This window comes from Globicephala melas, chromosome 17, assembly GCF_963455315.2.
Source record: "Globicephala melas chromosome 17, mGloMel1.2, whole genome shotgun sequence".
NCBI classification, from domain to species: Eukaryota; Metazoa; Chordata; class Mammalia; order Artiodactyla; family Delphinidae; genus Globicephala; species Globicephala melas.
The window spans coordinates 27,725,339-27,797,427 of record NC_083330.1 but is presented as its reverse complement, the minus strand read 5'-3'; positions in this window follow the sequence as shown (position 1 = coordinate 27,797,427).

The following is a 72,089-nucleotide window of genomic DNA, read 5'->3' as shown; positions in this document are numbered from 1 at the left end:
CAAGTCTGTTCTCTATGTCTATGAGTCTCTTTTTCTTTTGTAGATAGATTCATTTTTTCCATATTTTACATTCCACATATGAGCAATATCATATGGTATTTGTCTTTCTCTTTCTGACTTAATTCACTTAGTATGATAGTCTCTAGTTGCATCCATGTTGCTGCAAATAGCATTATTTCATTCTTTTTTTAATGGCTGAGTAGTATACCATTGTATATATGTACCACATCTTCTTTATCCATTCATCTGTCAATGGATTGTTTGTTGTTTGTTTAGGTTGTTTCCGTGTTTTGGCTATTGTGAATAGTGCTTCTATGAACATAGGGGTGCATATATCTTTTTGAGTTATAGTTTTGTCTGGGTATATTTGCAGGAATGGAATTGTAGGGTCATATGGTAATTCTATTTTAGTTTTCTGAGGAACCTCCATACTGTTTTCCATGATGACCATACCAACTTATAATCCCACCAACATGTAGGAGTGTTCCTTTTTCCTCACACACTATCCAGCATTTGTTATTTGTAGACTTTTTAATGATGGCCATTGTAACTGGTGTGAGGTGGTACCTCATAGTAGTTTTGATTTGCATTTCTCTAATAATTAGTGACGTTGAGTATCTTGCCTACTGGCCATCTGTATTTCTTCTTTGGAGAAATATCTATTAAGGTCATGTGCCCATTTTTGGATTGGATTGTTTGTTTTTTTGTTTTGAGCTGTAGAGCTATTTGTATATTTTGGGAATTAAGCCCTTGTCTGTTACATCATTTGAAAATATTTTCTCCCATTTCATAGGTTGTCTTTTCAATTTTTTTTAGGTATTTAATTGTTATTTTTATTTTGGTAAATTGTACATACCACAAAGCTTAACATTTCAATCACTTTAAGTGTACAGTTCTGTGGTATTAACTATATTAATATTGTTGTTATACAACCATCACCATGATCCACCTCTAACCATTTTTCTTCTTCCCAAACTGAAACTCTGTACCTCTTAAACATGAACACTCCACTTACCTTGTCCTCAAATTATTTATTTATTTTTTAATTTAAAAAAAAATTAATTGAGGTATAGTTGTTTTACAATGTTGTGTTACTTCCTTCTGTACAGCAAAGTGGAGTTCCCTGTGTTATACAGCAGGTTCTAATTAGTTATCTATTTTATATATATTATATAATATATATAATTATATATATATATTAGTGTATATATATCAATTCCAATCTCCCATTTCATCTCACCTCCCCTTCCCCCACTTGGTGTCCATATGTTTGTTCTCTATATCTGTGTCTCCATTTCTGCCTTGCAAACTAGTTCATCTGTAATATTTTTCTAGATTCCAGATATATGCATTGATATATATTTGTTTTTCTCCTTCTGACTTACTTCACTCTGTATGACAGTCTCTAGGTCCATCCTAGTCTCTACAAATAACCCAATTTCATTCCTTTTTATGGCTGAGCAATATTCCATTGTATGTATGTACAACATCTTCTTTATCCATTCATCTGTCAATGGACATTTAGGTTGCTTCCATGACCTGGCTATTGTAAACAGTGCTGCTATGAACACTGGGGGGCATGTGTCTTTTTAAATTATGGTTTTCTCTGGGTATATGCCCAGGAGTGGGATTTCTGGGTTATATGGTAATTCTATTTTTAGTTTTTTGAGGAACCTCCTTCTGTTCTCCATAGTGACTGCATCAATTTTCGTTTCCACCAAAAGTGCAAGAGGGTTCCCTTTTCTCCACACCCTCTCCAGCATTTATTGTTTGTAGATTTTTTGATGATGGCCATTCTAACCAGTGTGAGGTGATACCTCATTGTAGTTTTGATTTGCATTTCTCTAATAATTAGTGGTGTTGAGCAGCTTTTCATGTGCCTCTTGGCCATCTGTATATCTTCTTTGGAGAAATGTCTATTTAGGTCTTCTGCCCATTTTTTTATTGGGTTTTTGTTTTTTTGATATTGAGCTGCATGAGCTGTTTATATATTTTGGAGATTAATCCCTTATCCATTGATTAGTTTGCAAATATTTCTCCCGTTCTGAGGGTTGTCTTTTCATCTTGCTTATGGTTTCTTTGCTGTGCAAAAGCTTTGACGTTTCATTAGGTCCCATTTGTTTATTTTTGTCTTTATTTCCATTATTCTAGGAGGTGGGTCAAAAAAGATATTGCTGTGATTTATGTCAAAGAGTGTTCTTCCTATATTTTCCTTTAACAGTTTTACATGTCCTGCTTTACATTTAGGTATTTAATCCATTTTGAGCTTATTTTTGTGTATGGTGTTAGGAAGTGTTCTAATTTCTTTCTTTTACATGTAGCTGTCCAGGTTGCCCAGCACCAGTTATTGAAGAGACTGTCTTTTCTCCACTCTATATCCTTGCCTCCTTTGTCATAGGTTAGTTGACCATAGGTGTGTGAGTTTATCTCTGGGTTTTCTATCCTGTTCCATTGATCTATATTTCTGATATTGTGCCAGGACCATATTGTCTTGATTACTGTAGCTTTAGAGTATAGTCTGAAATCAGGGAGTCTGATTCCTTCAGCTCCGTTTTTTGTTTTTTTTCAAGATTGCTTTGGCTATTTGGGCTCTTTTGTTTCTCCATATAAATTTTAAGATTTTTGTTCTATTTCTGTGAAAAATGCCATTGGTAAGTTGATAGGGATGGCACTGAATCTGTCGATTGCTTTGGGTAGTATAGTCATTTTCAAAAGGTTGATTCTTCCAATCCAAGAACATGGTATATCTCTCCATCTGTTTATGTCATCATTGATTTCTTTCATCAGTGTCTTATAGTTTTCTGAGTACAGGTATTTTCCCTTCTTAGGTAAGTTTATTCCTAGGTATTTTATTCTTTTGGTTGCAGAGGTGAATGGCATTGTTTCCTTAATTTCTCTTTCTGGTCTTTTATTGTTAGTGTATAGGAATGCAAGAGATTTCTGTGCATTAATTTTGTATCCTGCAACATTGCCAAATTCATTGATTAGTTCTAGTAGTTTTCTGCTGGCATCTTTAGGATTTTCTACGTAAAGTATCATGTCATCTGTAAACATGACAATTTTACTTCTTCTTTTCCAATTTGTATTCTTTTTTTTTTTTTTTTTTGCAATACGCGGGCCTCTCTCTGTTGTGGCCTCTCCTGTTGCAGAGCACTGGCTCCAGATGCGCAGGCTCAGCGGCCATGGCTCACGGGCCCAGCCACTCCATGGCATGTGAGATCTTCCCGAACCGGGGCATGAACTCATGTTCCCTGTATCGGCAGGCGGACTCTCAACCACTGCGCCACCAGGGAAGCCCAATTTGTATTCTTTTATTTCTTTTCCTTCTCTGATTGCTGTGGCTAGAACTTCCAAATCTATGTTGACTATAGTGGCACAAGTGAACATCCTTGTCATGTTCCTGATCTTGAGGAAATTCTTTTAGTTTTTCACCATAGAGAATGATGTTTGCTGTGGGTGTTTCAAATATGGCCTTTATTATGTTGAGGTAGTTTTCTCTAGGCCCATTTCTGGAAAGATTTTATCATAAATGGGTATTGAATTTTCTCAAAATCTTTTTCTGCATCTCTTGAAATGATCATATGGTTTTTATTCTTCAATTTGTGAATATGGTGTATCACATTTATTGATTTGCGTATATTGAAGAATCCTTGTATCTCTGGAATAAATCCCACTTCATCATGTTGTAGGATTCTTTTAATATGTTGTTGGATTCTGTTTGCTAGTACTTTGTTGAGGATTTTTGCATCTATATGCATCAGTGATATTGGTCTGTAATTTCCTATTTTCATCATTTTTGTCTGGTTTTGGAATAGGGGGGTGATGGCCTCCTAGAATGAGTTTGGAAGGGTTTCTTCCTCTGCAAATTTTTGGAAGAGTTTGAGAAGGATAGGTGTTAGCTCTTCTCTAAATGTTTGATAGAATTCACCTGTGAAGTCATCTGCTTCCGGACCTCTGTTTGTTGGAAAATTTAAAATCACAGTTTCAATTTCATTACTTGTGATTGGTCTGTTCATATTTTCTATTTCTTCCTGGTTCAGTCTTGGAAGGTTGTACCTTTCTAAGCATTTGTCCATTTCATCCAGGTTGTCCATTTTATTCACACGTAGTTGCTCATAGTACTCTCTTATGATCCTTTGTATTTCTATGGTGTCAGTTGTAACTTCTCCTTTTTCATTTCTAATTTTACTGATTTGAGTCCTCTACCTCTTTTCTTGATGAATCTGGCTAGAGGTTTACCAATTTTGTTTATCTTCTCAAAGAACCAGCTTTTAGTTTTATTGATCTTTGCTATCATTTTCTTTTTTTCTATTTCATTTATTTCTGCTCTGATTTTTATGATTTCTTACCTTCTAATAATTTGGGTGTTTTTATTTTTCTTTTTTGTTCTTCTCTCTCTAGTGTCTTTAGGTGTAAGGTTAGATTGTTTATTTGAGATTTTTCTTGTTTATTGAGGTAGGATTGTATTGCTTTAAATTTTCCTCTTAGAACTGCTTTTGCTGTATCCCACAGGTTTTGGGTCATTGTGGTTTGGTTGCCATTTGTCTCTAGGTATTTTGTGATTTCTTCTTTGATTTCTTCAATGATTTCTTGGTTAATTAGTAGCATATTGTTTACCTTCCATGTGTTTGTGTTTTTTTTACAGTTTTTTCATGTAATTGATTTCTAATCTCATAGTGTTGTGGTCAGGAAAGATGTTGATATGATTTCAATTTTCCTAAATTTACTGAGGCTTCATTGCTGATCCAAGATATGATCTCTGCTGGAGAATGTTCCGTGACCACTTGAGAAGAAAGTGTACTCCTCTGTTTTGGATTCAGTGTCCTATAAATATCAATTAAATCTGTCTAGCTTATTGTGTCATTTAAAGCTTGTGTTTCCTTATTAATTTTCTGTCTGGATAATCTGTCCATTGGTGTAAGTGGAGTGTTAAGGTCTGTCACTATTATTGTGTTACTATCGATTTCCTCTTTTATGGCTGTTAACATTTGCCTTATGTATTGGGATGCTCCTATTTTGGGTTCATATATATTTATAATTGTTACATTTTCTTCTTGGATCGATCCCTTGCTCATTATGTAGTGTCCTGCCTTGTCTCTTGTAACATTCTTTATTTTAAAGTGTATTTTATCTTATATGAGTATTGCTACTCCAGCTTCCTTTTGATTTCCATTTGCACAGACGAACTTTTTCCATCTTTTCACTTTCAGTCTCTATGTGTCCCTAGGTCTGAAGTGGGTCTCTTGTAGACAGCATATGTACAGGTCTTGTTTCTGTATCCATTCAGCCAATCTGTGTCTTTTGGTTGGAGCATCTATTCCATTCTCATTTAAGGTTAATTATTGATATGTATGTTTCTATTACCATTTTCTTAATTGTTTTCATTTTTTTTTGTAGGTCCTTTTCTTTTCTTGTGTTTCCCACTTAAGAAGTTCCTTTAGCATTTATTGTAGGGCTGATTTGGTGGTGCTGTATTCTCTTACTTTTGCTTGTCCGTAAAGCTTTTGATTTCTCTGTCAAATCTGAATGAAATCCTTGCTGGGTAGAGTAATCTTGGTTGTAGTTTTTTTTCCTTTCATCATTTAAAATATACCCTGACACTCCCTTCTGGCTTATACAGTTTCTGATGAAAATTCAGCTGATAACCTTATGGGGATTCCCTTGTATATTATATGTTGCTTTTCTCTTGCTGCTTTTAATATTTTTTCTTTGTATTTAATTTTCGATAGTTTGATTAATATTTGTGTCAGCATGTTTCTCCTTGGGTTTACCCTGTATGGGAGTCTGTGCACTTCCTGGACTTGACTGACTATTTCCTTTCCCATGTTAGGGAAGTTTTTGACTATAATCTCTTCAAATATTCTCAGACACTTTCTTTTTCTCTTCTTCTGGGACCCTTATAATTCACATGTTTGTGTGTTTAATGCTGTCCCAGAGGTCCCTGAAAATGTCCTCAATTCTTTTCATTCTTTTTTCTTTATTCTGCTCTGTGGCAGTTACTTCTGTGGAGTTACTACTCCACCATTCTATCCTCCAGCTCACTTATCTGTCTTTCTACCTCAGTTATTCTGCTATTGATTCCTTCTAGGGTATTTTTAATTTCAGTTATTTTGTTGTTCATCACTGTTTGCTCTTTAGTTCTTCTAAGTCCTTGTTAAATGTTTCTTGTATTTTCTCCATTCTATTTCTGAGATTTTGGATTATCTTTACTATCATTACTCTGAATTCTTTTTCAGGCAGACTGACTATTTCCTCTTCATTTATTTGGTCTTGTCGATTTTTATCCTGTTCCTTCATCTGCAACATATTTCTCTGTCTTATCATTTTGTTTAACTTACAGACAAAATGTGTTTGTAAACTTACAAACAAAATGTTTTTGGGGTCTCCTTTTTGCAAGCTGCAGGGTCGTAGTTCCTCTTACTTCTGGTGTCTTCCCCCAGTGGTTGAGGTTGGTCCACTGGCTTTTTGTAGGCTTCCTGGTGGGGGAGTCTAAACAGACAAAATTTCACAAAGAAACATACACACATACACTCACTAAAAGAAAAAGAAGAAAAAAAGAGAGAAAAATAAAAAGAAGAGGGCAACCAAACCAACCAAGAATCCAAAAAATGAAAATAAACACTAAAAATTAACTAAGAAAAAATTAAATTGAAAAACAAATCAAATGCAGAAAGCAAACTTAAAAAAGGCAGAGAAAGCATAAAAGAAACATACAAAAATGATCAAAAAATGTAAATAGAAAAGAAAGATGAAAACAAAAGGAAAAAATACAAAACACAAAGAAGTGAAGAAAAATAGAAAAATATAAAATGTATTTAAAAATAAGGGAAAAACAAGACAAAAAAAGAAAAAACAAAAACAAGGATATAACAATATAATGAAAAATTACAGTAGAAATAGGAAAAATTGTAAATGAAATAAAAATATATTAAAAATAAAAACATAAAAAACAAAAGAAAAGAAAAAGTAAATGAAAAATTAAAATTATAATAAAACACAAATAACAGAACAAAAGAAAAAAATAGTAATACTATTTTCCTGTGACAATAGCTGTCAGTGTGTTTGTCCCCACAGTGAGCCACAGCTAATCCCTGCCTACACAGGAAGTCCTCCAATACTTGTTGGTAGGTCTCTGGACCTGCTGTGGGCACTGTGGGGCCTGCTCATGCTCTGATCTGGCTTTACCCCTGCATGTACTCCTGCAAAGCCCATAGTTGCCCCCAAAGTCCACAACTTCAATTGTGGGAACAATCATTATCTATTCAGGTATTCTACAGATTCAGGGCTTACCCAGTGGATTGCAGGGATTTAATCCACTTCTCCTGCAACTGCATGGGGATATTACCATTTGTTTTCTTTGGTTGCACAGCTCCTGGGTTTTAGCTTTGGTTTTGACCCTGCTTCTGTGTATGGGCCACCCTCAGGTGTTTTTTCCCTGCTCCCCAGGCAAGAGGGGGCTAAAGTAGTGGCTGATTAGGGCTCACTTACTCACTCAGGCCAGAGAGAGGGAGGGATACATTAGTTACAATTGGGTTGTGTGGGGAGTGCCTGTGATGGCAGAGGCCAGCCTGAAGTTGAAAGAGCCTGAGGTGCAATGTGCATTCCTCTGGGGAAGTTGGTTCCAGATCACAGGACCCTCAGCAGTGGTGGGCTGCACAGGCTCCCAGGAATGTGTGGGTACTGACCTGCACTTGCACACAAGACCCTTGGTGGCAGTGGCAGCAGCCTCTGGCGTCCGAGATAACAGTTCATTCTCACGCTCGCATAGATGGTTCCCTGGCATCGGTGAGCCCATGGAGCAGGAAGTTCCTATGGTGGGCTGCCCCTCTCCTCTTGAACTCTGCAACAAAATTCTCCTACCTCTCTGGGATGCCCAGGATTTTTCCTGGACTCCTTCCTAGCTAGCTGTGGTACACTAGCTCCCTCCAGGCTGTCCTTATGGAGCCAACCCCAGTCATCTCCCTGGGGTCTGACTTCTGAAGCCCGAGCTTCAGCGTTCAGCACCCACTATCCCCAGCAGGTGAGCAGACAAGTTTCTCAGGCTGGTGAGTGCTGTTCAGCACTGGTCCTTCGTGCCAGAATCTCCCTATTCTGTCCTCTGCACCCCTGTTGCTGCCCTCTCCTTGAAGACTCTGAAACTGCCCCCACATCCCCACCAGTGAGTGGGCTTCATAGTGTGTGGAAACTTTTCCACTTTCACAGCTCCCTCTGAGAAGGGCAGGTCTGTCCCAATTCCTTTGTCTCTTTCTTTTCTTTTACCCTACTCAGTTACTTGACAATTGTCTTGGCTTTTGGGAAGTCTGAGGTCTCTTGCCAGCTTTCAGTAGGTGTTCTGTAAGAGTTGTTCCACATATAGAGGTATTCTTGATGTATTTGGGGGGAGAAAGGTGATATCCACATCTTGCTCCTCTGCCATCTTGAAGGTCTCTTGTCTTCTTTTTTTTAATGGTTTCCTTTGCTGTGCAAAAGCTCTTAAGTTTGATTAGGTCCCATTTGTTTATCTTTGTTTTTATTTCTATTGTCTTGGGAGACTGAAGAAAACAGTGCTACAATTTATGTCAGAGAATGTTTTGCCTAAGCTGTTTTGAGTTTATTTTTGTGCATAATGTGAGGGTGTGTTGTAACTTCATTAATTTATTAGTTGAAGGAAAGAAATCATAAAGATCAGAGCAGAAATAATTGAAATAGAAACAAAGAAAATGATAGCAAAGATCAATAAAACTAAAAGCTTGTTCTTTGAGAAGCTAACCAAAATTGATAAACCTCTAGCTAGACTCATCAAGAAAAAAAAAGGAGAGGACTCAAAACAGTAAAATTAGAAATGAAAAAGGAGAAGTTACAACTGACACCATAAAAATACAAAGGATCATAAGAGAGTACTACAAGCAACCATAGGCCAATAAAATGGGCAACCAGGATGAAATGGACAAATTCTTAGAAAACTACAACCCTCCAAGACTGAACCAAGAAGAAATAGAAAATATGAACATATCAATCACAAGTAATGAAATTGAAACTGTGATTTAAAATCTTCCAACAAACAAAAGTTCAGGACCAGATGGCTTCACAGGTGAATTCTATCAAACATTTAGAGAAGAGCTAACAACTATATTTCTCAAACTCTTCCAAAAACTTGCAGAGGAAGGAACACTCCCAAACTCATTATACGAGGCTACCATCACCCTGATACCAAAATCAGACAAAGATATGACAGAAAAAGAAAACTACAGGCCATTATCACTGATGGACATAGATGTAAAAATCCTCAACAGAATACTAGCAAACAGAATCCAACACACATTAAAAGGATCATACACGATGATCAAGTGGGATTTATCCCAGGGATGCAAGGATTCTTCAATATATTCAAATCAATCAATGTGATACACCATATAGGTGCAGAAAAGGTTTCTGACAAAATTCAACACCCATTTATGATAAAAACTCTCCAGAAAGTGGGCATAGAGGCAATATATCACAACATAAAAAATACCATGTAGGACAAACCCACAAGGAACATTATTCTCAATGGTGAAAAATAGAAAACATTTCCTCTAAGATCAGGAAAAGGACAAGGATGTACAGTCTCACCACTATTATTTAACATAGTTTTGGACATCCTAGCCATGTCAATCACAGAAGAAAAAAAAAGTAAAATAATCTAAGTTGGAAAAGAAGTAAATCTGTCACTGTTTGCAGATGACATGATACTATATATAGAAAATCCTAAAGATGCCAGCAGAAAAGTACTAGAGCTAATCAATGAATTTGGTAATGTTGCAGGATACAAAATTAATACATGGAAATATCTTGCATTTCTATATGATAACAATGAAATGTCAGAAAGAAAAATTAAGGAAACAGTCCCATTTACCATTACAACCAAAAGAATAAAATACCTAGGAATAAACATAGCTAAGCAGGCAAAAGACCTGTACCCAGAAAACTATAAAACACTGAAGAAAGAAATCAAAGATGACATAAACAGATGGAGAGATATACCATGTTCTTGGATTGGAAAGAATCAATATTGTCAAAATGACTCTACTACCCAAAGCAATGTACACATTCAATGTCATTCCTATAAAGTTACCAATGGCATTTTTCACAAAACTAGAAAAAAAAAATTGCAATTTTTATGGAAACACAAAAGACCCCGAATAGACAAAGCAATCTTGAGAAAGAAAAGTGGAGCTGAAGGGACCAGGCTCCCTGACTTCAGACTATACTAGAAAGCTACAGTAATTAAGACAGTATGGTACTGGCACAAATACAGAAATGTAGATCAATGAAAGAGGATAGAAAGCCCAGAGATAAACCCACACACGTATGGTCACATTATCTTTGATAAAGGAGGCAAGAATATACAATGGAGGAAAGGCAGCCTCTTCAATAAGTGGTGCTGGGAAAACTGAACAGCTACATGTAAAAGAAGGAAATTAGAACACTCCCTAACACCATACACAAAAATAAACTCAAAATGGGTTAAAGACCTCAATATAAGGCCAGACACTATAAAACTCTTAAAGGAAAACATAGGCAGATCACTCTTTGACGTAAGTCACAGCAACATGTTTTTGACCCACCTCCTAGAGTAATTAAAATTAAAACAAAAATAAACAAATGGGACCTAATGAAACTTAAAAGGTTTTGCACAGCAAAAGAAACCAGAAACAGGATGAAAAGACAACCCTCAGAATGGGAGAAAATATTTGCAAATGAAGCAACTGACAAAGTATTAATCTTCAAAATATACAAACAGCCCAACAGGTCAATATCCAAAAAACAAACAACCCTATCAAAAAATGTGTGGAAGACCTAAATAGACATTTCTTCAAAGAAGGCATACATATGGCCAAGAAGCACATGAAAAGATGTTCAGTATCACTAATTATTACAGAAATACAAATTAAAACTGCTATGAGGTATCACCTCACACCAGTCAGAATGGCAGTCATCAAAAAATCTACAAACGGATCTTCAAGATGGCAGAAGAGTAAGATGCAGAGATCACCTTCCTCTCCACAAATACAATAGAAATACATCTACACGTGGAACAGCTCCTATAGAACACCTACTGAACACTGGCAGAAGACCTCAGACTTCCCAAAAGGAAAGAAACACCCCACGTACCTGGGTAGGGCAAAAGAAAAAAGAAAAAACAGAGACAAAAAAGAGGGATAGGACCTGCACCAGTGGGAGGGAGCTGTGAAAGAGGAAAAGTTTCCACACACTAGGAAGCCCCTTCACGGGCGGAGACTGTGGGTGGCGAAGGGCGGGAGCTTCGTAGCCATGGAGGAGAGCGCAACAACAGGGGTGCAGAGGGCAAAGCGGAGCGATTCCTGCACAGAGGAAGGGTGCCGACCAGCACTCACCAGCCCGAGACACTTCCTGCTCACCCACCTGGACAGGCAGGGGCTGAGAGCTGAGGCTCGGGCTTGGGAGGTCAGATCCCAGGGAGAGTATAGGGTTAGCTGTGTGAACACAGCCTGAAGCGGGATAGAGTGCCACAGCTAACCGGGAGGGAGTCCGGGAAAAGGTCTGGAGCTGCCGAAGAGGCAAGAGACTTTTTCTTCCCTCTTTGTTTCCTGGTGTGTGAGGAGAGGCGATTAAGAGCGCCGCTTAAAGGAGCTCCAGAGACGGGTGCGAGCCGCGGCTATCAGCACAGACAACAGAGATGGGAATGAGACGCTAAGGCTGCTGGTGCTGCCACCAAGAAGCCTGTGTGCAAGCACAAGTCACTATCCACAACTGCCCTCCCAGGAGCCTGTGCACCCTGCCACTGCCACGGTCCCATGATCCAGGGACAACTTCCCCGGGAGAACCCACGGCACGCCTCAGGCTGGTGCAAAGTCATGTCAGCCTGTGCCCCCGCAGGCTTGCCCCGAACTCCGTATGCCTCCCTCCACCCGGCCTGAGTGAGCCAGAGCCCCCAAAGCAGCTGCTCCTTTAACCCTGTCCTGTCTGAGCAAAGAAAAGATTCCCTCAGGTGACCTACACGCAGAGGCGCGTCCAAATCCAAAGCTGAACCCCGGGAGTTGTGCAAACAAAGAAGAGAAAGGGAAATCTCTCCCAGCAGCCTCAGGAGAAGCAGATGAAATTTCCACCATCAATTTGATGTACCCTGCATCTGTGGAATACCTGAATAGACATTGAATCATCCTAAATTAAGGAGGTGGACTTTGGGAGCAAAGATATATATTTTCCCTTTGTCTCTTCTTATGAGTGTGTATTTGTATGCTTCTGTGTGTGATTTTGTCTCTATATCTTAGCTTTTACCACTTGTCCTAGGGTTCTGTCTGTCAATTTTTTCTTTTATAGTTTTTAAAATTATTTTCTTAATAATTATTTTCTATTTTAATAACTTTTTAAAATTTTAATCTAATGTAATTTCATTTTATTTTATCTTCTTTCTTTCCGTATTTTCTCCCTTTTATTCTGAGCCATGTGGATGAAAGGCTCTTGGTGCTCCAGCCAGGCATCAGGGCTGTGCCTCTGAGTTGGGAGAGCCAGCTTCAGGACACTGGTCCACAAGAGACCTCCCAGCTCCATGTAATATCAAACAGTGAAAATTTCCCAGAGATCTCCAACTCAAGGCCAAGACCCAGCTTCACTCCATGACCAGCAAGCTACAGTGCTGGATACCCTATGCCAAACAACTAGCAAGAAGGGAGCACAGCCCGATCCATTAGCATAGAGGCTGCCTAAAATCATAATAAGGCCACAGAAACCCCAAAACACACCACAAGATGTGGACCTCCCCACCAGAAAGAAAAGATCCAACTTCATCTACAAGTGCACAGGCAGTAGCTCCCTCCACCAGGAAACCTACACAACCCAGTGGACCAACGTTAGCCACTGGGGACAGACACCAAAAACAACAGGAACTACAAACCTGCAGCCTGTGAAAAGGAGACCCCAAGCACAGTAAGTTAAGGAAAATGAGAAGACAGAAACACACACAACAGATGAAGGAGCAAGGCAAAAACCCACCAGACTTAACAAATGAAGAGGAAATAGCAGGTTACTTGAAAAAAAATTCAGAATAATGATAGTAAAGATGATCCAAAATTGTGGAAATACAATAGAGAAAATACAAGAAATGTTTAACAAGGACCTAGAAGAACTAAAGAGGAAACAACCAGTGATGAACAACACAATAAATGAAATTAAAAATTCTCTAGAAGGGATAAATAGCAGAATAACTGAGGCAGAAGAATGGATAAGTGACCTGGAAGATAAAATAGTGGAAATAACTACTGCAGAGCAGAATAAAGAAAAAAGAATGAAAAGAACTGAGGACAGTCTCAAAGACCTCTGGGACAACATTAAATGCACCAACATTTGAATTATAGGGGTCCCAGAGGAAGAAGAGAAAAAGAAAGGGACTGAGAAAATGTTTGAAGAGAGTAGAGTTGAAAAATTCCCTAATATGGGAAAGGAAATAGTTAATCAAATCCAGGAAACACGGAGAGTCCCATACAGGATAAATCCAAGGAGAAACATGTTAAAACATATATTAATCAAACTATTAAAAATTAAATACAAAGAAAGAAAAAAATACTAAAAGCAGCAAAGGAAAAACAACAAAGAACACTCAAGGGAATCCCCATAAGATTAACAGCTGATCTTTCAGTAGAAATTCTGCAAGCCAGAAGAGAGTGGCAGGACATATTTAAAGTGATGAAGGAGAAAAACCTATAACCAAGATTTCTCTACCCAGCAAGGATCTCATTCAGATTTGATGGAGAAATTAAAACTTTTACAGACAAGCAAAATGTAAGAGAATTCATCACCACCAAACCAGCTTTACAAAAAATGCTAAAGGAACTTCTCTAGGCAGGAAACACAAGACAAGGAAAAGACCTACAATAACAGAACCCAAAACAATTAAGAAAATGGTAATAGAATGGAACATAATGGAACAAATGGAACATACATATCAATAATTAACTTAAATGTAAATGGACTAAATGCTCCAACCAAAAGACATAGACTGGCTGAATGGATACAAAAACAAGACCCATATATATGCTGGGTCTGCAAGAGACCCACTTCAGACCTAGGAACATATATAGACTGAAAGTGAGGTGATGGAAAAAGATATTCTATGCAAATGGAAATCAAAAGAAAGCTGGAATAGCAATTCTCATATCAGACAAAATAGACTTTAAAATAAAGAATATTGAAAGAGACAAAGAAGGACACTGAATAATGATCAAGGGATCAATCCAAGTAGAAGATATAATAATTGTAAATATTTATGCACCCAACATAGGAACACCTCAATATATAAGGAAAATGCTAACAGTCATAAAAGGGGAGATCGACAGTAAAACAATCATAGTAGGGGAATTTAACACCCCACATTCACCAATGGCCAGAGCATCCAAAATGAAAATAAATAAGGAAACACAAGCTTTAAATAATACATTAAACAAGGTGGATTTAATTGATATTTATAGGACATTCCATCCAAAAACAACAGAATACACTTTCTTCTCAAGTGCTCATGGAACATTCTCCAGGATAGAGCATATCTTAGGTCACAAATCAAGGTTTGGTAAATTTAAGAGAATTGAAATCGTATCAAGTATCTTTTCTGACAACAATGCTATGAGGGTAAATATCAATTATAGTAAAAAATCTGTAAAAAATACAAACACATAGAGGCTAGACAATAGACTACTTAATAACCAAGAGATCACTGAAGAAATCAAAGAGGAAATCAAAACATACCTAGAAACAAATGAAAATGAAAACACAACGACCGAAAATCTTTGGGATGCAGCTTTTAAGCGGGAAGTTTATAGGAATAAAATCCTACCATAGGAAACACCTCAAATAAACAACCTAACCTTAAACCTAAAGCAATTAGAGAAAGAAAAACAAAATAACCCCAGAGTTAGCAGAAGGGAAGAGATCACAAAGATCAGATCAGAAATAAATCAAAAAGAATTTAAGGAAACAAGAGCAAAGTTCAATGAAACTTAAGGGTGGTTTTTTGAGAAGATAAACAAAATTGAAAAACCATTAGTCAGACTCCTCAAGAAAAAATGGGAGAAGACTCTAAATCAATAGAATTAGAAATGTAAAAGTAACAACTGACACTGCAAAAATACAAAGGATCATGAGACATTACTACAAGCAACATTATGCCAATAAAATGGACAATCTGGAAGAAATGGACAAATTCGTAGAAATACCCAACCTTCTGAGACTGAATCAGGAAGAAATAGAAAATATGAACAGACCAATCACAAGCACTGAAATTGAAACTGTGATTAAAAATCTTCCAAGAAACCCAAGTCCAGGACCAGATGGCTTCACAGGCGAATTCTATCAAACATTTAGAGAAGAGCTAACACCTACCCTTCTCAAACTCTTCCAAAATATAGCAGAGGGAGGAACACTCCCAAACACATTCTACGAGGCCACCATCACCCTGATACCAAAACCAGACAAAGATGTCACAAAGAAAGAAAACTACAGTCCAATATCACTGATGAACATAGATGCAAAAATCCTCAACAAAATACAGCAAACAGAATCCAACAGCACATTAAAAGAATCATACACTATGATCAAGTGGGGTTTATCCTAGGAATGCAAGGATTCTTCAATATACGAAAATCAATCAATGTGATACATCATATTAACAAATTGAAGGAGAAACTTCATATGATCATCTCAATAGATGCAGGAAAAGCTTTCGACAAAATTCAACACCCATTTATATGAAAACCCTGCAGAAAGTAGGCATAGAGGGGACTTTCCTCAACATAATAAAGGCCATATATGAAAAACCAACAGCCAACATCATCTTCAATGGTGAAGAACTGAAACCATTTCCACTACGATCAGGAACAAGACAAGGTTGCCCACTCTCACCACTGTTATTTAACATAGTATTGGAAGTTTTAGCCAGAGCAATCAGAGAAGGAAGAGAAATAGAAAGAATCCAAATCAGAAAAGAAGAAGTAAAGCTGTCAGTGATTGCAGATGACGTGATACTATACATAGAGAGACCTGAAGATGCCACCAGAAAACTACTAGAGCTAATCAATGAATTTGGTAAAGTTGCAGGTTACAAAATTAATGCACAGAAGTCTCTTGCATTCTTATACACTAATGATCAAAAATCTGAAAGAGAAATTAAGGAAACACTCCCATTTACCATTGCAACAAAAAGAAAAAAATATCTAGCAATAAACCTACCTAAGGAGACAAAAGACCTGTATGCAGAAAATTATTAGACACTGATGAAAGAAATTAAAGATGATACAAATAGATGGAGAGATATACCACGCTCTTGGATTGGAAGAATCAATATTGTGAAAATGACTCTACTACCTAAAGCAATCTACAGATTCAACGCAATCTCTATGAAACTTCCACTGGCATTTTTCACAGAACTAGAACAAAAAATTTCACAATTTGTATGGAAATGAAAAAACCCCGAATAGCCAAAGCAATCTTGAGAAAGAAAAGCGGAGCTGGAGATATCAGGCTCCCTGACTTCAGACTATAATACAAAGCTAGGGTAATCAAGACAGTATGGTACTGGCACAAAAGCAGAAATATAGATCAATAGAACAGGATAGAAGACCCAGAGATAAACCCACACACATGTGGTCCCCTTATCTTTGATAAAGTAGGCAAGAATATACAGTGGAGAACAGACAGCTTCTTCAATAAGTGGTGCTGGGAACACTGGACAGGTACATGTAAACGTATGAAATTCTAACATCATACACAAAAATAAACTCAAAATGGATTAAAGACCTAAATGTAAGGCTAGACACTATCAAACTCTTAGAGGAAAACATAGGCAGAACACTCAATTACATAAATCACAGCAAGATCCTTTTTGACTTACCTCCTAGAGAAATGGAAATAAAAACAAAAATAAAACAATGGGACCTAAGGAAACTTCAAAGCTTTTGCACAGAAAGGAAACCATAAACTAGACGAAAAGACAACCCTCAGAATGGGAGAAAATATGTGCAAATGAAGCAACTGACAGAGGATTAATCTCCAAAATTTACCAGCAGCTCATGCAGCTCAATATCAAAAAAACAAACAACGTAATCAAAAAATGGGCAGAAGACTTAAATAGACATTTCTCCAACAAAAATATACAGATTGCCAACAAACACATGAAAGAATGCTGAACATCACTAATCATTAGAGAAATGCAAATCAAAACTACAATGATATATCATCTCACACTGGTCAGAATAGCCATCATCAAAAAATCTACAAAAAATAAATGCTGAAGAGGGTGTGGAGAAAAGGGAACGCTCTTGCACTGTTGGTGGGAATGTAAATTGGTAAAGCCACTACGGAGAACATTATGGAGGTTCCTTAAAAAGCTAAAAATACAACTACCATACGACACAGCAATCCCAGTCCTGGGCATGTACCCTGAGAAAAGCATAATTCAAAAAGAGTCATGTACCAAAATGTTCATAGCAGCTCTAATTACAGTAGCCAGGACATGGAAGCAACCTACGTGTCCATCAATAGATGAATGGGTAAAGAAGATGTGACACATATATACAATGCAATATTACTCAGCCATAAAAAGAAACAAAATTGAAATATTTGTTGTGAGGTGGCTGGACCTTGGTCTGTTATACAGAGTGAAGTAAGTCAGAAAGTGGAAAACAAATACCGTATGCTAACACATATATATGGAATCTAAGAAAGAAAGAAAAAAGAACGTCATGAAGAACCTAGGGGCAAGACGAGAATAAAAACACATACCTACTTGTGAATGGACTTGAGGATATGGGGAGGGGGATGGGTAAGCTGTGACAAAGTGAGAGAGTGTCTTGGACATATATACACTACTAATCATAAAATAGATATGTAGTGGGAAGCAGCCACATAGCACAGGGAGGTCAGCTCAGTGGTTTGTGACCACCTAGAGGGGTGGGATAGGGAGGGTGGGAGGGAAGGAGACGCAAGAGGGAAGAGATATGCGAACACATGTATATGTATAGCTGATTCACTTTGTTATAAAGCAGAAACTAACACACCTTTGTAAAGCAATTATACTCCAATAAAGATGTTGAAAAAAAATCTGCAAACAATAAATGCTGAACAGGGTGTGGAGAAAAGGGAACCCTCATACACTGTTGGAGGGAACGTAAATTAATAGAGCCACTAGGGAAAACAGTATGGAGGTTTCTTAAGAAACTAAAAATTGAGCTACCATATGACACAATAATCCCATTACTGGGCATATACCTAGAGGAAACCATAATTCAAGAAAATACGTGCACTCCAATGTTCATAGCAGCACTATTTACAATAGCCAGGACTTGCAAGCAATCTAAATGTCCATGACAGAGGAATGGATAAAGAAGTTGTGGTACATATATCCAGTGGAGTATTACTCAGCCATATAAAGAAATGAAATTGGGTCATTTGTAGAGATGTGGCTGGATCTCGAGAGTGTCATACAGCATGAAGTAAGTCAGAAAGAGAAAAGCAAATATTGTATAACTCGTATATGTGGAATCTAGAAAATGGTATAGATGATCTTTTTTGCAAAGCAGAAATAGAGACATAGGCGTAGAAAGCAAATGTATGGATACCAAGGGGAAAAGTGGTGGGGAGGGAGGAATTGGAAGACTGGGATTGACACATATACATTATTGATACTATGTATAAAATAGACAACTGATTGGAACCTACTGTATAGCACAGGGAATCATACCTGTGGTATCATTGCACTGTGGTAACCTAAATAGGAGGGAAGTCAAAAAGGGAGGGTATATCTGTATGTGTATGGCTGATTCCTTTTGTTGTGCAGTGGAAGCTAACACAACCTTGTAAAGCAACCATACTCCAGCAAAAATTAATTTAAAAAACTTCATTGATTTACTTGCAGCTGTCCAAATTTCCCAGCACCAATTGCTGAAGAGATAAGCCTTTTCCCATTTTATCTTCTTGCCTTCTTTTCACAGATTAATTGACTGTATGTGGGTGGGTTTATTTCTGGGGTCTGTATTCTGTTCCATTGATCCATATGCCTTTTTTTTTTTACCAGTACCACACTGTTTTGATTACTGTAGCTTTGTAGTATTGTCTGAAGTCTGGGAGAGTTATGCCTCTTGCATTTTTGTTGTTGTGGTTGTTGTTGTTGTTGTTTCTCAGGATTGTTCTGCCAATTCCAGGTCTTTTATAGTTCCATATATAGTTTTGGATTATTTGTTCTAGTTCTGTGAAAAATGTCATGAGTAACTTGATAGGGATTACATTAAATCTGTAGATTGCTTTTGGTAGTATTGCCATTTTAACAGTATTAATCCTTCCAATCCAAGAACATGGAATATCTTTCCATTTCTTTGAATCCCCTTTTATTTCCTTTATTAGTGTTTTATAGTTCTCAGCATATAAGTCTTTCACTCCCTTGGCCAGGTTTATTCCTAGGTTTTTATTTTATTTTATTTTATTTTGTGCAATTTGAAAACATATTTTTTTTTTTTACATTCCCTTTCTGATATTTCATTGTTAGTGTAAGGGAATGCAACTGATTTCTGAATGTTAATCTTGTATCCTGCTACTTTGCTGAATTCATTTGTTAGAATTAGTAGTTTTTGTGTGGATTCCTTAGGGCTTTCTATAAATAATATCATGTCATCTGCATATAGTGACAATTTTACCTCTTCCCTTCCAATTTAGATATTTTTTTATTTCTTTTTCTTGTCTGATTGCTGTGGCCAAGTGTTCTAATACTATGTTGAAGAGAAATGGTGAGAGTGGGCATCCTTGTCTTGTTCTAGATTTTACTGGGAAAGCTTTCAGCTTTTCACCATTGAGTGTTATATTGGCTGTAGATTTGTCATAAATGGCTTTTATTATGTTGAGATATGTTCCCTCTATTCCCACTTTGATAAGAGTTTTTATCATGATTGGATGTTGAATGTTGTCAAATTCTTTTCTCTATCTATTGAGAGGATCATGTGGTTTTTGAATTTTATTTTGTGGTGTATTACATAAATTGATATGTGTATGTTGAACCATCCTTATGAACCTGGCTGAATCCCAGTTGGTCGTGGTGTATGATCTTTTTTATGTGTTGTTGGATTCTGTTTGCTAATATTTTGTTGATAATTTTTGCATCTATATTCATCAAAGACATTGGCCTGTAATTTTCTTTTTTGGTGGTTACTTTGTCTGGTTTTGGTATCGGGATGATGGTGGCTTCATAGAATGTCTTTGGGAGTATTCCCTCCTCTTCATTCTTCTGGAAGAGTTTGAGAAGAATCACTATAGTTCTTCTTTGTATGTTTGGTAGAATCCGCCTGTGAATCCATATGGTCCTGGACTTTTGTTTGTAAGAAGGTTTTTAAATTACAAATTCTATTTCACTTCTAGTGATCGGTCTGTTCAAATTATCTATTTCTTCTTGATTCAATTTTGGTTGGCTGTATGTTTCTAGAAAGTTGTCCATTTCTTCTACACTGTCAAATTTTTTGGCCTTTAATTGTTCATAGTATTCACTTATGGTTTTTTGTATTTCTGTGGTATCAGTTGCAATTTCTCCTTTTTCATTTCTTATTTTGTTTATTTGGGTTCTCTCTTGTTTTCTTCTTGATGAGCCTGGTCAGAGTTTTGTCAATTTTGTTTACCCTTTCAAACAACCATCTCTTAGTTTTGTTGATTTTTTCTATTATTTTTTTAATCTCTATTTTATTTATTTCCTCCCTGATCTTTATAATTTCCTTCCTTCTTCTGACTTTAGGTTTTGTTTGTCCTTCTTTTTCTAATTCTTTTAGGTGGTAGGTTAGGTTGTTTACTTGAGATTTTTCTTGCTTTTTAATGAAGGCCTGTATCATTATGAATTTCCCTCTAAGAACTGCTTTTGCTGCATCCCATAGATTTTGTATGGTTGTGTTTTCATTGTCATTTGTGTCAAAGTATTTTTTAATTTCCTTTTTATTCTCATTGACCCATTGGTTTTTAAAAATCATGTTATTTAGTCTCCATGTAAACATTTTTTTCTCATTCTTTTCTTGTGGTTGATTTCTAGTTTCATGCCATTGTGGTCAGAGAAGATGCATGAAATAATTTATAAATTAAATTTGTTAAGGTTAGTTTTATGCCCTAGGATGTGGTCAATCCTAGAGAATGTTCCATGTGAACTTAAAAAGAATGTATATTCTGTTTTTTTGGATGTAGTGTCCTGAAAATATCAATTAAACCTAATTGTTCTATTGTATAATTTAAGACCTCTGTTGCCTTATTGATTCTCTGTGTGGAAAATCTGTTCATTGATGTGAGTGGGGTGTAAAAGTCTCCTACTATTATTGTATGCCTATTGATTTCTCCCTTTATGTCTGTTAGTATTTGTTTTATGTATTTGGGTGCTCCTATATTAGGTGCATATATGTTGATGAGTGTAAAATACCCTTCTTGTATTGATCCTTTTATCATTATATAGTGTCATTCTTTATCATTCTTTATAGGCTTTGCTTTAAAGTCTGTTTTGTCTGATAGGAGTGTTGCAACTCCTGCTTTCTTGTCATTTCCTTTTGCATGAAATATCTTTTTCCATCCCCTCACTTTCAATCTACATCCTTTGCCCTTTGATGGGTCTCTTGTAGCCAGCATATTGTAGGCTTTGGTTTTTTAATCCGGTCTGTCACTCTATGTCTTTTGATTGGAGTATTCAGTCCATTGACATTTAAGGTAATTATTGATACATGTGTATTTATTGCCATTTCAAACCTTGTTTTCCAGTTGATTCTTTGTTTCTTTCTTTTTCTTTTTGTGGTTTGATGATTTCCTTTTGTGTCAATTTCTTTCTTTACATCTCTTTATATTTGCTTTATATATTTAGGTGCTCCTATATTAGGTGCATATAAGTTAACAAATGCTATAACTTCTTTTTTTTTATTGGGGTATACTTGATTTATAATGTTGTGTTAGTTTCAGGTGTACAGCAAAGTGAATCTGTTTTATATATATATATATATATATATATATATATATCCACTCTTTTTAGATTATTTTCCCATATAGTATAACCTCTTCTTGTCTTGATCCCTTCATCATTATGTAATGCCTTTCTTTGTTTTCTGTTGTAGTTTTCACTTCAAAGTCTACCTTGTGTGATATGATAATGTTACCCCAACTTTCTTTTAGTTTCCATTTGCATGGTATATATTTTTCTAGCCACTCACTTTCAGTCTGTGTGTGTCTAGCTTTGAAGTGAGCCTTGTAGGCAGCATATAGATGGGTCTTATTTTTTTCTAATCAGCCACCCTATGATTTTTGCTTGGAGCATTTAGTCCATTGACACTTAAAGTGATTATTGATGATTTGTACTTATTGCCATTGTGTTACTTGTTCTATCGTTGTTTTTGTAGTTTTTCTCTGTTCTTTTCTTCTTTTAGTTTCTTCCCTTGTGATTTGATGATTTGCTTTAGTGGTATGCTTGTGTCCTTTTCTCTTTAATTTTTATGTATCTATTATAGGTTTGTGATGTGGTTACCATGGAGTTTATATATTTTGACCTATAACTATATGTACTTGTTTTAAACTGGTAGTCACTTAAGTTCAAACACATTCTAAGGATTTACATTTTTACTCCCCTGTCCCCCCACATTTTTTACTTTTGTTTTTATATTTTGCATCTTCATGTCTATCCCTTGACTGTTTATTGTAGTTATAGTTGATATTACAATTTCTGTCTTTCAGTCTTTGTACTAGCTTATTTTAGTGGTTGACCTATAGCCTTTACTATATATTTGCCTTTACTAGTGGGATTTTTCCTTTTCTATAAATTCTTACCTCTTTTTGTAGTCTTTTCTTTTCCACTTAAAGAGGATCCTTTAATACTTCTTGTAATGTTGGTGTAGTATTGATGAGCTCTTTTAGCTTTTGCTTGTCTGAGAAGCTCTCTTTATCTCTCCTTCAATTCTGAATGATAACCTTGTGGGTAGAGTATCCTAGGTTTTAGACTTTTTCCTTTCAGCACTTCAAATATATCATGCCACTCCCTTCTGGCCTACAAAGTTTCTGCAGAAAAATCAGCTGATAGCCTTATGGGGTTCCTTTGTATGTGACCCTTTGTTCTCTTTTGCAGCCTTTAAAATTCTCTCTTTAACTTCTGACATTTTAATTATGTTGTGTCTTCTTGTGGGTCTCTATGAGTTCATCTTGTTTGGGACTCTCTTTGATTCCTGTACCTGGGAATCTGTTTATTCTTCAGCTTTGGGATGTCTTCAGTCATAATTTCATCAAATATATTTTTGACCCTTTTCCCTCTCTCTTCTCCTTCTGGGACTCCTACCATGCAAATGTTAGTACATTTGATGTTGTACCGTAGGAGTCTTGAGCCGTTCTCATGGTTTTTTGTTTTTTGCTGTCCTGATTGGGTGATTTCCATTATTTTATCTTCCAGATTGCTTATGCATTCTTCTGTATCATCTTGTCTGTTTTTAATTCTTTCTAGTGTGTGTGTGTGTGTGTTTTTTTTTTTTTGCAGTACACAGAGCTCTCACTGTTTTGGCCTCTCCCATTACAGAGCACAGGCTCTGGATGCACAGGCTCAGTGGCCATGGCTCACGGGCCTAGCCACTCTATGGCATGTGGGATCTTCCCAGACTGGGGCATGAACCTGTGTCCCCTGGATCAGCAGGCGGACTCTCCACCACTGTGCCACCAGGGAAGCCCTAGTGTGTTTTTAAATTTCAGTTATTATAATTTTCAGCTCTGGTTCTTTTTCATATATTCTAGTTCCTTGTTAACATTCTCACTGTGTTCATCTACTCTTTCCCAAGTTGTTACCTGTCTTATTGCTATTGTTTTGAACTGTTTACCTGGTAAATTATTTATTTCTGTTTCTTTAGGGTTTTTTTCAGGGTTTTCTTCTTGTTCTTTTTTGAAATGTATTCTGTCTTTTCATTTTATTTACCTTTCTCTGTCTCTATGAGATTAGATGAAACAGTCTTGAAGGGTTGTCCTTGTGTGGGAGCATCCCTATACAGTCTGCCCAGTGGCTTTGATGGAAAAGCTGTATCTAAAGTGGGCATGTGTTTCTTTTCCCCTGAGGTGTGCTGGCAGCTCCCACCTTCCTGGTAGGTGGGGCTGGAGATTGAGGGGCTCGAGCCAGAGCCAGGTGTGAGCTAGGGCTTCTCTGTTCAATGGCCATCATTGCTTTATTGGGGATGGGGATGGGTCTCAGAGTCCTGGACCATAAACCCTGAGGATCAGGTCTAAGCTGGTTCAGTTCCCTCTAATTTGCACACTCTTCTTGGCAATAACACCTCTCTCTAGTGGAGAGCAGCACTGGAGCAAGAGGGGCTGGGGCAGGTGTCATTATGGACTGTGGTGAGTGCTCTGGCAGTCTCAGAAAATCGGCCAGAGCCTCAGACAGTTTTCAGTTCGCTTCCTCAGTGCAATTCCTGGGAGTAAACAAGGCTGTGTGTGTGTTCTTCACTGGTGGAGTCTTGGTTTCCTACAGCCCTTTATTATGTCCTGCTGCTTTTCAAACCACTTAAGGGGACTCATCTTCCTGGTGTCAGACTCCAGGGATGGGGTGCCCAATATGCAGCTGACTCCTCACACCCCAGGGAAGATCCTCAAGCCCATGAAATTCCCTTCTTCTTTTGTGTTCCCTGGTAGGGGCGTGGGTTCTGACTTCATTGCTTCTCCAGGTGGAATTTTCTTTGCAGCCTTGGTTGTAGAAGAGTCTTTCTGCCAGTCTTCAGTTGGATTTTAGTGAGAGTTTCTCCACATGTAGCTGTATTTTTGATGAATTCATAAGGTGATGTGACCACAAGGTTCTCTTATTCTGCCATCTTGATCGTCTCAAAGCTACTTACTGTTCTTTTCTGAGTTTGCCTCCATATTCTAAATGATATAGTTGATTTTTACTTAAAATTTTTAGTTCAGATATTAAAATATTTAGCCAAAGAAATTTAGTTATTTATATGCATCCACCCCCCCCACTAGTTTCTCTCTTCCTATCTTCTCAATGTAGTTATCTCACAATTGATTAAATCGATATTTAATTTTTACATTATTATTACTTTTTAAATATGATTCTCAGCTGGGCAATTTATTGTTTTTATATTTTTTCTTATCTTTCAGAAAATTTTCATGTATCTATGTCTAATTCATTCCCAAATATTCTGGAAGAACTGTAATATCCTCTCCATTTATTCAAACAGCAGATTGTTTTGTTTTCTTGTTTTTTAGATATTTCTTAGAGGCTCTGTCTTTCTGCTTTAATTTGTACTGGTTGTTTTCTATGCTACTTCGTAGCTGGAGTTCTGAGAGTTCCTTATTTGACCATACTGTAAATTCCCTTTACCTCTTTCCTTTTTTGGATATTCTGTGTCCTGGGTACCATGCTATTATTTTTTTTCTTAGTTTATGCTCTGCTGGAGTATAAACTATATATCCTATATATCCTATAAGACCTTCTTGAGAAGGGTGTACTTATATATTTAATTTCTGAGGTACTGTGAGGTTCATCTTCTTACCACGTTCCCCCACTGTCTTCTGTAGCTTTTAGCTTAATGGTGACATCAGTTACCATCCATTCTTCTTTTTCCTAGGTTCCAAAATTTCATTATATCTCTTATCTGCTGTTTCCTATCCTCTTTTCTTTTTTCTTTTTTTTTTACTTTGTCATGTTACTTTTAATATTGTAGCATAGATTTTAACAAAAGAAAATAAGAATCAACATAAGCAAAAGAATTTGGGGCATTTCACATAACAAATAGCATAAAGTTATTTTCTATATAGTAGTAACTCGTTAGTTAAAATTCTTTTCAGCTCTTATTTAAAATGATCTTTTTTTTTAACATCTTTATTGGAGTATAATTGCTTTACAATGGTGTGTTAATTTCTGCTTTACAACAAAATGAATCAGTTATATATATACATATGTTCCCATATCTTTTCCCTCTTGCATATCCCTCCCTCCTACCCTCCCTATCCCACCCCTCCAGGCGGTCACAAAGCACCGAGCTGATCTCCCTGTGCTATGCAGCTGCTTCCCACTAGCTATCTACCTTACGTTTGGTAGTGTATATATGTCCATGCCTCTCTCTCGCTTTGTCACAGCTTACCCTTACCCCTCCGCATATCCTCAAGTCCATTCTCTAGTAGGTCTGGGTCTTTATTCCTGTCTTACCCCTAGGCTCTTCATGACATTTTTTCCCTTAAATTCCATATATACCTGTTAGCATACGATATTTGTCTTGCTCTTTCTGACTTACTTCACTCTGTATGACAGACTCTAGGTCTATCCACCTCATTACAAATAGTTCAATTTCATTTCTTTTTATGGCTGAGTAATATTCCATTGTATATATGTGCCACATCTTCTTTATCCATTCATCTGACAATGGACACTTAAGTTGTTTCCATCACTGGGCTATTGTAAATAGAGCTGCAATGAACATTTTGGTACATGACTCTTTTGAATTATGGTTTTCTCAGGGTATATGCCCAGTAGTGGGATTGCTGGGTCATATGGTAGTTCTATCTGTAGTTTTTTAAGGAACCTCCATACTGTTCTCCACAGTGGTTGTATCAATTTACATTCCCACCAACAGTGCAAGAAGGTTCCCTTTTCTCCACACCCTTTCCAGAATTTATTGTTTCTAGATTTTATGATGATGGCCATTCTGACTGGTGTGAGATGATATATGTTTATGTATATTTTATTCAATTCCTAATGTTTTAGGTTTCAGAAGGGAACAGGTAGCAGCACATTTGTTCAAGATACCACATTAGCCAAACATCTCTCATCAAATCTTTAGTTACCAGAATTCTAGAATGACTAATACAGTGTCTACATGGTGAAAGGCAGAGGAAGTTCAGGAAAAAAATTATTCAAGTGCCCAATTGATGTGTTAAATTGCTACTGCCATGTGGAGATTATGCACTCTTCACTGTTAAGCATACTGTTATTATTTTTCGGCCTTATTTTATTTTTAGCTTCATTAAACAATATGGACACTAGATGGCTCTATAAAAGCATATATATTCAGAGTATTTCATTTAGTTCAAGAATTTGAAGGCATCATAAAATCTTTTATAACAAAAGAAAATTAAAAAGTAAAACAATTTTTTTAGTTATAAGAAAGTCAGTTAAAAACCACTAAGAGCCAGGGCTTCCCTGGTGGTGCAGTGGTTGAGAGTTCGCCTGCCAATGCAGGGGACACGGGCTTGTGCCCTGGTCCAGGAAGATCCCACATGCCGCGGAGTGGCTGGGCCCATGAACCATGGCCACTGAGCCTTGCACGTCCAGAGCCTGTGCTCCACAACGGGAGAGGCCACAACAGTGAAAGGCATGCGTAGCGCAAAAAACCAAAGCCAAAAACCAAAACCAAAAACCAAACCAAACCGAAAAACACTAAGAGCCATTAAAGAATGAATTCAGAAATTTTTGAATTTTCCAAGTGCACTTTGTTGTCAATAAGTATTTATTGAATATCTGTGAAATGTCAGGTACTATGAGAAGTGCTGGGGCTATGCAGATAAGCAAGATAGACGTGATCCTTTCCATATGGAATTTATTGGAAACAAGAATTCAGAAATGAACAAAATAATTACAAATGGCAAACTGAACAGTTTCAAATATGCAAAGTTTTGTGAAAAGATATAAGGCGATTGGAATACATATCAGGATACCTAACATAGACTGGGTCAAGGAAGGCTCCTCTGAGGAAGTAATGCCCAAGCTGAAGTCTGCAAGATGAATAGACTGCTAAAGCAGCTGGCGGAAAAGGCTTGTTTTACAATCTGAGGGATGGCATAATTAAGTTCCCAATGACATGTGAGAGAACATGGAACTGAGAAAAAGCCAAACTGCCACCTCAGGAAGAGAAGTGGTGGGTGGGTAGTGAGTGGGACAAGATGAGGTTGATGAGGTCCACAGGGACCAAATCATGAAAGGTCTCGGATTTCATATTGAGTCTAAGGGAGGTGGGAAACTATGGAGTGTTTTGAACACACTAATTATGTAATCAGATTTACTTTTTGAACAGATAACTCCTGTCACCCTGTGCAATATGGATTAGATTTTGTAGTTTCCAGCTTTTATTAAGTTTTTCAAATCATTGGATTAATAATGGTAATCAAAGAATAATTGCAATCATTATATAGGAGCAGTGGTTTTGGGGGGTCTAACTTAGAATCTGGTTAGAGACATAGAAGTCCCCCAAATGAAATAACCAAAGGAAACTTTGGAAGAGGAATATGTATAAATTTATGAATATATATTGGAGGTATGAAAATGTATGAATGTATAAATATTATATATATGATATATAAGTATCACCACAGCTAAATGTTCATAGTCAATGTGACTCATGATTATTTTTTTCTGATATTACCTTGTCTTCAATTGATATTTGGTTTTGATTACATAATGAGATATGAAGGGATTGAGAATGAGTTGAAACTGCATAACTTTGTCTACTTTTTGCCATTTCTTATATATTTTGTATAACAGTGTCCTCTGCTGTATGTTTGTACTAGTTTAACCTTTATCACTTGAGCCCTCCATTTGGTCTAATTGAACAACCCAAGCAGTAGGAACACAGTATAGAATTCTCATAGAAGTTTTAGAGTTGGAAAGGATCTTAGTGATCATATTTTTTGTGGATTTCGCACTGTGCCTTGCGGAATCTTGAGTACTTCCTCCTCCCCCAACTGCACCCTGTCACTTTACATTTAACAGGAGAAAAATGGCTTATCTGGTAAGTTTGTGCAACATTTTCTGTGAAGAGTTTAATGCTGCTGCAAAGATGGAAAAACTCTGACTCTGTCCATATAAATGGCCAATGTTCATGGGAGGACACTGAGGACAATGGTTGTGAAAGCCTTTTTCCAGGTTCCAATGAAAGAAGTAGATGGCTTGCCCCTAGACATCTAGTCTAAGCAAAACACAAATTCCAGTCACCACACAGATATGCTGGTGCATAAATGAATTTGTGTGAATTGTTTTAATGAGAAAGCCCAGTCATTTCAATAAGAAACAGAATTACCAAAGAAAACTGGAATTGGTTAGATGGCCTCATTCACTAGAGGGCAGAGAGCAGAAGCAAGAACTACAATCCTGCAGCCTGCGGAACAAAAACCACATTCACAGAAAGGTAGACAAGATGAAAAGGCAGAAGGCTATATACCAGATGAAGGAACAAGATAAAACCACAGAAAAACAACTAAATGAAGTGGAGATAGGCAACTTTTCAGAAAAAGAATTCAGAATAATCATGGTGAAGATGATCTAGGACCTCGGAAAAAGATGGAGGCAAAGATTGAGAAGATGCAAGAAATGTTTAACAAAGACCTAGAAAAATTAAAGAACAGACGAATAGAGATGAACAATACAATAACTGAGATGAAAACTACACTAGAAGGAATCAATTGCAGAATAACTGAGGCAGAAGAATGGATAAGTGACCTGGAAGACAAATGGTGGAATTCACTGCTACACAACAGACTAAAGAAAAAAGAATGAAAAGAAATGAAGACAGCCTAAGAGACCTCTGGGACAACATTAAACGCAACAGCATTCGCATTATAGGGGTCCCAGAAGAAGAAGAGAAAGGACCAGAGAAAATATTTGAAGAGATTATAGTCAGAAACTTCCCTAACATGGGAAAGGAAATAGCTACCCAAGTCCAGGAAGTGCAGTGAGTCCCATACAGGATAAACCCAAGGAGAAACATGCCGAGACACATAGTAATCAAATTGGCAAAAATTAAAGGCAAAGAAAAATTATTGAAAGCAGCAAGGGAAAAACGACAAGTAACATACAAGGGAACTCCCATAAGGTTAACAGCAGATTTCTTAGCAGAAACTCTACAAGCCAGAAGGGAGTGGCATGATATACTTAAATTGATGAAAGGGAAGAACCTACAACAAAGATTACTCTACCCAGCAAGGATCTCATTCAGATTCAATGGAGAAATCAAAAGCTTTAATGACAAGCAAAAGTTAAGAGAATTCAGCACCACCAAAAGAGGTCTACAACAAATGCTAAAGGAACTTCTCTAAGTGGGAAACACAAGAAAAGAAAAGGACCTACAAAAACAAACTGAAAACAATTAAGAAAATTGTCATAGGAACATACATATCGATAATTACCTTAAACATGAAAGAATTAAATGCCCCAACCAAAAGCCACAGGTTTGCTGAATGGATACAAAAACAAGACCCATCTATATGCTGTCTACAAGATACCCATTTCAGACCTAGAGACACATACAGACTAAAAGTGAGGGGATGGAAAAAGATATTCCATGCAAATGGAAATCAAAAGAAAGCTGGAGTAGCTATACTCATATCAGATAAAATAGACTTTAAAATAAAGACTGTTACAAGAGACAAGGAAGGACATGGCATAATGATCAAGGGATCAACCCAAGAAGAAGATATAACAATTATAAATATAGGTGCACCCAACATAGGAGCACCTCAATACATAAGGCAACTGCTAACAGCTATAAAAGAGGAAATCGACAGTAACACAACATTAGTGGGGGATTTAACACTTCACTTACACCAATGGACAGATCATCCAAAATGAAAATAAATAAGGAAACAGAAGTTTTAAATGACACAATAGACAAGATATTTAATTGATATTTATAATACATTCCATCCAAAAACAGCAGATTACACTTTCTTCTCAAGTGCGCACAGAACATTCTCCAGGATAGCTCACATCTTGGGTCACAAATCAAGCCTCAGTAAAGTTAAGAAAATTGAAATATCAAGCATCTTTTCTGACCACAATGCTATGAGATTAGAAATGAATTAGAGGGAAAAAAGAAGTAAAAAACACAACCAAATGGAGGCTAAACAATATATTACTAAATAACCAAGAGATCACTGAAGAAATCAAAGAGGAAATCAAAAAATACCTAGACAAATGACAATGAAAACATGATGATCCAAAACCTATGGGATGCAACAAAAGTAGTTCTAAGAGGGACGTTTATAGCTATACAAGCCTACCTCAAGAAACAAGAAAAATGTCAAGTAAACAATAGAACCTTACACCTAAAGGAACTAGAGAAAGAATAACAAACAAAACCCAAAGTTAGCAGAAGGAAAGAAATCATAAAGACCAGAGCAGATATAAATGAAATAGAAACAAAGAAAACAAGAGCAAAAATCAATAAAACTAAAAGCTGATTCTTTGAGAAGATAAACAAAATTGATAAACCATTAGACAGACCCATCAACATAAAGAGGGAGAAGACTCAAATCAATAAATTAGTAATGAAAGAGGAGAAGTTAAAACAGACACTGCAGAAATACAAAGCATCCTAAGAGACTACTACAAGCAACTCTATGTCAATAAAATGGACAACCTGGAAGAAATGGACAAATTGTTAGAAAAGTATAACCTTCCAAGACTGAACCAGGAAGAAATAGAAAATATGAGCAGACCAATTACAAGTAATAAAATTGAAACTGTGATTAAAAATCTTCCAACAAACAAAAGTCCAGGACCAGATAGCTTCACAGGTGAATTCTATCAAACATTTAGAGAAGAGCTAACACCCATCATTCTCAAACCCTTCCAAAAAATTGCAGAGGAAGAAAAACTCCCAAACTCATTCTATGAGGTCACCATCACCCTGATACCAAAACCAGACAAAGATACTACAAAAAAAAAAAATTAAAGACCAATATAACTGATGAACACAGGTACAAAATTTCTCAACAAAATACTAGCAAACAGAATCCAACAACACATTAAAAGGATCATACACCACGGTCAAGTGGAATTTATCCCAGGGATGCAAGGATTCTTCAATATACACAAATCAATCAATGTGATAAACCATATTAACAAACTGATGAATAAAAACCTTATGATCACCTCAACTGATGCAGAAAAGGCTTTTGACAAAATTCAACACCTATTAATGATAAAAACTCTCCAGAAAGTGGGCATAGAGGGAACCTACTGCAACATAATAAAGACCATATATGACAAACCCACAGCAAACATCATTCTCAATGGTGAAAAACTGAAAGCATTTCCTCTAAGATCAGGAATGAGACAAGGATGTCAATTCTCACCATTATTATTCAACATAGTTTTGGAAGTCCTAGCCATGGCAATCAGAGAAGAAAAAGAAATAAAAGGAATACAAATTGGCAAAGAAGAAGTAAAATTGTCACTGTTCGCAGATGACCTGATACTCTACATAGAGAATCCTAAAAATGTCACCAGAAAACTACTAGAGCTAATCAATGAATTTGGTAAATTTGCACTATACAAAATTAATGCACAGAAATCTCTTGCATTCCTATACACTAATGATAAAAAATCTGAAAGTGAAATTATGGAGACACTCCCATTTACCATTGCAATCAAAAGAATAAAATACCTAGGAATATACCTACTGAGGGAGACAAAAGAACTGTATACAGAAAACTATAAGACACTGACGAAATAAATTAAAGATGATACCAAAATATGGAGAGATATACCATGTTATTGGACTGGAAGAATCAATATTGTGAAAATGACTATACTACCCAAAACAAACTACAGATTCAATGCAATCCCTATCAAACTACCACTGGCATTTTCCACACAACTAGAACAAATCATCTTAAAATTTGTTTGGAGACAGAAAAGACCCCAAAGAGCCAAATCAGTCTTGAGGGAAAATAATGGAGCTGGAGGAATCAGACTCCATGACTTCAGACTATACTACAAACCTACAGTAATTAAGACAATATGGTACTGGCACAAAACAGAAACATAGATTAATGGAACAAGAAAGTCCAGAGATAAACCCATGCACCTATGGTCAACTAATCTATGACAAAGGAGGCAAAGATATACAATGGAGAAAAGACAGTCTCTTCAATAAGTGGTGTTGTGAAAACTGGACAGCTACATGTAAAAGAATTAAATTAAAAAACCTCCAAACATCATACACAAAAATAAACTCAAAATGGATTCGAGACCTAAATGTAAGACCAGACACTATAAAACTCTTAGAGGAAAACACAGGAAGAACACTCTTTGACATAAATCAGAGCAGGAGGTTTTTTGATCCACCTCCTAGATTAATGGAAATAAAAACAAAAATAAACAAATGGGACCTAAGGAAACTTCAAAGCTTTTGCACAGCAAAGGAATCCATAAACAAGACCAAAAGACAACCCTCAGGATGGAAGAAAATATTTGCAAATGAATCAAGGGACAAAAAATTAATCTCCAAAATATATAAACAGCTCATGCAGCTCAATATTAAAGAAACAAACAACCCAATCCAAAAATGGGCAGAAGACCTAAATAGACATTTCTCCAAAGAAGACATACAGATGGCCAAGAAGCACGTGAAAAGCTGCTCAACATCACTAATTATTAGAGAAATGCAAATCAAAACTACAATGAGTATCACCTCACACCAGTTAGAATGGGCATCATCAGAAAATCTACAAACAACAAATGCTGGAGAGGGTGTGGAGAAAAGGGAACCCTCTTGCACTGTTGGTGGAAATGTAAATTGATACAGCCACTATGGAGAACAGTATGGAGGTTCCTTAAAAAACTAAAAATAAAATTACCATATGATCCAGCAATCCTACTACTGGGCATATAACCAGAGAAAACCATAATTCAAAAAGACACATGCACCCCAATATTCATTGCAGCACTATTTACAATAGCCAGGTCATGGAAGCAACCTAAATGCCCATCAACAGATGAATGAATAAAGAAGTTTTGGTACATATGTACAATGGAATATTACTCAGCCATAAAAAGGAATGAAACTGAGTCATTTGTTGAGACATGGTTGGATTTAGAGACTGTCATGCAGAGTGGAGTAAGTCAGAAAGAGAAATACAAATATCATCTATTAACGCATGTATGTGGAACCTAGAAAAATGGTACAGATGAACCGGTTTGCAAGGCAGAAGTTGAGACACAGATGTAGTGAACAAACGTATGGACACCAAGGGGAGAAAACCACGGTGGGGTGGGGATGGTGGTGTGTTGAACTGGGTGATTGGTATTGACATGTATACACTGATGTGTATAAAATTGATGACTAATAAGAACCTGCAGTATAAAAAAAAAACAAACAATCAAGAAAAACAACTAATACTAAACTTTCTTTTTGTTATTTGCATGGAAATATATTAATATAAATGTTTCAGATATTACATGAAATTTCTAGAAATCTTATATGCTCTGGTATAATGTTATAAGTCATAATTCTAGTTATTACTTTAAATGTATATCTCAGGAATAACTAAATTTCCTTGTCAATTGCATTAATGTGAACTTTCATCAAATCTTTAACCGTGGTCATTTTTAAGTCTTTTGTCATTTACAGACAGTTCTGTGTGTACTCTGATGCTTTTGAAAAAATGTTCCTATAAAAGTGTTTCATCTTCAAGGAATTCATGGAAAAGACTCTGAAAAGTACAGGTTTCTGGTAACTGACTATACTTCTGAACTGAATGAATAAGCATTTTCAGAACTCTAGTGGAAAACTGATGAATTCATAAAAGTGCTAACAAAAGATCAAGATGAAAAAAAAATTAATTACATGGGACTGAGTGAACTGATGAGGATGATTACAATTTTTGACTTTCTGTTCTAGTAAAAAAAAAGACTGAATTAAACAAAATTAAATCAATTCCTTCCTCCAAAAAGAAAAAAGAAAACTGGAATTGAGTTACATAATGGGCCCATGAAAGAAAAAAAAAAAAAAACATTGTACCAGTGTGTGATAAAATAGTTTTTTTGTTTAAATTGTACTGCTTTGTTTAGGTCTATGTTTAAATATAATAACATTCACCATAGTCCCTTACAGGTAAAATAGATGTCTACTAATTTATTTTCTGGCTCTTTTAAGAAGAATTTAGAAGGAAGATACACAGGAATAGTAGAAAAGACATAGCAAAATATTTTTCATTTACGAATTGGCAAAATAACTAAATACAGCACCTATTTAATGCACTATCTCATTTTTTTGCATTATGTTTAACATTTTTAAAAATTGAAATATAGTTGATTAACAATATTGTGTTTGTTTCAGGTGTACAAAAATACACTGTCTCATTTTAAAGTCACAATACAAATAAAGGACATGGCTGCCATTTTCAGGTTAATAAGACGTGAAGATTCAAAAGCTGGAATAACAGGCCAAATACTCTTTTTTTTCTAGGAGAAAATAAATTTCTTTTTGGTAGTTTCAAGTGTGTGTTTAAGAGTACATTGAAAGATCAGTGGAGGCATCCTCTGAGCAGGAGTAAAAATCAAAATATTTAACCGCCTGTAGGATGTAGGCTTAAAGCAATCAGAATAACTGCTGGCAGTAGGGCTGGCACAGAGTTTAGGGGGGTCCTCTACTGTGTCAGATATTAACCCTTTGGCTGTTGGATGGGGGGTTGGTTAGGAGGGATGGGGGACTTAGAATAGTGACCATTTATCAAGTAGTATAAAAATATTTCAATATACTGGTGTGTGCTGGCTGAGATTTAGCCCTTATTATGGGATTAAAGAGTCTGTCTTTGAAGAGCGCTGTGCTGAAAATTTATCTGGACCTACCATATTTGTTTCTTAAGCTTCTCTTGTCTGTTTGTGCACTCATGCAAAATCTGACCTTAGATTTACTCTTCAGATTCAGATATTACTCTGACTTATGATCTCATCTTTGCCTCTCCCCCAAATCTATTAATATTTTAGGCTTTGGTGGATCACCTTTCTCTGCTATTCCTGGTGACTGATCTTAGTTTATTGTTTGTTGATCACTTTGTTATAATTTTAATGGCTCAAAGGATGTTATCACACTATACATTGTAAGGTGAAGAAAATGTAGAGATAGTGTAAGGAACTTTGAAAGTTAACAGGGAGGTGCTTCAGTTGCAATTAATGTTTATACTCTGGTAAAATACTTAATCTAGGAGATGATAAATGATCATGAATTTAGACACTCTTTTCAAAAAAAACTTGATAATCCTCATGGATTAAATAAAAGTTTAATTAAATTTAATTAATTTTAAGGATAATTAATTTTATTATTTATTTAACTTAAGGATACTCAAAATTATATTTAGCCATTGTATTATTTTCAGCCTTGATTTAATTAAACACTTCCCAACTTGTCTGATCATAAAAACCATATATGGTCCTTATTAAAAAATATTATCTCTAGGTCCCTTTCCATACTTACTGAATGAGAATTTTCAGGGAAGGACCTGGATATGTGAATGTTAAGAAACACCCCCTGATAAAATCTTATAAAAAAATAATTTTGGAGACACTGTTCTACTTTAAAGATCATGTTGTTGTAAGACAATGTTGAAGAAAAATGAATATTTAGGAGGGTACTAAGAAAGAAACACTTTCTGCTAAATTTATAGAATATTTTTAAAGAAAATACATTAGTGCTTTAATATATCAGTATATTAGAATGATATGGTAGGAAAAATGTAAAAGACTTAGGAAAGGACAAATTGTTGAAAGTTCTCAATGTAAAATTAGGTGTTGTCTAAAATACACTTTCAGGTCCTACACTGTAGATCTAAAGCTATTTTACAACTATATAAGTAGTAGAATACTGGTAATGATGTAAATGATTCTTCTCCATTAGAAAGGCAAAATGTGTCCCATGAGATGCAGTTAATTATTTTCCTATTGATATTGGCTAATTTTTCATGTTTTAAGCAAGCTATTATTTCAACATATCTATCTGTCTCTCTACCATCTTTCTTTCTTTCTTTCTTTCTTTCTTTTTCTTTCTTTCTTTCTTTCTTTCTTTCTTTCTTTCTTTCTTTCTTTCTTTCTTTCTTTCTTGCCTTCTTTCCTTCTATCTTTCTTTCTTTCTTTCCCCTCCTTCTTCCCTCCCTCCCTCTCTCCTTCTTTCCTTCCTTTCCAACAATCTATCATCTTCTTTTTTCTAACATCTTTATTGGAGTATAATTGCTTTACAATGGTGTGTTAGTTTCTGCTTTACAACAAAATGAATCAGTTATATATATACATAGGTTCCCATATCTCTTCTCTTTTGCATCTCCCTCCCTCCCACCCTCCCTATCCACCCCTCCAGGCGGTCACAAAGCACCGAGCTGATCTCCCTGTGCTATGAGGCTGCTTCCCACTAGATATCTACCATACGTTTGGTAGTGTATATATGTCCATGCCTCTCTCTCGCTTTGTCACAGCTTACCCTTACCCCTCCGCATATCCTCAAGTCCATTCTCTAGTAGGTCTGTGCCTTTATTCCTGTTTTACCCCTGGTTTCTTCATGACATTTTTTTCCTTAAATTCCATATATATGTGTTAGCATACGGTATTCGTCTCTCTCTTTCTGACTTATTTCATTCTGTATGACAGACTCTAGGTCTATCCACCTCACTACAAATAGCTCAATTTCGTTTCTTTTTATGGCTGAGTAATATTCCATTGTATATATGAGCCACAACTTCTTTATCCACTCATCCGATGATGGGCACTTAGGTTGTTTCCATCTCTGGGCTATTGTAAATAGAGCTGCAATGAACATTTTGGTACATGACTCTTTTTGAATTACGGTTTTCTCAGGGAATATGCCCAGTATTGGGATTTCTGGGTCATATGGTAGTTCTATTTGTAGTTTTTTAAGGAACCTCCATACTGTTCTCCACAGTGGCTGTATCAATTTACATTCCCACCAACAGTGCAAGAGTGTTCCCTTTTCTGCACAGCCTGTCCAGCATTTATTGTTTCTAGACTTTTTGATGATGGCCATTCTGACTGGTGTGAGGTGATATCTCATTGTAGTTTTGATTTGCATTTCTCTAATGATTAGTGATGTTGAGCATTCTTTCATGTGTTTGTTGGCAGTCTGTATATCTTCTTTGGAAAAATGTCTATTTAGGTCTTCTGACCATTTTTGGATTGGGTTGTTTGTTTTTTGTTATTAAGCTGCATGAGCTGCTTATAAATTTTGGAGATTAATCCTTTGTCAGTTGCTTCATTAGCAAATATTTTCTCCCATTCTGAGAGTTGGTCTTGTTTATGTTAAGTCTCTTGGTCTTGTTTATGATTTCCTTTGCTGTGCAAAAGATTTGAAGTTTCCTTAGATCCCATTCGTTTATTTTTGTTTTTATTTCCATTTCTCTAGGAGGTGGGTCCAAACGGATCTTGCTGTGATTTATGTCATAGAGTATCCTGCCTATGTTTTCCTCTAAGAGTTTGATAGTTTCTGGCCTTACATTTAGGTCTTTATTCCATTTTGAGCTTATTTTTGTGTATGGTGTTGGGAGTGATCTAATCTTGTACTTTTACATGTGCCTGTCCAGTTTTCCCAGCACCACTTATTGAAGAGGCTATCCTTTCTCCACTGTACATTCCTACGAGGTAAGTTCCAACTACACCCATTTTATTGAGTCTTTATCATAAATTGGTGTTGAATTTTGTTGAATGTTTTTTCTACATCTATTGAGATGATCATATGATTTGTATCCTTTGTTTTGTTAATGTGGTGTATCACATTGATTGATTTATGAATGTTGAACCATCCTTGCATCCCTTGAATAAATTCCACTTAATCATGCTGCATGATACTTTTAATGTATTATTGTATTTGGTTTGCTAATATTTTGTTGAGGGTTTTTGCATCTATGTTCATCAGATATATTGTCTTGTAATTTTCATTTTTCTGTTGTCCTTCTCTGGTTTTGGTATCAGAATAATGTTGGCCTCATGAAATGAGTCAGAAAGTGTTCCCTCCTCTTCAATTTTATTTTTATTTGAAGAATTTGGGAAAGATATGTATTAAATATACTTTGAATGTTTGTTAGACTGGTCCTGGACATTTTCTTTTGGGGATTTTTTTTAACATGTTTATTGGAGTATAATTGCTTTACAATTGTGTTTTAGTTTCTGCTGTATAACAAAGTGAATCAGTTATATGTATACATATATCACCATATCCCCGCCCTCTTGTCTCTCCTTCCCACCCTCCCTTTCCCACCTCTTCAGGTGGTCACACAGCACCTAGCTGATCTCCCTGTGTGATGCAGCTGCTTCCCACTAGCTATCTATTTTACATTTGGTAGTGTATATATGTCAATACTACTCTCCCACTTTGTCCCAGCTTACTCTTCCTCCTCTCCATTTCCTCAAGACCATTCCCTAGGTCTGAGTCTTTATTCCTGTCCTGCCGCTAGGTTCATCAAAAACTTTTTTTTTTTTTTAGATTCCATATATATGTGTTAGCATACAGTATTTGTTTTTCTGTTTCTGACTTACTTCACTCTGTATGACAGATTCTATTCCATCCACTTCACTACAAATAGTTCGATTATGTTTCTTTTTATGACTGAGTAATATTCCATTGTATATATGTGCCACATCTTCTTCATTCATTCATGTGTCAATGGACACTTAGTTTGCTTCCATGTGCTGGCTATTGTCAATAGGGATACACTGAACATTGTGGCACATGATCCTTTTTTTTTTTTTTTTTTGCAGTACACAGCTTCACTGTTGTGGCCTCTCCCGTTGTGGAGCACAGGCTCCAGATGTGCAGTCTCAGTGGTCATGGCTCACGGGCCCAGCCGTTCCATGGCATGTGGGATCTTCCCAGACTGGATCTTCCCAGACCTGTGTCCCCTGCATCGGCAGGTGGACTCTCAACCACTGCGCCACCAGGGAACCCACGTGATCCTTTTTGAATTATGGTTTCCTGAGACTATATGCCCAGTAGTGGGATTGCTGGATTATATGGTAGTTATATTTTTGGTTTTTTAAGGAACTTCCATACTGTTCTCCATAGTGGCTTTATCAATTTACATTCCCACCAACAGTGCAAGAGGGTTCCCTTTTCTCCACACCCTCTCCAGCATTTATTGTTTGTAGATTTTTGATGATGGACATTCTGACCAGTGTGAGGTGATACCTCATTGTAGTTTTGATTTGCATTTCTCTAATGATTAGTGATGTTAAGCATCCTTTTATGTGTTCGTTGGCCATCTGTATGTCTTCTTTGGAGAAATGTCTATTTAGGTCCTCTGCCCGTTTTTGGATTGGGTTTTGTTTTTTTGATATTTAGTTGCATGAGGAGCTTGTATATTTTGGAGATTAATCCTTTGTCAGTTGTTTTGTTTGCAAATATTAACTCTCATTCTGAGGGTTGTCTTTTCATCTTGTTTATGGTTTCCTTTCCTGTGCAAAACTTTTTAAGTTTCATTAGGTTCCATTTGTTTATTTTGGTTTTTTATTTCCATATCCCTAGGAGGTGGGTCAAAAAGGATCTTGCTGTGATTTAGGTAAAAAATATTCTGCCTATGTTTTCCTCTAAGAGTTTTATAGTGTCTGGCTTTACATTTACTTCTTTAATCCATTTTGGGTTTATTTTTGTATATGGTGTTAGGGAGTTTCTAATTTCATTCTTTTACAGGTAACTGTCCAGTTCCCCTAGCACCAATTTTTGAAGAAGCTGTCTTTTCTCTTACCTCCTTTATCAAAGATAAAGTCACCATAAGGGCGTGGGTTTATCTCTGGGCTTTCTATCCTATTCCACTTATCTCTATATTTATTTTTGTGTCAGTACCATACTCTCTTGATTACTGTAGCTCTGTAGTATAGTCTGAAGTCAGGGAGTCTGATTCCTCCAGCTCTGTTTTTCTTTCTCAAGGTTGCTTTGGCTATTTGGGGTCTTTTGTATTTCCATACAAATTGTGAATTTTTTTGTTATAGTTCTCTGAAAAATGCCGTTAGTAGCTTGAGAGAGATTGCATTGAATCTGTAGATTGCTTTGGGTAGTATAGTAATTTTCACAATGTTGATTCTTCCAATCTAAGTACATGGTATATCACTCCATCTGTCTGTATCATCTTTAATTTCTTTCATAAGAGTCTTATAGTTTTCTGCATACAGGTCTTTTGTGTCCTTAGGTAGGTTTATTCCTAGGTATTTTATTCTTTTTTCTTGCAGTGGTAATTGGGAATGTTTCCTTAATTTTTTTTTTCAGATTTTTCATCATTAGCATTTAGGAATGCAAGAGATTTTTGTGCATTAATTTTGTGTCCTGCTACTTTACCAAATTCATTGATTAGCTCTAGTAGTTTTCTGGTAGCATATTTAGGATTCTCTATGTATACTATCATGTCATCAGAAGCAAACAGTGACAGTTTTACTTCTTCTTTTCTGATTTAGATTCCTTCCATTTCTTTTTCTTCTCTGATTTCTGTGCCTTGAACTTCCAAATCTATGTTGAATAATAGTGGTGAGAGTGGACAGCCTTGTCTTTTTCCTGATCTTAGAGGAAATGTTTTCAGTTTTTCTCCATTGAGAATGATGTTGGCTTTGGATTTGTAATATATGACATCTATTTTATTGAGGTAAGTTGCCTACATTATCGAGAGTTTTTATCATAAATGGGTTTTGACTTTTGTGAAAAACTTTTTCTGCATCTATTGGGATGATAATATGGTTTTTATTCTTCAATTATTTAATATGGTGTATCACGTTGACTGATTTACGTATACTGAAGAATCCTTGCATTCCTGGGATCAACCCCACTTGATCATGGTGTATGATCCCTTTAATGTGCTGTTGGATTCTGTTTGCTAGTATTTTGTTGAGAATTTTTGCATCTCTGTTCATCAGTGATACTGGCCTGCAGTTTTCTTTCTTTGTGACCTCTCTGTCTGCTTTTGGTATCAGGGTGCTGGTGGCTTCCTAGAAGGAGTTTGGGAGTGTTCCTCCCTCTGCTATATTTTAGAAGAGTTTGAGACGGATAGGTGTTAGTTCTTCTCTAAATGTTTGATAGAATTTGCTTGTGAAATCATCTGTTTCTGGGCTTTTGTTTGTTAGAAGATTTTTAATCACAGTTTCAATTACAGTGCTTGTGATTGGTCTGTTCATATTTTCTATTTCTTCCTCATTCAGTCTCAGAAGGTTGTGTTTTTAAAGAATTTGTCCATTTCTTCCAGGTTGTCCATTTTAATGGCATATAGTTGCTTGTAGTAATCGCTCATGATCCCTTGTATTTCTGCAGTGGCAGTTGTTACTTCTCCTTTTTCATTTCTAATTCTGTTGATTTGAGTCTTCTCCCTTGTTTTCTTGATGAGTCTGGCTAATGGTTTATCAATTTTATTTATCTTCTCAAAGAAACAGCTTTTGGTTTTATTGATCTTTGCTATTGTTTCCTCCATTTCTTTTTCATTTATATCTGCTTTGATCTTTATGATTTCTTTCCTTCTGATAACTTTGGGTTTTTTTTTTTCTTTCTCTAATTGCTTTAGGTATAATGTTAGGTTGTTTATTTGAGAAATTACTTGTTTCTTGAGATAGGATTTTTTGCTATAAACTTCCCTCTTAGAACTGCTTTTGCTGCATCCCATAGGGTTTGGGTCATCATGTCTTCATTGTCATTTGTTTCTAGGTATTTTTTGGTTTCCTCTTTGATTTCTTCAGTGATGTCCTGGTTATTTAGTAGCATAATGTTTAACCTCCATATGTTTGTATTTTTTACCATTTTTTTCCTGTAATTGATATCTAGCCTTATAGCATTGTGGTCAACATGATACAATTTCAATTTTCTTTAATTTACCAAGGATTGATTTGTGACCCAAGATATGATCTATCCTGGAGAATATTCCATGAGCATTTGAGAAGAAAGTATATTGTGTTATTTTTGGATGAAATGTCCTATAAATATCAATTAAGTCCATCTAGTTTAATATGTCATTCAAAGCTTGTGTTTCTTTATTTATTTTCATTTTGGATGAACTGTCCATTGGTGAAAGTGGGGTGTTAAAATCCCCTACTATGATTGTGTTACAGTTGATTTCCCATTTTATGGCTGTTAGCATTTGTCTTACGTATTGAGGTGCTTCTATTTTGGGTGCATATATATTTACAATTGTTTTATCTTATTCTTGGATTCATCCCTTGATCATTATATAGTGTCCTGCCTTGTCTCTTTTAATAGTCTTTATTTTAAAGTCTATTTTATCTGTTATGAGAATTGTTACTCCCGCTTTCTTTTGATTTCCATTTGCATGGAATATCTTTTTTTCTCCCTTCACTTTCAATTTGTATGTTTCCCTAGGTTTGAAATGGGTCTCTTGTAGACAGTATATATACGGGTCTTGTTCTGGTATCCATTTAGCCAGTCTATGTCTTTTGGTTGGAGCATTTTATCCATTTACATTTAAGGTAATTATTGATATGTATGTTTCTAGTACAGTTCCTTAATTGTTTTGGGTTTGTTTTTGTAGGTCTTTTCTTTCTCTTGTGTTTCCTGCCTAGAGAATTTCCTTTAACATTTGTTGTAAAGCTGGTTTGGTGGTGCTGAATTCTCTTAACTTTTACTTTTGTGTAAAAGTTTTAATTTCTCCATCGAATCTGAATGAGATCCTTGCTGGCTAGAATAATCTTGGTTGTAGGTTTTCCCCTTTCATCACTTTAAATATGTCCTGCCACTCCCTTCTGGCTTGCAGAATTTCTGCTGAAAGGTCAGCTGTTAACCTTCTGGGGATTCCCTATATTATTTGTTGTTATTTTTATGTTATTTGTTTCTTGTCCCTTGCTGTTTTTTATATTTTTTCTTTGTATTTAGTTTTTAAATAATATGTATCTTGGCATGTTCTCCTTGAATTTATCCTCCATGGGACTCTTTGAGCTTCCTGGACTGGATTGACTATTTCCTTTCCCATGTTAGGGAAGTTTTCAAGGATAATATCTTCATATACTTTCTCAGTCCCTTTTTTCTTTCTCTTCTTCTTCTGGGACCCCGATAATTCTATTGTTGGTACATTTAATGTTGTCCCAGACGTCTCTGAGACTGTCCTCAATTCTTTTCATTCTTTTTTCTTTATTCTGCTCTGCAGTAGTTATTTGCCCTATTTTATCTTCCAGATCACTTATCCATTCTTCTGCCTCAGTTATTCTGCTTTGATTCCTTCTAGAGAATTTTTAATTTCATTTATTGTGTTGTTCATCACGGTATGCTTGCTCTTTATTTCTTCTAGGTCCTTGTTAAACATTTCTTGTATTTTCTCCATTCTATTTCCAAGATTTTGGATCATCTTTACTCTCATTGCTCTGAATTCTTTTTCAGGTAGACTACCTGTTTCCTCTTTATTTGTTTGGTCTGGTGGGTTTTTACCTTGCTCCTTCAACTGCTTCATATTTCTCTGTCTTCTCATTTTGTTTAACTTACTGTGCTTGGGGTCTTCTTTTGGCAAGCTGTAGGTTCATAGTTCCCATTGTTTTTGGTGTCTGTCCCCAGTGGGTGAGGTTTGTTCAGGCCTGTGTAGGCTTCCTGGTGGAGGAGACTACTGCCTGTGTTCTGGTGGATTGGGCTGGATCTTTCCTTTCTGGTGGGCAAGGCCACATCTAGTGGTGTGTTTTGGGTGTCTGTGAATTTAGGATGATTTTTGGCCACCTCTCTGGTAATGGGTGTGGTTATGTTCCTGTCTTGCTAGTTGTTTGGCCTGGGGTATCCAACGCTGGAGTCTGCTGGCTGTTGGGTGGTGTTGGGTCTTAGCATTGAGATGGAGCTCTCTGGCGGACTTCTCGCTGATTGATATTATGTGGGGCTGAGGGGTCTCTGGTGGTCCAATGTCCTGAACTTACCTCTCCCACCTTAAAGGCTCAGACCTGGCACCAGGCCAGAGCATGAAGACCCTGTCAGCCACAAGGATGGAAATACCTTTGCTCTTGATTCTTGCATGTTTCTTGCCTGTGAACAGAAGAGACTTGTGACCTGCAGCTTTTAAGACGTGTTGTTCTCTGCACCTTCCCACCAGAATCTTAAAAGTTTATGTAGAGGCTTTAACTGGGTTTCAGTCACGTATTCAGTGTTGATGGTCTGAACACTCCCTTACTCTCTTTTTTTGGGGGGGTGGGGGGAGATCTTGATTGATGTTTTAATCTCCTCATGAGTGATTGGTCTATTTAGACTTTCTATTTCTTCATGATTCAGTCTTGGAAGGTTGTATGATTCTATGTTTTATACATTTCCTCCTTGGTTGTCCAATTTGTGGACATATAGCTTTTCATAGTATTCTCTTTTAATCCTTTGTGTTTCTGTGTATTTATCTGAGACTTATCCCTCTTATACTTAGGGAGTCTAGCTAAAGGTTTGGGTTTGTCAATTTTTTTTTTTTTTGGCGATGCATGGGCCTCTCATTGCTGCCCCCCCCCCGCCATTGCGGAGCATAGCCTCTGGATGCACAGGCCCAGTGGCCATGGCTCATGGGCCCAGCTGCTCTATGGCATGTGGGATCCTCCTGGACAAGGGCACGAACCCGCGCCGCCTGCATCGGCAGGCAGACTCTCAACCACTGCACCACCAGGGAAGCCCTGGGTTTGTCTGTTTTGATTACCTTTTCAAAGATCAGCTCTTAGTTTCATTTATCTTTTGTACTGTTGTTCTAGTCTCTATTTCAGTTATTTCTTCTGTGATGTTTATTATTTCCTTCCTCCTACTGACTTTGCACTTCATTTATTCTTCTTTCCCTAGTTCCTTTAGGCATAAGGTTAAATTGTTTATTTGAGATTTTTCTTGTTTCTTATAGGTTGTATTTGCTATCAACTTCCCTTTTAGTACTACTTTTGCTGCATCCCATAGGTTTTGGTACATCATATATTCATTTATATTTGTCTTCAGATATTATTTGGCTTCTCCTTTGATTTATTCATTAACCCAATAGTTGTTCAGTACCATGTTGCTTGGTCTTACATGTCTGTGATATTTCCAACTTTCTTTTTGTAGTTGATTTCTAATTTCATACCATCGTGGTCAGAAAAGATGATTGATATAATTTTAATCTTCTTAAACTTCCTGAGACTTTTTTGTGTCCCAGCACACAGTCTGTCCTTGAGAATGTTTCATGTGTGCTTGAGAAGAATGTCTATTCTGCTGCCTTTTGGTGGATTTTTCTGTATAAATTTCTTAAGTCCATCGGTATAATGTTTCCTTTAAGGCTGCTGTTATCCTGTTGACTTTCTGTCTGGATGATTTATCCATTGATGGAAGTGGGATGTTAAAGTCTTCTATTATTATAATGTTGTTGTCCATTTCTCCCTTTAGGTCTGCTGATAACTGCTTAATATGTTTTGGTGCTCCAATTTTGGGTTCATTTATATTAATAGCTGTTATGTCTTTGATGAATTGTCCATTTTATCATTAATACTGTTCATTTTTGTCTCTTGTAACTGTTTTGCTTGTTGTCTATATTGTCTGATATAAGTATGGCTATACCAGCTTTCTTTGGGTGCCATTTGCTTGGAGTATTATCTTCCATCCCTTAACTTTTAGCTTATTTTTACCTTTAGAGCTGAGATGAGTCTCTTGTAGGCAGCATGTAGTTGGTCCTTTTTTTTTTAATCCATCCAGCCACTCTGTGTCTTTTGATTGATAAATTTAATCCATTTACACTTAGGGTGATTATTGACAAGTGAGAACTCAGCATTGCCATTTAACGTTTTGTTTTCTGGTTGCTCTATATCTCAATTGTTTCTTTTTTCCCTTGTTTCTCTCTGCCATTTTAGTTTGGTAGTTTTCTATGAAGTTTTTCTGTTTCCTTTAAAAAAAAAATTGTGTCTGTTCTAGATTTATATTTTGTTGTTACCATGAAGTTTGTATCAAACATCTCATAGACAAAATAGTACTTCTTCTGCTGAAAGCATCTTACCTTCACTTGGCTATATGGGTCCCAACATTTTCCTCTTCCCCTTTTATGTTTTTGTTGTTTGAAATTATCCCTTTTGATATTATTAATTCATTACTAAATTGAAATATCTATAGTTATTGTTACTGACTTTTCCCCTTCAACCTTTATGCTGTAATTGCTTAACAGCCAATTCTGATATAGAGTTGCAATTTTATGATTTCGCCTATTTGTCACCCTACTCAAAACTTTGTGCAATTTTGCCTTTTTGTTTTAGGTAGAAAACCTCCTTTCAACATTTCTTGTAAGGCATATCGAGTGGTATGAACTCCCTCAGCTTTTGTCTGGGAAAGCCTTTATTTTCCCTTCATATCTGAATGATAGCTCTGCAGAGTACAGTATTTTTGGCTGACAGTTTTTATCTCTCAATATTTTGAGAATGCCATTCCACTCTCTCCTGGCCTGTAGAGTCTCCTGAGAACTCTGATTTTAGCCTAATGGAGGTTCCTTTGTAGGTTATTGTACATTTTTCCTGGTTATTTTAAAAATTTTTTTCAACGACTTTTTTTTAAAATTTATTTTTGGCTGCATTGGGTCTTAGTTGCTGCATGCAGGCTTTTCTCTAGTTGCGGTGAGTGGGAGCTACTCTTATTTGTGGCTCATGGGCTCCAGAGCGCAGGCCCTGCAGCCATGGCACACGGGCTGTGAAGAGGTTGGTCTAACTAGTTTCTAAGGTCCTTCCTAACCTTAAAAGTCTTCATAAATAGTGCTGTGGGGTGGTACATTTGGAGAGATTGTTACAGAGCATGTGAGGCTCTTCATCATTTCCATTTCAATTTAAGATGTGCTGAATGTAATTTCTCTGTTTCTTTGGCATTAAATATGTGCTTTTAATAGAGGCAATAACACCACTACATTGTAGTTGCTTACAGGGGTGATATTAAAAGTATTTAATAAACACTTTGGCATAGGCACTAACATAATATGAGCAACAGAGTTTTAGGCGGGTAGAAAGGTCACGCTAGCCAAGTATCAGTTCTGATTGCTTGCATGTCTGACTCTCCTCTAGACTGTGAGTGAGTCAAGGTTAAGAACTGTGTCTTGCTAATTTTGGATCCCAAGTCCTAATGCTTACCTCAGAGTAGGTGCCCAATCTATATTTTTTTAGATAAATTTTCAATATACCCTTGGTGTTTCATAGACTCATGTGCTCGGTAATTGTAGCCGTATTGCATGAGCTTGTAATGAAAGAAAAGGATGCCTAAATAGTCCTGCTTTTGGAAGAAAACTGCCAATCCTGTGGGCAAGAGTCACAGAAATACCTAAGATACTGGGCAGTCATTAATTTCCAATCATTTTTATTCCTTCCTTATAAAGTCAATTATATCATAAAACTTGAACTACTTAAATTTCATCTTCTTTCATCAAAAAAAGTATTTCAAGGGCAGAAAAAGTCATACTTCTTCAAACTTACTTTAAAAGCTGTGGCATTTTCCAGTTACATTAAAAAAAATGCCAATATAGGTTTTAAGTCTTATCAGCATCTCAGGGCTCTCCTTTCTTAATCTCTTCCTGATAGTTTGTCATTTCCCTTATTATCTAATCATGTTACATTGTGATTGTGAGTTTTCCACAAGACCAGGATGGCTGAGTCATCAATTTGAATTTATCTTGGAAGCAACTATAAGAAGAAAAAGAAAAAAACCTTGGCCAAGAAATGCTGGTTAAAATTCCTCTTATTTGTACCATGAATTATACAATCTCCAGTTCCCTTGTTTCCACTCTACCATAACTACAGTGTCAGTGCCTGATCAGACTGGTAGAGCAGCTATATTAAAGACATGGAACTACAAAAGGAAGCTTAGAAAATGTTCATCTTCAAAGCTGTAATGATTCCACATGTTTTTTTCCTTTTCTTGTTTTTATTTCCATGGAATAGGTCACTTTGTCCATTTCTCTTTTGTAGTACAATATTTAGAGTTCCTCTAACATAAACACTTGTTAATTTTTCCACAGGATTTGAATATCCTCAAATAGTACATTTTAGTATCTATTACAGACATTTTTCCAAACAGATTCAGTTCTTCCATGTTTTGAATTAATGGCATGTGTGTGAGTTAAAACATGATGATGGATGTGTGACATGTGAAATGGAAGTATACAGGGATGTCATTAAGAGTATGGACACTGGAATCTGCAGCCTGAGTTCAAATTCTGGCTGTGCCCTGCCCTCCTCTCTCTAGTGGTTGTACATACTTGAGCAAGTTTCTTTATCTGAGACTTGGTGGTCTGGTATTTAAAGTGGGGTAGTAATGATACCTAGGTTATAGAGGTCTTATAGAGCACATAGCATAGCATTTGGAACACAGTAAGCTCAAATAAATGGTACTTGAGAAGTAAAAAATGTAATGGAACTATAAAGCTCATATATGTATATATATATATATATATATATATATATATATATTAGATATAATATTAGTACTACCCAGCAAAAATCATGGTTAGCTTTTTCAAATTTCATTTCATAAATGAATTTTATTCCTTGACATTGATTAATTCACCCCCACCTTTTATTATTATTAACAGCACACTGTGAATACTAATGTAACCCCAGTGGTTATATTGGTTATTACCTGCCTCTATCCATTCAGCATTGGAGTTATTCTTCCTTTACTATTTAGATAGTAACGTTTTGAATCCTTCTTGCAATGATGAGGTACTCAGCATCTCTCCCAGGAAAATTTTTCTATGATCCTCTCTTGCCTCTACATATACTTCTTGCGTTATTGGCTATATCCACACCTTGTCCTGTATTCACGACATTTTCTCTTCACTCATGTCAACCCCAAATGGTCACTGTCCTCAAAATACTTTATTTCCTCAAGATACTAGTCACAGAAGGCTTTTGTGTGTGTTAGAGTTTTTATTTTCTGAAGGATTTCTTATTTCCTGGGATCATGTTTTGGATGATCCAAAATTGAATATTTCATATTTTCCTTCCCAAGGGTCCCTCTTCCCACTACAGGAAGATGACTTTGTTCTTGAATCTCTGGTCCTCTTGCCTTGGGCTGCCCTCCTCTCTCCAAATGCTCCCTATCCATTAATCTCCTTCTCACACATACCTCAGAGCTCAGTGTTTCTCCAAGTCTATTATGCAGAACAATTCAGTTCTCTGTATCTTTGTCTTAGTCAATTGTGGCCTTTGTCCTGAAGGCTTTATTTTTCTAAACAAACATATTCTCCTTGTGAGGAAATCTGTTGCCAGCTTTAAAAATAATATTCCCTCACCACCCTTAACTCAGAGATAAATAAGCTATAATTCTTGTTCTCGTAGCCACAGTTTATTCTCAACAGTGTGATACTTTAAAATTGTGAGTCAGTTCATGTCAGTCTTCTGCTCACAACTCTTCATGGCTCCCCAGCTCACTCAGAGTAAGAGTCAGGGTCTTTGCAGTGTCTACAGGACCCTCCTGGTCATCTCTCTCCCTCTTCTCTTCTCTCATTTTTTCCAACAGCACTGGCTTCTTTGCTGTTCCTTGAACCCCAAACTTATTACGTTGTTCACAGTCACTTCTGTGTACAGTTAAGCTTTTGCTAACTATCTCTGAATGACTTCCAGAAATGCTACAATCTACTGCACTAGTTCACTGAACATAAAGACATGAAGATATAGGGCCAGGAGTCATGCTGTGCTGTGACTGTGTCCTTTGATGCTCAACACCAGAAGAAGGAAGGTGGTGAGGAGGAAAAAGTGAGAAATCATCAGAGCCAGAAATTAGCTGATAAAAATTCTTCAAAATCTTTCAACTCATATATTAAAAGAAAGTGACATTTTCTCACATTTGAAAACAGTCATAAGAATTTATGGGCATTTCCTACAATAAGCCTAAACAAATTCCCTAAACTGCACTGTACTGCATTCCTTTGTTTTCTCAGTTTGTGTTCTTTTCCTGCTGAGCACAAACATGTGCAGATGAGAGCCTACTGAATGACATTACAGATTCCTGTCCTCTAATGAGACATAAGACAGCCCATCACTGCTACTCAGGATTCTATTTATCCGTCTTTAACTCCTATCAAGTTTCCCCATAAAATTATTCTAAAATTTCTTCCTTAACAAAGCAAATCTTAACAAAATACTAACCCACACCCATCTAATATCAGCAGCACTCAACTGATACACAATTATGGTTACCAACCATCCTTGTGTGCCCCGGACTGAGGGGTTTTCCAGGGACTTTCTGTGCTAATTGGAAAAATTCTTAGTAAACTGGGACAATTTGGTCATCCTGTGTACTCTTGTCTTCTTTATCAAGAACCTAAGTGACAGCTTACGGGACTTTATCTTCTCTCTGCCATAAAATTAATCTTTGTTTCACCAATCTACTGATAATTTATTCCTACTTGGGGAAAAATTATTTTTCCTTCTTTCCAAATATGGTGCCTACAGCTGTGTCCCAACATTGTTCCTTTTCTTTGGAATCTTGCCTTGTCAGCCGATATCTCCTTTATGTCATTTTAAATGTTTCACTTTCACCAAGGCTCTTCTCTCCTATAAACACACAGCTTCCCGTGACATTTTCCCCCTTAAGCTATCATTCTATCTCTTTTCCTTGTACAACAGATTTCTTGAGAGTATGTTAAGAACTCTGACTGAACTCTTTCATTATCCCTTCTCTTGCTTCTGTCTTCAGCATTTCACCAAAACAGTAACAACTATCATGTGGTTCAACCAGTGGTCTTTGTTAATTTTATCCTTTCACTCTTTTGGAGTCTCTGATGCATTTTTCCTTGTTGATTTTTCTTCTTGAAATGCTTTTCTGCCTTGGCTTCTTTACACTGCCCCACCCTGATGCTCCTTTCAGGTCTTTGAGTCTTTTTTTCTGTTTCCTCTACTGACTTCTTTTTCGCTTCCCATCGTCTAAAAGTTAGTGTTCTTCAGTGTTTCACACTTAATCTTTTCTCTCTATATTCTACTAGTTGTCCACTTGATCTACTTTTATGAATTTAACAATTATTTCAAAAGTGGTTCCAAATCCTGCATTTTTATATCCAGACTTTGAGACTGAAACTTTTACTCCTAGATATACCTTGGATGTCTTTAACCAGAAATCCTTCTGAACTCTAACCTTAGCATGAACTAAACCTGAGTTTAGGATATTTTCTCCACCATCCCCGCTACCCCTCACAGAAGAAAATTCCTCTTCCTGAGTCCTGTTTTTTTAATTTTTTTATATTTTTTAAATTATACACTTGTTTTTATGGATATCTGTGCTTAAAAACTCAAGATTGCTTTTCTCCAGCTTAAGGATTTAATCAATTGTCAAACTTCATGGAATCTTTTGTATCTGTTTTTTTTTTAAATTGAGGTATAGTTGATGCACAATATTATATAAGTTACAGATGTACAATATAGTGATTCATAAATTTTAAAGGTTTTACTTCATTTATAGTTCTTATAATATATTGGCTGTATTCCCCATGTTGTACAATATATCTTTGTAGCTTATTTATCTCTAATAGCTTGTACCTCTTAAGCCCCTACAGCTATACTGCCCCTCCCCTCTTGATATTTTTTTAATTCCACTCCTCCTGCAACTAGCACTTTAGGTTAGGTCCTTAGGACATCATATTGGTCTCACACCCCAGATAGTATTCCCATCTCTGCTCTTCCACCACCAATCCATTCTGCACTCTTCTTGCTTAGACTACCTTTCAAGTTCCTCTAAAATATGATTTACAACTACTTTTTAAAACCCTTACCCCTCAACACATCTGTAGATGTGAAACTAGAAGAGCACTTGGAGAAAAGCTAGCTATTCCTCAATATCTCCTTTGATAAATCAGTGCATTTCCCTTTTCCCATGCTTTTCTCTCCATCTAGCATGACACTAACCCATTGGACTTTTAAAATTCATGTTGATAATTTTTTCACTAATACTTTTAAATCCTTCATTATCTGTGGTCTTCTCACTTACTTCTATTACTTTATTTTGTTATCTTCATGGTACAAGCCATACAATGTCCTCATGAAATTAAAATTCTGAGATGGCAGAGCTTGTTTAAGATACCTTCATATGCTCTTTACAGTGACTTATACTCAGTTGATCCTCAATGTTTGTTACAATGTATTTATTTATTTTAATTTTAGATGTTCCAGGCCTTAAAAATTATTTCAGAAGCTTATGTAATATGAAATAAAATATTTTTAATTGAAGTGTAGTTTATTTCCAATATTATATTCAGGTGGACAGCATAATGATTCAATAGTTTTATAGATTATATTCTATTTAAAAATATTATAAAATATAATATTCCTTGTGCTGTGCAATAAATATATCATTGTAGCTTAGTTATTTTATACATAGTAGTTTGTGCCTCTTAATCACCTACCCCTATGTTACCTCTGCCACCTGTCCTCTCCCCAGTGGTAACCACTAGTTTGTTCTCTATATCTGTGACCCTCTGTTTTGTTATATTCATTCATTTGTTTTATTTTTTAGATTCCACATACAAGAGATAACATACAGTATTTGTCTTTCTGACTTATTTCACTAAGCATAATACCCTCTAGGGTATCCACGTTGTTCAAATGGCAACACTTTTATTCTTTTATGAGTGAGTAATATTCCATTGTTTATATACCACATCATTTTAATCTATTCATCTGTTGATGGACTCTTAGGTTGCTTCCATATTTGGACTATAATAAATAATGCTGCAATGAACACTGGGGTGCATGAATCTTTTCCAATTAGTGTTTCATTTTCTTTGCATATATATCCAGGAGTAAAATTGCTGGATCATACGATAATTCTATATTTAGTTTTCTGAGGAGGCTTCATAATGTTTTCCCTAGTGGCTGCACCAATTTACATTCCCTCCAACAGTGTACAAGGGTTCCCTTTTCTCCATATCCTTGCCAACATTTGTTGTTTCTCTTTCTTTTTATTCTTTTTTTTTTTGACTATTGCTACAAGTGTGAGGTGATATCTCATTGTGGTTTTGATTTGCATTTCCTGATGATTAGAGAGTTTGAGCATCTTTTCATGTGCTTGTTGATCATCTGTATATATTCTTTGGAAAAATGTCTATTCAAGTCTTCTGCCTATTTTTAAAATCAAGTTGTTTGGGTTTTTTGATATTGAGCTGTATGAGCTGTTTATATATTTTGGATATTAACCCCTTATCAGACACATAATTTGTGAATATTTTTTCCCATTCAGTAGATTGTCTTCATTTTGTTGATGATTTCCTTTGTTGTGCAAAGGCTTTTAAGTTTAATTAGGTCCCATTTATTTATTTTTGCTTTTGTTTCCTTTGCCTTAGGCAACAGTGCCAAAAAATATTGCTACGATTTATGTCAAAGAGTCTTCCGTCTATTTTTTTTCTAGAAGTATTATGGTTTCTGTCTTACATTTAGGTCTTTAATCCATTTGAAGTTTATTTTTTTATATGGTGTGAGAAAATGTTCTAATTTCATTCTATTACATATAGCTGTCAAAATTTCCCAGCACCACTTACTGGAGACTGTGTTTTCTTCATTGTATAGTCTTGTACCCTTTGCCATAGAATAATTGACCATAAGTGTGTGGGTTTATTTCTGGGTTCTCCATTCTCTTCCATTGATCTATGTGTCTGTTTTTGTGCCAGAACCATACTGTTTTGATTACTGTAGCTTTGCAGTATAGCCTGAAGTCAGAGAGCATGGTACCTCCAGCTTTCTTCTTTCTCAAGATTGCTTGGGCTATTCAGGGTCTTTTGTGGTTCCATATAAATTTTAGGATTATTTATTCTAGTTCTATGAAAAATGTCATGGGTATTTTGATAGGAATTGAATTAAGCCTGTAGATTTCTTTGGGTAGTATTTACATTTTAGCAATATTAATTATTCCAATCAATGAACATAGGATATATTTCCATTTACATGTATCATCTTCAATTTTCTTCATCAATGTCTTATAGTTTTCAGAGCATAGGTGTTTAACCTCCTTGGTTAAGTTTATTCCTAGGTATTTTATTCTTTTTCATGTGATTTTAAATGGAATTGTTTTCTTTCTTTCTCTTTCTGATAGTTCACTACAGTGTATGAAAAGCAACAGGTTTCTGTATATTATTCTTGTATCCTATAATTTTACTGAATTTGTTTATTAGGTCTAAGAGTTTTTTCTTGGAGACTTTAGGGTTTTCTATATAAAGTATCATGTCATCAGCAAAAAGTGACAGTTTTCCTTCTTCCCTTGCAATTTATATGCCTTTCTATTTTTTTTCTTGTCTGATGCTGTGGCTAGGACTTCTAATACTATGTTAAATAGAAGTGGTGTGAGTGAGCTTCCTTGTCATGCTCCTGACTTTAGATGAAAAAAGTTCAGCTTTTCACTATTCAATATGCTGTGAGTTTTTCATAAATGGCTTTATTATGTGGAGATATGTGCCCTCTTATACCAAATTTACTAAGTGTTTATATCATAAAAGAATGCTAAATTTTGTCAAATACTATTTTTTTTGCCTCTATTGACATGATTATGGATTTTAATCCTTCTTTTTGTTAATGGGGTGTATGTCATTGATTGATTTGCAGGTATTGAACCATCTTTGTATCCCTAGAATAAACCCCACTTGATCATGGTGTATGATTCTTTTTATGTATTGTTGAATTCAGTTTGCTAATTTTTTGAGTATTTTTAACTTTTATTTATTTATTTATTTTTTGGTGGTACACGGGCCTCTCACTGTTGTGGCCTCTCCCGTTACGGAGCACAGGCTCCAGACATGCAGGCTCAGTGGCCATGGCTCATGGGCCCAGCCGCTCTGTGGCATGTGGGATTTTCCCAGACCGAGGCACGAACCCGTGTCCCCTGCATCGGCAGGTAGACCCTCAACCACTGTGCCACTAGGGAAGCCCAAGTATTTTTAACTTTTTAAAAGTATTTTTGCTTCTATATTCATCAGAGATATTGGCTTTTAATTTTCTTTTTTTTGTAGTGTCTTTTTCTGGTTTTGGTATCAAATAATTGTGACCTTTTAGTTTGGAAGTTTTCTCTCCTCTTCAATCTTTTGGGTTTGAAAGGAATAGGTATTAAATCTTCTTTATATGTTTGGTAGAATTTCCCTGTGAAGCCATCTGTTTCTGAAATTTTGTTTGCTAGGAGTTTTTTCATTACTAACTCAGTTTCACAAATAGTGATTCGTCTGTTCATATTATCTATTTCTTCCTAATTCAGTCTTAGAAGATTGTATGTTTCTAGAAATTTATCCATTTCTTTTAGCTTGTCCAATATTTTGTCATATAACTGTTTGTAGTATTCTCTTATTTTTTTTAAACATCTTTATTGGAGTATAATTGCTTTACAATGGTGTGTTAGTTTCTGCTTTATAACAAAGTGAATCAGTTATACATATACACAAGTCCCCATATCTCTTCCCTCTTGCATCTCCCTCCCTCCCACTCTCCCTATCCCACCCATCTACGTGGTCACATAGCACTGAGTTGATCACCCTGTGCTATGCAGTTGCTTCCCACTAGCTATCTTTTTTATGTTTGGTAGTGTATATATGTCCATGCCACTCTCTCACTTTGTCCAAGTTTACCCTTCCCCCTCCCCATATCCTCAAGTACACTCTCTAGTAGGACTGCATCTTTATTCTCATCTTACCCCTAGGTTCTTCTGACCATTTTTTTTTCTTTTTTCTTTTTTTTTTTAGATTCCATATATATATGTTAGCATATGGTATTTGGTTTTCTCTTTCTGACTTACTTCACTCTGTATGACAGTCTCTAGGTCCATCCACCTCACTACAAATAACTCAGTTTCATTCCTTTTATGGCTGAGTAATATTCCATTGTATATATGTGCCACATCTTCTTTATCCATTTATCTGTTGATGGACACTTAGTTTGCTTCCATGTCCTGGCTATTGTAAATAGAGAAACATCATTAATCGTTAGAGAAATGCAAATCAAAACTACAATGAGATATCATCTCACACCAGTCAGAATGGCCATCCATCAAAAAATCTACAAACAATAAATGTGGGAGAGGGTGTGGAGAAAATGGAACCCTCTTGCACTGTTGGTGGGAATGTAAATTGATACAGCCACTATGGAGAACAGTATGGTGATTCCTTAAAGAACTAAAAATAGAACTACCATACCACCCAGCAATCCCACTACTGGGCATATATCCTGAGAAAACCATAATTTAAAATGAGTCATGTACAAAATGTTCACTGTAGTATTCTCTTATGATTTACTTTTTTTTTGTATCTCTGTGTTATTGTTGTAATTTCTCCTCTTTCATTTCTTACTTTGCTTATTTGGGCTCTCTTTTTTCTTATTTTTTTTTTTTAAATTATTGGAGTATGGTTGATTTACAGTGTTGTGCTAGTTTCAGGTGAACCAGTTATACATATACATATATCTATTCTTTTTCAAATTATTTTCCCATTTAGGTTATTATAGAATATTGAGCTGAATTCCCTGTGCTATACAATAGGTCCTTGTTGGTTCACATTGTTTTTTTTATTGACATGTTGTTTAGTCTCCATGTGTTTGTATTTTTCCTATTTTCTTCCTGTAAACGATTTCTAGTTGCATACTGCTGTGGTCAGAAAAACGTGCTTGGTATAATTTCTATGCTCTTAAATTTGTTGAGACTTGTTTTGTGGCCTAGCATGTGATCTATACTGGAGAAAATTCCATGTGCTCTTGAAAAGAATGTGTATTTTCCTCTTTTTGAATGGAATGCACTGTAATTATCAAGTTCAACTGGTCTAGCATATCATTTAAGAACACTGTTTCCTTATTGGTTTTCCATCTGGAAGATGTTTCCATTGATGTAAGTGGGGTGTTAAAGTCCCCTATTATTGTGTTATTGTCAATTCCTTTCTTTATGTCTGTTAATATTTGCTTTATATATTTAGGTGCTCCTATATTAGTTACATATTAATAAATGTTAAATCCTCTTCTTGTATTGATCCCTTTATCCCTATATAATGCCCTCCTTTATTTTTTATTATAGACTTTTTTTAAAGACTCTTTTCTGATATGAGTGTTGCTAACTCAGCTTTCCTGTAATTTCCATTTGCATGAAATATCTTTTTCCATCCTCTCATTTTCAGTCTCTGTGTGTCTTTAGCTCTGAGTGAGTCTCCTGTAAGCAGCATATTAATGGGTCTTGTTTTTTATTCAATCAGCCACCCTATGTCTTTTGATTGGAGCATTTAGTCCAATGATATTTAAAATGATTATTGATAGGTATGTTATGGTTGCCACTTTGTTACTTGTTTTATGGTTGTTTTTGTAGTTCTTCTCTATTCTTTTCATATTCTTTTAATTTCTTCCCTTGTGATTTGATGAAGTGCTATGCTGGGTTCATTTCTCTCTACTTTTTGTGTATCGATTGTAGTTTTTGATTTATGGTTACCATGGGGTTCACATATATTGACCCATAACTATATCTACTTTTTAAAAATGATAGTCATTTAAGTTCAAACATGTTCTAAAAGATCTGTATTTTAACTTCCCTCCCCCATGTTTTGTGTTTGTGATGTCATATTTTACATCTTCATGTGTATCCTTTGACACTTTATTGTAGTTATAGTTGATTTTACAGTTTTTGTCTTATAATCTTTGCACTAGCTTTTAGGTGGCTGATCCACAGCCTTTACTATATATTTGCCTTTACTATTGGGATTTTTCTTTTTCTATAAATGTATTTATATGTTTAAATACATATAAATATATGTATTTATTGTTATTGTTCCTTTTTCTCTTAAAGATGACCTTTTAACACTTCTTTTAATGTTGGTTTAGTATTAATGGACTCTTAGTTTTTGCTTGTCTGAGAAGCTATTTATCTCTCCTTCAATACTGAACACTAATCCTGCTCAGTAGAGTGACCTAGGTTTTAGGCTTTTCCATTTAAGCACTTTAAAAATATCATGCAACTTTCTTCTGGCCTGTAAAGTTTCTGCAAAAAGAAAATCAGTCAATAGCCTTATGGGGTCTCCCGTGTATGCAACTCTGTTTTTCTCTTGCCACATTTAGAATTCTCTCTTTATGTTTAACTTTTGTCATTTTAATTATGATATGTCTTGGTGTGGGTCTCTTTGTGTTCATCTTGTTTGGGAATCCCTGTGCTTCCTGTACCTGGACACCTGTTTCCTTCTTCAGCTTGGGGAAGTTTTCAGTCATAATTTTATCAAATATATTTTCAATCCTTTTCTCTCTCTCTTCTCCTTCTAGGACTCCTTTAATGTGAATGTAGTATGCTTGAAGTTCTCCCTGTTGTCCCTTAAACTATTTTCATTTTTAAATTTGTTTTTCTTTTTGATGCTCTGATTTGGTGACTTCCATTATTCTCTCTTCCACATCACTTTTGTGTTTTTCTGTAACATCTAGTCTGCTGTTAATTCCTTCTACTGTGTTTTTCATTTCAGTTATTATATTCTTCAGTTCTGTTTCTAGTTTCCTAGTTCCTTGTTAACATTCTTACTGTGTTAATCTATTCTTTTCCTATTTCAGTTAGGATTCTTATTACTATTCCTTTGAACACTTTATCTAGTATATTATTTATCAGTGTTTCGTTAATTGTTTTTTCAGGCATTTTTTTCTTGCTCTTTCATTTGAAACAATTTCTGATATCTTCTCTTTTGCTTAACTTTCTTTGAGATATTAGATGAAATTTAATGAAATGGTTACCTAGTCCAGTCTTGAAAGGGTGTCCTTGTTTGTGAGCATCTTTATACATTCTGCATGTGCCCAGTAGCTTTGGTGGGAAAGCTGGATCTGACATGAGCATGAGTCATGTCTTCCCCCAGGGTGTGGTGGTAGCTAACACCTTGGTTGGCAATGAAGCTGGAGATGGATGGGCTATAGTCAGAGGCAGGTGTGTCTAGGGTTTCTTCTCTGCTCAGTGGCAACACCACCTTAATGGGGGCAGGGTCAGTTCCCAAGTTGCTGGAACAGAAGCCCTGAGGGTCAGATCTGAGCTGGTTCTCTTCTTTTTAATTTTGTGCTTTCCCTTCTCCCAGCACTGACATCTTTGTCCCAGAGGGGTGAAGTGCTGGAGCAAGGGGAGCTGGAGGTGGCACGAGGTGTGGATCAGGGTACACATGGGGGTAGTCCTGGTATACCAGTCAGAGTTCTAGACCACTCCTGATCTACCACCTCCATGAACTCCAGTAATGGCTGCCCTCACACAGTTCAGTTGTCATCCCAAGTCCAAGTCAGCTTCATTCCCCACAGATGTGCACTCTCCTTGGCAAAGGCAGCCTTTGCCCTAATGGGAAGCTGCACTGCAGAGGAAGAGGGGCTGGAATGGGCACCTGGCATGGGCTGGGGCATGTGCAGGGGTGGTCTAGGAAACTGGCCAGAGCCCTGGGCAATTTCAATCTGCTTCCTCTACATTGTTTTAGGAGTAAGGAGTAGTGGGCATGCTCATGCTTTTCATGAGTGGAGTCTGTGTTTCTTACAGTCCTGCTGTTAGTCTCACTGGTTTTCAAACCAGTCAAGGGGATTCATCTTCTGGGTGTTGAATTCCAGGTCTGGGGCACCCAATGTGGTTTGAGCTACTCAATTCCTAGGGAGGATCTCTGAGCCCATGATATACCGTTCCTGTGTCTCTTCCCAGGAGTGTCATTCTGATCTGACTGCTTCTCTTCCATTCCTACCCAGCTTCTTGTGGATCTTTCTTTACAGCCTTGGTTGTATAAGTGTCTTTCCTCTAGTCTCCAGTTTGCTTTCTGTGAAAATTGCTTCACATGTAGATGTACTTTTGATATGTTCATGGGAGTAGGTGAGCTCCGTGTCCTCCTACTCTACCATCTTGATTTCCTTTGAATTTGTTGATTTTAAAGAAAAAAGTATAGATGAAGCAAATAGTCACCAGGTGGCAGTGTTACAGAACTGTGCCCAATCTGACACCATTCTCTGAGGTTATTGAGATAGAAATAATTCACTAGGACATTTTCTCCCCTGAGCTATATAAAAATCACAGAATCATAGCTTTGGAAGGAAACTGAACATCCTTCAGTCCTACATTCTAGTTGTAAAGATGAGGAAATTGTGTCTCAGGGAGATTGATAGGAAGATAGAGCTAGAAAGGATTTTCAAGTTTATTTAGTTTTTTTTTACAGTTAAGGACAATGAAGTCATGACCAAGGAAAAGTATTAATTGGAACATTTTTGATTGTGTCATAAATTAAACACAAGTTTGTTTTTAAAATTAAAAAGAAAGGAGGGGAATTATTAGTTCAAGCATCTGAAGAAACAGGGATAGATGTAGCTTCAGGCAAAGCTGGAACCAGGGGCCCAGTCTCTTCTTTACCTCTTTATTCTGCTTTTCTCTTGGTGGCTTTATTTCAGGTTTTGAAGTAAAGAGTGACCCCCCCCCCCAACCACTCTTACTTTATGCTATCTTTACTGCTAGAAGAGTCTGCAAAGAAATTAATTTCCTTTTCTAATAGTTTCAACAAAAACTCTGGAATTGAGTCTCATTTAGCAGACCTGAGTCATATTCCAGTTGGAGCAAAGAGAGGAGTGGGCTCCATTCACCTCTCTGAGGAACAAGGTTGGTTTGGGACAAGGTCAATGTATATAGTTTTTCATATACAGTTTTTCATTTCAGGAGGGTACTAGTCTCTACTGAGGTGGTGACTAGGAACTGATATCTAGCCTGGGCTCCATTTGCCAAGGCATGATACATTGGAGCTGCATCTGCTTAGATGAGAAACTTTTTCTAGTTTGCCTCAGGGCATTGTATGAGCTAGTAGCAGCTTGGCTTATTATCAGAGGAATGAATTAACACTGGGTGGACCTAAACAAAAATGTCTACTTCCAATGGCAGTTTAAAAAATTATTATTAAATTTGATTTTAGTTTTTAAAACATTTCTCCATCTCTATTTTTGAATTGGAGGCAGGATGGTGTTATACAAAATATGTAGGTATTTAGAGGCAGAATGCCTTAGGTGGGAATCTTGGCTCCACCATGTGCTAGCTGTGTGCATTTGGGAAGTGTTTTAATATATCTTACCCTCAGTTTACTTATATGTGATGACCACATTTCAAGAAGTTTGGAGGTTTAAATGAAACATGAAAGTCCAGTACAAAGCCTGGGACATAGTAGCAGCTCAGTTAATATTAAATATTTGTGGCAGTTTTTAAACAGGAGTCCAAATTCTTTGACAGTCCTCTCAGAGAGGGATGGGGTTTATGTCCTCTTCTCCTGGATTAGGGAATGCTTGTGACTGCTTCAACCAATAGAATATGGAGAAGTTCTAGCATACGACCTCTGAACATAGGTCATAAAATGTCACATAGATTCCTTCTGGGATGCAGTTTGAAATGCTTCTTAGAAGCTCCCTCTTGGGACATGACCTCTTTGAATGAAGCCATCATGCTGTGAGAAGCTCAAGGTACACAGAGAGAGAGAGGCTTCCCTGTAACCTCTCAGTGAGGGGAATGTCAAAGAATTCTGGGGCTACATTTTTAAAATGTCACATGTTGTGGAAAGCACTGTGATGAGTGTGATTTTCCTTCAAGTATGTATTTCCTTGATTATTATAAAATGTCTACAACTGTAATGGTAAAATATATGTGTCAACTTGGCTAACTTATGGTGTTTAAATGGCTAACTTATGGTGTTTAAATAAGTAGACTTTAATAAGCAGATTACCCTTCATAATGTGGTGAGCCTCATCGAATCAGTTGAAGGTCTTAAGATCAAAGACTGAGCAAAAACTCCTAAGCTGAATTTGAACCTAAGGCTACAATATCAACTCTTACTTGACTTTCCTGCCTGCTATGAATTTTAGACTTGCCAGCCCCACAGCTGCATGAGGCATTTCCTAAAAATCTCTCTCTCCCCCCATATGTGTGTATATATATATATATATGGAGTAGTAATAACAAAAGCACATAAATCTTTACATGGGATAACTTCATTTCCATTATCAGATTATGTGAGTACTTGATATCTGAACCCATACTTTATAATTTAGAGAGTTCTTTTGCAGTTCTTAGTCTATGTTAAATTTTGTAGCCCCAATACGTATGTAAGCCCCATGTCTCATAATGTTAATCTTTTATCTCCCATAACTCCCACTGTGTAGAACTCAGCTCAGTAAGCGTCTGATGACTATTTTTTGACAGTGTGTGAACAAGTTTGCCATCAGGAGAGTAAAACTATCACTGTGAGAACTGTGCACCTGCCTAATCCCATTCTTTACTGACATTTTTGGTTTCATTGTCCCATTGAATCATTAGGTAAATATCATTTTTGTGAAATTAGTATTTGCAGGTAGGTGTGGGGATCATAGTTGCCCCTGATTACATAGCGATTTTTGGTCTGATGATTGGAAATGTTAGGTGACATTTATAAGTGTCCTCTTGAGGGACTATATCAAGGATGCAGCTCATGATATAATGAATTGACTCAAATCATCCATCCTCTTCCCACTCTTCACTGATTTTTATGACTCCTGTGTCTAGCTGTATTCATTTGTCTCATTTGAGCCTATCTTATGGAACCGATTTTCCCCCAAATTTCTATGCAATTCTGTTAAAAGTGTTCTGAGTTTTGTTAAATTATACTGAACTTTTAAGAGGATAAGCAATGCAATAACTAACCAAGAATCAGAAGACCTAGACACTGGTTCCGGGTGTTGGCTCTTTAAACTGAGAGGGGTCTCTAGACACACATCCTCACAGCTTCAGTTTTCATCCAAAAATGACTAGTTTGAAGATTTGGATTCTATCACTTGGTAACTACTAAATTTTTAGTTGGAAACATTTCTGAAGAAATCTTTTTTTCCAAACTCCCACAGAGAGTCATTGCGAAGATTCTGCTAAGAGAAAACAGCTGAGATGTGTCTAATTTATTAATTATAACCAGCTGCAGGGAAAGGAAAGTAGCTACTAGATGGTAGGATGGAGAAATGAATGTTCAGAAAGTAAAAAAGAGTAATATATATCCTCTAGATATAGGGATGACTGGGTAATTGACCCTGAGCTGTAAGAGAGAGTATAACAAAAGCATAAACTGTAGCTGGAAAAGAAGACCAAAGTTCTCTTTTAGGACTTTATTCAACTAAACAATCAGTTGGAGCTGCAATAGTACTGCAAGAATTCTTCCAGCTGATGAAGAGACAAAGATTTGGTGGCATTACCTTTATATGCTAACAGAAGGCTGTTCTAGAGATGATGTGGATCTCCATGAATCTGTCTAGGATGTTTAGAATAAAAGGTCTCAGGACTGCTTCAGATAAAGGTGGAACAACTTCTTTTCCTCCATCCCCCCCATAATAAGCCCTTGCCTATTTTTTTTTCTAATATTATTTCTGAACCAGTGGACATGAGACCTTTCTGAAGACCTGACCCATTGACTACTCTATGTCTTGCCTTTTGGTTTCATGTCTCATTGACATTACCACCTACCCAGTGGGCATCTTCAGGATCCTAACTGATCTGGAGTCTTGCATGGGCAGTCAGTTTCCTGACAAGGACAGTCCATGCTATTAAAAATCAGTTATGTTCATCTGCATCTGTTTGGAAACAGGAAATTCCCTTTACCAGGTTACTGGGAAGGCACCTGTTGCACTCTACAATCAATAAATTTCAAAGCTTGTTCTAAGCAGCAAATTATTGTTGAAAATGTGGGATTTCTTTTTACATCTGATTATGGAGAGCCTATGAAGTGCCAGGCTCTTCATGTGCATCTTGCATATGTCTTACAGTAACTTTGAAAGTAGATATTGTTATGCACATTTGACAAAGAAGAAATTGAATTTCAAAGAGCTTAAGATGTCAGAGTTGAGAGGTAATGGAAAGTGTCATCAGTGTTCAAGCCCAGTTTGGCTAACTCTTTCTCCTACACTGTTAAGCCTGCATGGCTCTGAATGAGTCAATTAGTTTTGTGTGCTTTTTATCATGACTACAATACAAATTGTAATTCTTGTATATAAGATTGTTGTTTATTTGATGAAATGTATTTACTATGGTCTAGAACTTGTAAGGCTAAAGTTTTGATAGAATTCAAAAGATAGAACTGAAAGGTCAAATACTTGGCCTATAGAATGACTTTTTAAAACAATCACTTCATGCCTCTGAGATATTTATTTATAAGGTATTTTGCAAAGTTTCAAAATTTCAATACGTCTGATGAACAAACTGCACTTCTCTTCCCCCATTCCCCATCATCAAATGTGAAGGGAGCTCATCTATTTTATTCTCCAGTTTTCTGGAAGAATCACTTAATTTCTGATTCTGACAAACAGCATGAAACTATTCAAACAACTGTCTCTAAAATGGTAATTTTTATATTCATGGCACTTTTTGAAAATTACTGACATATTCTCATGTGATGACTTGGATTGACAACAGAGAAAAACTATTTTCTCTCCTGATTTGCTTTTTGTGGTAGACTAGGTTCTAAATGAATATGTTTACTTGAGTGTTGAAAGGTACTGTTGAAAAGATGTGAGAAAAATCCCATTTTAAGAACTCTGTTACCAGATTACTTTAAATTTCTCCCAATGTGTTAATAAAATGCAGAGTTGGAGCTGGGCATTTTTGTGCTAGAGGCAATTTTTCTCTAGAGGCTTCCTTTCCCTCTGCTTTGCTTGATGGACTGTCAAATCATGGAGCTTTTTTTGGAATCCCTAGAGTCAAGCTCTTTTGAAGCAGCAATTGTTTGTTGCTTATCCATGAATAAGCAAGTAAAATGGTCATCTATTTTTCTTAAGAGATCTTAATTTTGATAACCTTATTAGCGAATAATAATTGCTATAGGCAGGCACTCTGTTAAGCATTGTAATGCATTATCACAACCCCATGAGGCAGGTACTATTGTTATCCTCATTTTATACAAAAGGAATCTAAGAATCAGAGATGTTGAGGACTTGCCCGATTTCATGAAGCTAGAAAATAGTGGAGCTTGAATTTGATCCAGGCTTTTCCATGGACCCAGGTCCAGGTTCTTAACCTCTATGCTCTGTTGTCACCTCAAGGGCCATGGAGCCTCCTGTATTTCTTCACAGATTTATTGAACACAAGTCTATATTCCTGAGACTCGCAAGAATAATTTAAAAAGAATTTTTGTAATACTTAAAAATTTGTGCTTGAAAGTAACGATACTGTTCCCTTGTTTCTCTCTTTCTCACTCTCTGAACAATCTGAAAGAGGTTTTAGAACAAAAATTAATTTTAAGGTTTTTAACAAAGATTTTGTTTGAGGTTTTATCCACTGCGTTTTTGGCCTGAGTACTTTGTCTTCCATTAATATTTCTTATATGTTGGTCCACGATTCACTGAACAGGAAAATACATTGAAGAATAACACTAATGGCATAAAACTTAATGAGTAAATTTAGATCGTTTTTTTATTTCAATCAAAAGCTTAGAAATTTTAAGCTATTTCTGTAAAAAATATTCATATTACAAGAAGAGTGAATAAGATATTACATAAAATGTGAATTCAGAAATCATTAGCCTTGGGTTATCATCTGAATTTTTCTTTTGATTTACTAAGTGGGGCTTGGAAAAATTTTCTTCTGCTGCTTTTATTCATACTTATCCTCTTCTTACCTCCCCTCCTTATTGCTTTCACTTCAGTGTCTGAATATTAGCCGTGATGTTATTTTATTCCAGTTTTATTGAGATATAGTTGATATAACATTGTATTAATTTAATATATACAACATAATGATTTTATATACATATATATTGCAAAATGATTGCCACAATAAGTTTAGCTAACATTCCTCACCTCATATAGTTATAAATTATTTTTTCTTGTGAAGAGAATTTTTAAGATCTACTTTCTTACTAACTTTCACATATACAATACACTGTTATTAACTATCACCATGCTGTACATTACATGCCCAGAACTTATTTATCTTATAACTAGAAGTTTGTACTTTTTGACACACTTTACATATTTTGCTCACCCCACACCCCTTGCCTCTGGCAGCCACCATTCTGTTCTGTTTTCCTGTGAGTTCATGTTTTTAGCTTCCATATATTGCTGATATGCATGGATTGGAGGAATTAATATTGTAAACTGTCTATACTATCCAAAGTAATCTACAGATTCAATGCAATCCCTAGTCATGACTTTATACTCTATATTTACAATAATATTATGAAGATTGGAAAATTAATTAATTAATTTGTAGGAACTGGATGTTATCACTCAATGGAGTGAAACATACCCTCTCTGTTTTCTCTATCCTACCTTTTTAGAAAGCAGCTTTAGTTCTTAAAATATGTTGCATTTGGGGGATAAAGTTGCTACATGTACGTTCTTAAAATGAGCCCTTTGAGAGATTAAGTGAATCAAGCTGAAGTAAATTCTTTATACACTGTACCAAGATGGCAGAAGGAAAAAGAGAGGGTTGAAATAGTAGATAGTAAACTATTAATATAGGTTGCCTTTGGGTTACGGGAAAAACTGGTATGGTAATGGACGATATGTACATATATAACATGTAAAATTTTATGTTTTATATATATATATATATGTGATGAATCATATCAATAGAGAATTTTAATGTGTTTGATGACAAATTGTTAATTCCTAAATATTTTCACAATTCTTTGGAAATAATTTCTGCTAAAATCACAGACAATATATCTGTTTTGAACTTTTTTTTTTATTCTACCATTGAACATGAATTCATTCATGAAAGCCTGTGGCTATGAAAACTTTTTTAAAATGCTGATTAATCTTACTTCTGTTCAAAAGTCCTATGCAGAAAATTTGGGCAAATAATTTTAGCTTAATAAAATAATTTTTCTTTGAATAAAACATAACATTAATATTTGTTAATATAATTGATATTCATGATTATAAGTATTTATCAAAGTATAATTGATTATTATCAATTATACTTTGATAAATACTGCAAATTACTGTGTAACAGTGTATGATGAGGTCAAGCACAACTTTCAGGTCACACCTGGGGACTAAGCATAATGTGCTACTTCAAGTTTATTAGGATGATATCAAGCATAAATCTATGATACCAATTTTGAAAAATTTCCCATTGAAAATTTGCTTCTTTATTACATTGACCAAATATTTGTCATAGAATTGAAAATAAGAATGAAGTAAAAGTGAAAACGTTCTAATTTGTGAGAACTGCTATGCAGGTGAGTACTGGAATATCAAGGAACTCCTAGATTACACTTTTGAAGATTTGTAAAATGTAAAAACTTACTTCATATTCTTGAGTTAAATTTTAACAATGACAGCAGCAGCAATAATAGCAAACAATATTTATTGAATAATTGCTATCGTCAAGAGTATTTTAGGTACTTTTTGTGCATTATTGTATTTAACTTATGATAATAATACAAGATAAATGGTGATATTATCTATGATTTACAGGTGAAGAAACCGGTTCAGTTAGGAAGGTTGGGTGGCAGAAGTTCACATAGCTAAGTCAGTGGCACAGCCTAAACAAGAACCCATTTCTATTCAGTGTCTAAGATGGTGTTCTTACCATCAATGCTGTTAATAGTAGCCTAAAGGAACACTGGCATATTCTAAAATAACCCTTTCTATTTTTGGGATTAAATATACACCTGGGAGTTTATACATGTGAAATACGTTAGGGCTATATATGATGTGTTAGAAACATATTTTATTAAAGAGCTCATTAAAATATGAAAATAATAAGCATTCAACTACTTTGTTTTTATTAAAATATTTATTTATTTATTCTATTTATTTATTTTTGGCTGTGTTGAGCCTGTTGCAGCACGTGGGATCTTTGTTGCAGCACACAGGCTTCTCTCTAGTTGTGCGGCAGGGTTTCTCTCTAGTTGTGGAATGCAGGTTTTCTCTCTCTAGTTGTGGTGCATGGGCTCCAGAGCATGTGGGCTCTGTAGTTTGTGGCATGTGGACTCTCTAGCTGTGAGTCACGGGGTCAGTCGTTGCCCCGCAGCATGTGGGATCTTAGTACCCTGACCAGGGATTGAACCTGCAACCCCTGCATTGGAAGGTGGATTCTTTACCACTGGATCACCAGGGAAGTCCCAGCATTCAAAGCGTTACTTAGAATTAATGTTTTTGAGATTTTAATGAACAATTAAGCAAAACCTACATTTAAGGAGTTACAGAAACAGTTTTTATTTATTTTAAAATATCACTTGGGCTTCCCTGATGGTGCAGTGGTTGAGGGTCCGCCTGCCAATGCAGGGGACACGGGTTCGTGCCCTGGTCTGGGAGGATCCCACATGTCACGGAGCAGCTAGGCCCGTGAGCCATGGCCGCTGAGCCTGCGCGTCTGGAGCTTGTGCTCTGCAACGGGAGAGGCCACAACAGTGAGAGGCCCGTGTACTGCAAAAAAATAAAATAAAATAAAATATCTCAACTTTTAATCTAGATTTACATTTTTTGTTCAATTTTTTGGTGCATATAACTGTTTTTCTTAAAATTTTGATTGGCGTATAGTTGATTTACAACGTTGTGTTAGTTTTAGGTGTATGGCAAAGTGAATCAGTTATATATATGTATATATATATCCACTCTTTTTTAGACTCTTTTCTGAAATGGTCTATTACTGAGTACCGAGTAGAGTTCCCTGTGCTATATAGTAGGTGTTTATTAGTTATTTATGTTATATATAGTAGTGTGCATATGTCAACCCCAATCTCCCAATTTATGTCTGCCATCCCCTACATACATTTGTTTTCTACATCTGTGACTCTACTTCTGTTTTGTAAATAAGTTAATTTGTACTCTTTTTTTTTAGATTCCACATATGTGATATCATATGATAATTGTCTGCATTGCTGCAAATGGCATCATTTAATTCTTTTTATGGCTGAGTAATATTCCATTGTATATATGTACCACATCTTCTTTATCCATTCCTCATTTTGGAAGTTCTAGCCACAGCAATCAGAGAAGAAAAAGATATAAAAGGAATCCAAATTGGAAAAGAAGAAGTAAAACTGCCACTGTTTGCAGATGACATGATACTATACAGAGAAAATCCTGAAGATGCTACAAGAAAACTACTAGAGCTCATCAATGAATTGGAAAAGCTGCAGGATACAAAATTAATACACAGAAATTTCTTGCATTCCATACACTAACAATGAAAAATCAGAAAGAGAAATTAAGGAAACACTGCCATTTACCATTGCAACAAAAAGAATAAAATACTTAGGAATAAACCTACCTAAGGAGGTAAAAGACCTTACTCAGAAAACTATAAGACACTGATGAAAGAAATCAAAGATGACACAAACAGATGGAGAGATATACCATATTCTTGGATTGGAAGAATGAATATCATCAAAATGACTATACTACCCAAAGCAATCTACAGATCCAATGCAATCCCTATCAAACTCCCACTGGCGTTTTTCACAGGACTAGAACAAAAAACTTTACAGTTTGTATGGAAACGCAAAAAGCCCTAAAGGCAATCTTGAGTAAGAAAAATGGAGCTGGAGGAATCAGGCTCCCTGACTTCGGACTGCACTACAAAGCTACAGTCACCAAGACAGTATGGTACTGGCACAAAACCAGAAATGGAACAGAATAGAAAGTCCAGAGATAACCTATACACCTATGGTCACCTAATCTATGACAAAGGAGGCAAGAATATACAATGGAGAAAAGACAACCTCTTCAATAAGTGATGCTTAGAGAACTGGACAGCTACATGTAAAAGAATGAAATTAGAACATTCTTTCACACCACACACAAAAGTAAACTCAAAATGGATTAAAGACCTAAATGTTGGCCAGCCACTATAAAACTCTTAGAGGAAAATATAGACAGAACACTCTTTGATATAAATTGCAGCAAGATCGTTTTTGATCCACCTCCTAGAGTAATGAAAATAAAAACAAAATGAAACAAATGGGACCTAATTAAACTTAAAAGCTTTTGCACAGCAAAGGAAACCATAACAAAAAGAAAAGACAATCCTCAGAATGAGAGAAAATATTTGCAAATGAAGCAACTGACAAGGGATTAATCTCCAAAATACACAAAGAGCTTATGCAGCTCAATATCAAAAAAACCTACCACCCAATCAAAAATAGGCAGAATATTTAAATAGACATTTGTCCAAAGAGGACATACTCATAGCCAAAAGCACATGAAAACATCCTCAACATCACTAATTATTAGAGAAATGCAAATCAAAACAACAATGAGGTATCACCTCACACCGGTCAGAATGACCATCATCAAAATATCTACAAAAAATAAATGCTGGGCTTCCCTGGTGGCGCAGTGGTTGAGAGTCCGCCTGCCGATGCAGGGGACACGGGTTCGTGCCCCAGTCCGGGAAGATCCCACATGCTGCAGAGCAGCTGGGCCCATGAGCCATAGCCGCTGAGCCTGCGCGTCCGGAGCCTGTGCTCCGCAACAGGAGAGGCCACAACAGTGAGAGGCCCGCGTACCACCAAAAAAAAAAAAAAAAAACTAAAAAAAAAAAAAAAAATGCTGGAGAGGGTGTGGAGAAAAGGGAACCCTCTTGCACTGTTGGTGGGAATGTAAATTGGTACATCCACTATGGAAAACAGTATGGTGGTTCCTAAAAAAAAGAAAAATAGAACTGCCAGATGACCCAGCAATCCCACTCCTAGGCGTATACCCGGAGAAAACCATAATTCGAAAAGAAACAGTTTTTATGTTTGGAGAACATTAAAGTTTGGAGAAGATTGATTTTTCCCCACTGCTGTTGTAAAAGAAGCCCGTGGCCAGTTTTGTTTGCAATAGAGAGCTCTGTTTACTAATTTCAGAATTGATGAAAGAATCAGAGACTTTTGCAACTGGATGAGACCTTAGAAGTTATCTAGACAAATAGCTCAAAGTTTTCCATACAGATGCTCATCTCATTTTCCCTTAAATACCTCCAGTGATAGAACATTCTCTGCCTCCTGGGCCACCACATTTCATTTTAAGAGCTCCCGCTAATTCTTTCTTTCAATCTAGTCTCAACCTATATCTGTAATTTCTATCCCATCACTCCCTTTTCTTTCCTTATCCAAATGACAACCCAAATCTTCATTTTTTTCTGGCCCTGATTTCCTCAATTCTTTCTTATATAACGTGATTCTGGGTTATTTTGTCATTCTGATGGGTTTTCACAGTATATCCTTCGTTTAAAAATTGTTCATCCTTAAGTCTGTGCCTCCAAAGCAAAGACAGTGCTCAAAGAAACTGCAAAATGAAATAGTATTGTTGTCTTCCTTGATCCATACACCATGTTTTATGTGAATAATATGGACAAAGACTGAATATGATGATTTTATGCAAACATTCAGAGGACTAATAAAAACTCTGAATATTAAAATAGACATATTAGGTATTTGGGAACTGGAAAAAGAGATTAATAGAATCAAGAGGTAAATTGTCAAGAAATTTGAGAAGGAGGCTGCTGAGATGGAGGTCTTCCTCATGCACCTACTTT